This window comes from Mus musculus, chromosome 18 (genome assembly GCF_000001635.26).
Source record: "Mus musculus strain C57BL/6J chromosome 18, GRCm38.p6 C57BL/6J".
NCBI lineage: Eukaryota > Metazoa > Chordata > Mammalia > Rodentia > Muridae > Mus > Mus musculus.
This window is the reverse complement of record NC_000084.6, coordinates 65482580-65535000: the sequence shown is the minus strand read 5'-3', so window position 1 is coordinate 65535000 and position 52421 is coordinate 65482580. Positions and strand designations below refer to the sequence as shown.

At 46.5% G+C, this 52421-nt stretch overlaps 2 long non-coding RNA genes across 6 annotated transcripts, besides 1 other annotated feature; one reads left to right on the top strand and one right to left on the bottom strand.

Annotated features, from left to right (window-relative positions):
• The first annotated feature begins 2961 nt into the window (after window positions 1–2961).
• On the top strand, window positions 2962–12572 carry Gm30018. 5 transcript variants are annotated; one of them, XR_386292.2, is made up of 4 exons: window positions 2962–2991; window positions 3644–3828; window positions 8277–8559; window positions 11079–12572. It is a non-coding gene; the product is annotated as a predicted gene, 30018 (long non-coding RNA). The 5 variants fall into 5 exon arrangements; XR_877500.1 differs by lacking the exon at window positions 2962–2991 and adding an exon at window positions 3040–3435; XR_877499.1 differs by lacking the exon at window positions 2962–2991 and having other exon boundaries at window positions 3040–3828.
• Window positions 17208–20798: an enhancer, noted in NCBI's record as "VISTA enhancer mm1322". NCBI's record gives its function as "enhancer in: midbrain (mesencephalon)[5/6]" and the evidence as "EXISTENCE:transgenic organism evidence [ECO:0001131][PMID:17130149]".
• On the bottom strand, window positions 25460–37491 carry Gm41758. Its single transcript, XR_001782549.1, has 4 exons — window positions 37416–37491; window positions 29015–29090; window positions 27497–27701; window positions 25460–26197 (listed from the first exon to the last, which is right to left on the bottom strand). It is a non-coding gene; the product is annotated as a predicted gene, 41758 (long non-coding RNA).
• Between the last annotated feature and the right edge of the window lie 14930 nt (window positions 37492–52421).

Below are 52421 nucleotides of genomic sequence, written 5' to 3'. Positions count from 1 at the left end.
CCAGCTTCGCAGTGAACACTTCCCTTTCCCTTTAATGTGTAGTTGTGCTGCTTGAGAACTTTATGTGGGTAGAGTCACACCAGGCCACACCTCTGCGCAGCACCGCATCACCATCATCCCTGTCGTGCCCGTGTCCAGTGCTGTGTCTCTCTCCTCTTTGTGAATATCTGACAGTTCTCTTACTGCCAGACATGGAGAATGTTCCAGATATTTTGCCTGCTATGAACTATGGCTCAGTGCTTCCCGCACTCTTATAACACACAAGGCAAGGTGGCCACTCCCTACTCTCAACTCCCTTCCCTGTATTCAATCCCTGTGAAATGCTTAACGTGGGAGTGGCTTCCCTATGAAGCCACTACTAATTATCATGTCCTTATCGGCATTTTCCAACATCCCTATCTGTGATTTTTTCTTCTAGCCTTACCAACACTTGTGATTTTCTGTGTTGTTTTGCAAATAGCCACCCCAGAAGATAAGGCTGAAAATGTACTCTTACGTAGAAACTCATTTTCCCATGTTAGCCAAGAAAATGAATGAGGCCTTCCTGTACTTGGCTGAAGTGAGCATTTTCTCATCTCTAGGGAAGCTAGCCAAGGTTTCTCATTGGAAGTGGGTTCCATGTCCATCTCTGTTCTATCCAAGGGAACTTCTGGCATCTCTTACGCTGTTCTTGGGACTGTGGTGTGTGTAAGTCGCATAGAGTAGGAAATGAGAAAAAGAAGAACTTGAGCGCTCGCTCCAGATGATGCTCAATGTGCTCTGTCAGCATTTCGCGCTCGCTCAACACAAGCTGGTCAGCAAGCCAACTTTCTCTCTCCGTTTCTGGATTTTTCCACAGGTCTTACTTTTCTTCCTTTCCTTTTTTGTTTTCCTACCAATCCTTGTGCACACACTTGAAACTAGCTCTTATTCTTCTCTCCACGTTGTCTATTTCTATATTGTAAATGACACTGGCTATAATTTCCAGTTAACTGCTTTGCTCCAAACACTCACTTTCTTACCAGGCTCAACTGCCATTCTTCCCAAGATTAAAAAAAGACAAAGTCTGCAACCTTAGCGAGCATCCCCTCCACACATGCAAACCAGGAAAGACCAGGCTATGAAACACTGCCACCGGGGCTGGAGAGATGGCTCAGTGGCTTTTAAGAGCGCTAACTATTCTTCCAGAGGTCCTGAGTTCAATTCCCAGCAACCACATGGTGGCTCACAACAATCTGTAATGGGATCTGATGCCTTATTTATAAATAAATAAATAAATAAATAAACAAATAGATTCAGATAGAGGGCTGGATTCCCTCTTCCTTCTGGTGCATCTGAAGACAGTTACAGTGTACTCATTTATTAAAATAAATAAATCTTTAAAAAAAACCTGCCACTGTGTAGCCGGATTGTTCCTGCTGGTCCTCCTGTCTGTGCATCTGTCTTGCTGTACAAGTACTGGTATCATGCATGTACCACCACATCCCCCTATTACATGGGTTTGGGGAGTTAAACTCAGGCTGTCAAGCTTGTGCCGTGTATTATTTTATCTGCGGAGCCATCTCACCAGCTCCTTATCTTTTTCCTTTCCCAAATACCTTTCCCATCCTTCAACATCCTATCAGGCACTTTTGTCCTGGTAAGTCCTTGATGATCTCTTCCTGTCTTTCTATCTGGATTTTTAAAAAATTATTTATTTATTTAATGTATGTGAGTACACTGTAGCTGTCTTCAGATACACCAGAAGGAAGAGGGAATCCAGCCCTCTATCTGAATCTATTTATTTATTTATTTATGTTTTTTTGAGACAGGGTTTCTCTGTGTAGCCCTGGCTGTCCTGGAACTCACTCTGTAGACCAGACTGGCCTTGAACTCAGAAATCCACCTGCCTCTGACTCCCAAGTGTTGGAATTAAAGGCATGTGCCACCACTGCCTGGCTCTCTGAATATTTTTAAAAATTACATTTACTTAATTGTGTTTGGTAGGGACATATGTCAACTTCAGAGAACAACTTGTGGGAGTCAGTTCTTTTTCCCCATCATGTGGAAAGTCCCCTTTACCTACTGAGCTATCTTGTCAGCCCTCTACCTGGATATTTTGAACCATATCATTTGTCAGCTAAGTTGTTCTCTATTTTGAAGTCTTCCTCTTGTTTTAGCCATAGGTCCTGAATTAGAATGTAAACTCTCTGTATGCACTATCACAACACTAGAAAACAAACTAAGACAGATGTCATCTGGCTACAGAATCAGTTGGAAGCCAGGCTGGGATATGTGGGATTCTGGGGAAACAAGGAAGGAATCCTTTTTTGCACACAGTTTCCTAGCAACAGGAGGCACACACACACCATGCTATGTAGTATCACATGGTGGAGCCCACAGGCGAGCTGGTGGTGGGTGGTTTTCACAGGAAGGGCAGGCTTGATCACACTCAGGCATGAGGGACATGAGATGAGCCGAGGAACACGGTCCCCTGGAGTATACAAGCCAGATAGAGAAGGTGGCTTCTAGCATGGGATCTATATTGGTTAGTGTACCTGTGAAATGTGGGTAGATGCTGCTTCCAAGAACTGGCTATCTCAGGTAAAGGCATCTTTCTGCTGTCAGTGAGACCTTAGCACAGCATCAAGATCACAGGACGGTAAATAAACAATAACAACAACAACAAAACAAAAACACAATTAACATGGTTGCTAAGTGGGTGTACTAGTTTTGTGTCAACTTGACACAGCTGGAGTTATCACAGAGAAAGGAGCTTCAGTTGAGGAAATGCCTCCATGAGATCCAACTGTAAGGCATTTTCTCAATTAGTGATCAAGGGGGAAAGGTCCCTTGTGGGTGGTGCCATCTCTGGGCTGGCAGTCTTGAGTTCTATAAGAGAGCAGGCTGAGCAAGCCAGAGCAAGCAAGCCAGTAAAGAACATCCCTCCATGGCCTCTGCATCAGCTTCTGCTTCCTGACCTGCTTGAGTTCCAGTCCTGACTTCCTTGGTGATGAACAGCAGCATGGAAGTGTAAGCCAAATAAACCCTTTCCTCCCCAACTTGCTTCTTGGTCATGATGTCTGTGCAGGAATAGAAACCCTGACTAAGACAGTGGGTGAAGGAAAAAAACAAAAGGAGGACATGGTAGCTCCTGGGTATAGTGGAGGAGAAGGATTAGAGTACACGTGAGGGGGAGCAGAGGCAGAGGCAGAGGCAACTGGGAGAATGCAGGCTGAACATGACCAGCAAACTGAGCCAAGCCATGTCAGCAGAGCGGGGAGCGGGAGAGCCAGAAGCTGATAGGCCAGGAGGCCAGGAGACCTAAAAGGGCCCCCAAAAGCAAAAGATCACATAGCCAAAATGGCTGGGTTATATAGGGAAGAGCAGCTGGTGGAAGGGCAACCCTGCCCAGTCCCTGGGGCTGGAGAAGTTTAAGGGAGTGTGGGATATGGCAGCCGCAGGACCCTGTAACAGGTAAGGGACTGAGAGATGCTGAGAGGAGATGCTGAGAGAACCTGGTGGCCGGCATCGGCTTTGATATGTTCATGGACGTCTTGGTTATGGGGGTGGGGGTGGTTTGAGACCTAATGTCCCGGCCTTTTTGTTGTTGGTAAAGGTTGAGGAAGGACGAAGGGCCATAAAGGGTGACATAATCTTTATCTACTTTCTGCTGAAATTGCAGTCATCGAGAGCTCGAAGGCAGGAGTATCAAGATCACAGAATATTTAATAAACAAAAACAGCTTACGTGGTTGTTGAGTGGGGAACACAGACCGCATCTTAAGCATGTGTGTTCCTGGATCTCTTGGTCCAAACTTTCCCACGGCTCCGGAACTACTTAATCTATTGGCCTGAGAAGAGTTATTAGGTAAGTGGCCTCTCTTCCCCCAGCTCCCTGAAGAGAGTCTGCCTCCCCCCACCCCTCCCCACTCCCACCCCCGCCCCATCCACTGGCCCCTCTCTGCTCCTGTCACATAGAAAGGTTTAAAAGACCTCTTGATAAATATCTCAGGGAGGTTAAGAAAATGGCCTTGACAGCAGCAAGGCAAAATGTTCACTGGAGAGATGCAGACAGCTCTCTGTCAGAGGAAACCTTACAAAGAGGGGTGTGTGTGTGTGTGGGGGGGGAGCAAGAATACTAATAAACACGACAATAAATGTATTTTTTTTAATGAGGGTCATGATTTAGCTGTAAAATCTCACTGGACTTATCATGAAAAAAAATAAAAAGAAAGAAAGAAAGAAAAAAAAAAACAACTCTGAAATAATAAACCACAGTCTAAATTAGGGGCCCTGGCAAATGTAGTCATTTCTACCTAAGAGGCTTTGTGTCCAAACATGTCATTTGAGATCGAAGGCAGACAAAGGAGAAGGCCGTTGGTAACAAGGCAGCCATTCAACCCCCAGCCCTGGGGCATTGGATTTCCTCTCTGGGCTCAAAGCATTTTCAGCCACATTAGGCACCAGCTTCAGACCTGGAGGGAAGCAAACTTAAGTGTTTCTTTGAGTGGGAAACAATGAGAAAGCTGTTTTTCCACAAAGGAGAGGAATTCTACCGCTTTTCGGATTGGCAGACCCAGACTCCTATCCTAAGGATGGCATTGGACGGTAGCTTGTGCTTCTAGCTGTTGATTCTTCAAAAGATGTTTTGGGGGCTGGCAAACCTTATCCCAAAGGAAGGAAACGTCCCAGTTTCCTTAATAAGCACAAGTTCTTCAACAGCCTGGGAAAAAATGTTTATCCTGTTCTTATTTATCTTTGGGATCCCCAAGGATGGATAAATGAGGCTCTGCATGAATGGATCCTATAATTAGATAGGAGCCTGTGGTCCTGATATTTTAGGATAACAGACAATTTTTAAGAAGCGTCGTGACTCACTCACCATCGATCTCATTCACTCAAGGCTGTCTTCAGTTGAACACGCTACATGGCAGGAGATAAACCTGCGGAGAGAAATAGGAACAGAGGCATCTGGGGCAGGGAGTGGACTAGTCGTGGCTGCTCAGGGGGAAGAAAGATGCTCAGAGCTGTGGAAGACAGGGGAAGGGAGGAAGGCCCGGGTGCTAGAGAGAGTTGTGATTACTGGTGTGAGAGACCACAGGTTTCAAAAGGAAAGTAAAAGGCAGTAGGCAAGATGGTACAGGAAGGCCCTATAGTCTCAGCAGTCGGGAGGTCAAGGCAAAGGAGTGAGCAGTGTCCATCCTGGGCTACATATAAATTCAAGGCCAGCCTGGATGATGGAGCAAAAGCTGTTTCAAAACAAGCCAACCAAAAAAAATGAACAAGGGAGCAGGTGGTTGAATTTTTGCCTCACAGTCTAAAACTCTAGGTCCCAACCCTTCATGCCACATAAACCAGGCAGGCACAGTGGTGTCTATCTATCATCCCAGCACTCAGAAAACAGGGAGAGAGGAATGAAAATTCAAGGATAACCTCCAGTGAATGGTTGGCTGGAAGCTAGCCTGGGCTTTCTGAGTTCTTGCTGCACAAGCAAACAGGGCATTGTGAGAAGGCTGAGTTAGTACAGGTGTCTACCTGTCTACCCTGGGAGCCTGAGTTTGGTTCTTGGGACCCACATGGTGGAAGGAGAAAACCAATTCCCACAAGTTGTCTGGCTTTGTGCACATGTACACACACACACACACACACACACACACACACACATAAGGAAAAAAAAAGAATGGGGGTTGGAATATACTCATGGTCATATAAGAATCTAGGTGAGAATAGAGACTAGGAGCTACAGCAGTGGTCCTCAACCTGTGTGTCGTGACCCCCAAAGATGTTAAATGACTCTTTTACTGGGGTCACATATCAGATAACCTGCATAGCAGCTATGCATACTGCAGTTTCTAACAGTAGCTAAATCACAGCTGTGAAACAGCAACAAAAAAAATTTTGTGGGGAGCTGGTGAGATGACTCAGTGGTTAAGAGTGCCGACTGCTCTTCCGAAGGTACTGAGTTCAAATCCCAGCAACCACATGGTGACTCACAACCATCTGTAACAAAAATCTAATGCCCTCTTCTGGAGTGTCTGAAGACAGCTACAGTGTACTTACATATAATAAATAAATAAATAAATCTTTTAAAAAAATTTTGTGGTTGGGGGTGTGTGATGGTTTGTATATGTGCTTAGCACAGTGAGTAGCACTATAGAAGGTGTGGCCCTGTTGGAGTAGGTGTGTCACTGTCACTGTGGGTGTGGGCTTTAAGACCCTCACCCTAGCTGCCTGGAAGCCAGGATCCTGCTAGCAGCCTTCAGATGAAGATGTCGAACCCTCAACTCCTCTGTACCATGCCTACCTGGATGCTGCCTTGTTCCTGCCTTGATGATAGTGGACTGAACCTCTGAACCTGTAAGCCAGCCCCAATTGAATGTTGTCCTCATAAGAGTTGCCTTGGTCATGGTGTCTGTTCACAGCAGTAAAACCCTAAGACAGAGGGTCGTCCCAGTATGAGGAAAGGGTTGGGGCATTAGGAGGGCTGAGAAGCACCTTCTACACGATGAGGTCATGAAAGGAGAAATGTGATCTTTTAATTTAATTGTATTTATTATTCGCATGTGTATTCATTTAAGTGTATTGGGCATGTGCACCTGTGTGGAGGTCAGAGATGAACTCACAGGAACCAGTTTCCACCTCCTATACAGTATGGCCCCAGAGACTGAATTCGGGTCTTGGCAGCAAGTGTTTTTTACCCAATGGGCCATCTCACTAGCCCAGAAATGGCTCCTCTTAAAGCCAACGAATGATGACCCACCTCCGTTTCATCTCTTTTCCACTGTTGCTGTTGGGCTGAAGTATTTTCCATTGTGACATGTCCAGGACTGAGCGATGAGCAGATTATGGGAGGGGAGGCACCCAGCTCTGTCTGCTATTGTCTAAGGTGCTCAATTGGGATCAGGGTTTACCTAAGTGGACGCTGCATAGCCCAGAATTCGTCTACCCTGGACCTCATGCTCTTGTGTCTATTCTTGTACCCTTATGTCAGGGGGAAAAAAAAAATCTCAAATGCCCTCTACCCATCAGACTCTCTGTCCTAAATAGACAAAGCCCCGTCCATTCCATTAAATCACAAAAACAGCTCACAGATGTCGTTAAGGTTACTAATCAGTTAAATTAGATTTAATCAAAAGGAGGTTATCTGTGTGGGTCTAATCCAATCTCGAGTACATTAAAAGCAAAATTTTATTGACAGTTCGCAAAAGGGCGAGTCAGAGGGACTAATGGGGAGAAGGAAGGCTGGATGTACCCTGCCTAGCCTGAAGATGGAGGGCGGACGGGCATACAGTCCCCAGAGCAGCCCTGGCTGACCCCACTCTGACAGCTGCTAGGTAACAGGTCTAGTAGCGGCACAGAACTAAACATTGCTAACAATCTGAGAGAGCGCAGGAAGTGAGCCTGTCTCCAGGCCCTTGGCTGGCCAGCAGCATTTTGATGGCTCGCTGTAAGACCCAGAACACTGGCTCCCGTAGAGACTACAGTAGAGACTGCTGGGATTTCCGGACAGACGGATGTGTAGGAAGGACTGTGGCCTCATATCAGGGGTTGTTTAAACAGCCAGTGGTGGTCATTTGTTATGCAGCCGTAGAAAACCAAACCAAACCAAACCTCCAGCTTCCCGAGAGACACTTCTGAGGTAGATCACACAGAAACATAGTTGCTAGCTTCCAGAATCTTCACAATAGCCTATTCTTGAAGAGAAAAGTAATGAGTGGGGGCAGGGGGGGGGATGATAACTGATAAAAATCTCTTCTGAGGTGTTCTTAGAAGAGAGAGGGGCTATAGGTTGCAGAGAAGAGGGTGGAGTCTAAGCTAAATTTTGTGGCTTCAATGACAATATTACCTCTAACATTTAGGCGCCTCCGGAATCTTAGCGACGCTCTATGGAGGGATGGGTTTGCATATGAGAGCAATTATCTTCTCTTTTTTAAACACACCAGAATCAATGGGGGAAAAAAAAATAGAGGACTAAAAATCTACTTAAGGAATAGAAATAGAACTAACTGCCCTTTGTTCTTAAAAATTAATAAGCTTTTCTCTGTTTATTTTTATCACAATAATAAATTGCATCTGTTACTATGAAAAAGGCTGCTACTACCCAATTATCTAAAATTCTGTGTTTTCTTTTTTTTTTCTTCTTCTTCTTCTTCAAACAGTGCTGTATAAAAATCAGTGCATTCAAATAAAAGGAATGTTTGGGAACCCTGGGGAGATGGAGCTGTCAGCCAGCTGAGGCAGGCCCTGTCTAGAGAACGGATTAATTCTGTCTCTTTTATCTTGGCAGACTTTTTCTCAGGCTCTTTCCTATCACAGGTGACTGAGGATATCAGCTAGATAGCACACCTACAGACTCCGCCCTTCCCCAGGGCCTGAGTGAACAGAAGCTGGGATGATGGAGGACGGGCTACTGGCTGATGGGAAAGGCAAAGAATCACTGAGCTTGGACCAAGAGATCCTTGGAAAGCTGGGGTGGGGATGGCTTCAAATCCCCCATCAATTCGCTCTTCCAAAAACACTGATATTTGGATGTTGTACTGGCTGGTTTTGTGTGTCAACTTGACACAAGCTGGAGTTATCACAGAGAAAGGAGCTTCAGGTGAGGAAATGCCTCCATGAGATCCAGCTGTCAGGCAGTTTCTCAATTAGTGATCAAGGGTGGGAGGGCCCATTGTGGGTGGTGCCATCCCTAGGCTGGTGGTCCTGGGTTCTATAACAAAGAAAGCTGAACAAACTAGGGGAAGCAAGCCAGTAATGTAGCACCCTCCATGTCCTCTGCATCAGCTTCTGCCTCCAGGTTCCTGCCCCATGTGAGTTCCAGTCCTGACTTCCTTTGGTGATGAACAGCAGTGTGGAAGTGTAAGCTGAATAAACCCTTTCCTCCCTAACTTGCTTCTTGGTCATGATGTTTTGTGCAGGAATGCAAACATTGACTTAAGACAGATGTCAAAACATAAAAATGTCCACTGGCTCCCTCCACTCCCACCCCAGACAGTCTGCTAACACAGCCCAGGGTGGCCCCAGTCTTTTCATCTTCCACCTTCTGACTCCCGAGTGCTAAGATTACAGGCTGTTCCCCGCCCACCTCCCCAGCCCATCTATGGGTTCCTGCCATGTAGGCCAACCATACTCACAGTTTGCTTCCTTCAGATGCTTCAGAAGGGAGTCTCTTCTTCAGATGCGTGAAATCTCTAAGTCGCTCCTTTTGCTCCTCAGCCCTGGAGTTCAACGCAAAGCACTAGGATCCCAGATCTTGGAGGGGGGAAAAAATCAGAAATATTTAAAACTGCACACGTGGACCTTGTCGCTTCGACTTAACTGAATATGTACACCACGAAGTATCAAGGAGTCTATCTGTTTAGTAGGCTGAGGATGAAGTTACGCTGACTGGCACGGCTGTGTGCTCATTGGGCCTTTTGCCCTCCTGAGAAGTGTCCTGTGGGTACCTGTGTGCAAGGTGTAGCTCAGCCCTGTTTCAGGGTCCCCCTCAGTGTCTGCTTGAAGGGAATTGCCTCTCCATGGCCAGCCACAGCTTGGCCACTGACTATGTCTGGCTTTATATTTGAAGCTCTTCTTTCGTACCAGCTTCTCTGCTCTAGACCAGTTCTGCCTCCACAGGGGCCCCGTGCTAACTTTCTCTTTGTGATAGCGTTTCTCTGTCAAGAAACTTCTGGGTGCCTGTCTTTCTCTTTAATAGGCAGATTCCTATTTCAGCTTTAACTTCATTCTGCTAAACTCTCTCTCCCCCACCCACCTGTGTTTGTTTGTTTGTTTGTTTGTTTGTTTTGTGGGGAGGGAGGAGAGGAGGGACAGGATTTCTTTGTGTAGCTCTGGCTGTCCTGGAACTAACTCAATCTGTAGACCAGGCTGGTCTCGAACTCACAGAGACCTGTCTGCCTCTGCCTCCTGGGTGCTGGGATTAAAGGTGTGAGCCACCATCACCAGGCTCTTTCTCTTTTTCAAAATTATCATTCTTATGTATTTATTTGGGTATGTGTGTGTGTGTGTGTGTATGTATGTATGTATGTACATGCCTGTGGAGGCTAAAAGAGGGTGTTACGTATATCTCTTGGAACTGGAGTTACAAGCAATTGTCTGCTGCCTAGTGTGGGTGCTGGCAACTGAGCTCTGTTCCTCTGCCCAAGCAGTAAGCACTCTTAATTGGTAAGCCAGCTCTTAAGCCCCATTAAATTATTTTATGATTCTCTCATGCATACTGTAGGGAATTGTGCCCTGCGTGCCCACCCATGCTTGGCTGGCATGCCGGATTAATTGCATACTCATCACTATGACTCAAGACACACAACTGCAAAATATATTAACTGAGGAGATTTTAAAAAGAGGAAGAACATGTAAAGGGAGGTCTCTCTGACCTTCCTCTGCCCTGTGAAAAGTATTACAGAACCTAGGAAGCCTCTTGGCAGTGGCTGTGGGGTGTATCTTTAATCTCAGCACTTGGGAGGCAGAGGCAGGCAGATCTCTGAGTTAGAGGGCCAGCCTGGTCTACAGAGTGAGTTCCAGGACAGCCAGGGCTACACAGAGAAACCCTGTCTAAAACAAAAACAAAAACAAAACCCTAGGAAAACTTCCCTGGACTTGGTGTGGAGCAGGTCCTAAGGCTGTCACGTGAGTGGCGCCATCTTGACACCATTGACCACCCAGGGACACAGAGAAGAGTCCCAACAAACAGGCCTGGCCCAGCTTTCCCAGTGTGTGGCCTTCATCATACAACGGCCCACTCTTCAAACATAACATAAATATGCTGACTTAACGGTATGAGTCACTTCCTCGTGAAGGTGTTTATGTCCTACAAAACTCATAATTAAGTTCGCATGGTTTTTTTTTTTTTTTTTTTGCTGGTCTGTCTTTCATCACAGAGACCTTAGCCTTGACTCTTAAGATGAGTTGAAGAAAAAAGTGTTCTTATTCTCTACTCTTTATTTTCAAAGACCCTTCACCCGGACGGTCCCTCACCTTTACCTAGCATCCCTCTTAGTTACTGGAGTTTTGTTCGCTTGATTGTTATTTGTTTGTTTGTTTTCAATTCCCCTACTTTACTGGCTCCTACTCTGTTGTTAATAATCCATTTTTTTCCTTTCTTTTTTTTTTTTTTAATAGTAAAGACGGAGCCCAGAGCATGGAGTGTGTTTACCATCAAAGCTACGCCCCCTCCCTCAGCTCAGAGAATCATCTTTAAATTTTCCTGGACTTGGAAAGAAACGCAAATATAAAACCACCCACCTCTGTTGGTGCGGTGATGCTAACCCAAAACCATCTCTTGCCGTTTTGATGGCACATGGCTGGGATCTACACACTTCTGTCTTTGCAGCGTTAAGTGATAAACTTTTTGAGGCCCCTTGAGCCACGTGGAGTCTCCGCTGAATGCTTGCTTTGTTATTTCCCTCTACAGCCTGTAAAAAAATTGTAAAAGCCTTTCACATGTTTCAGAGACTATATAAACTCAGACTGCAGACCCAATTTAAAGCCTGCAGGCCATAATCTGTGGGCTCTTGGTTTATGGAAAGCGTTTGCCTCTGAGATAGTGTCTAATATCAGCTCTCTCCTCGGAAAGATGGTGTGTGTGTGTGTGTGTGTGTGTGTGTGTGTGTGTGTAGCCACACTTGCTTGACAGTAGAATATTAGCAGGCAAGAGAGCAAGGCTTGGCTACCTGCTAGCTCATGGGTGACAGACACAGGGAGAGCAAAGTCTAGCTGGGAATCTCAGCCAGCCTGTGATGCTCTACAACACACACTCAGAAAAGGCCTCGGCCTGGGGAAGGGCTCAGAGTCAGAGTGCAAGTTTAGCCTGCTCAAGGCTCTGCTTTTGATGCAGACGGAGAATGAAACGGGAGCAGGAAGAAAGGAAGAGATGGCCTCTGTGGGGTGTGGACTGAGGGGCTGTTGAATCATTGCAGTTCTTTCTCTTTAGCTCAGGAAGCACTTACACAAAACGCTTCTTTTACAGCTCTTACATTTACGTATCTGTGTGAGTGTGTGTATGTCTCTACGCAGGTGATCGCCGTGGAGCAAGTGGGGAGTTCACAGAGCAACAGGTGGACTGACCCCAGGTTGTCAGGCTTGTGACAAGCACCATTCGTTGACACACAAAGTACTTCTTCAAGTGTGGGCAGGGAATACCTGCAAAGTGCCTCAGAATCACTGAAGGTGGTTCCCGGGGCCCTCACATAGTAGAAAGGAATACTTTAGGCTAGCAAGGGAGAAACAGACCATGGATTGTAAGACCTTATTTATTTATTTTTTCCAGTACTGAGGATTGAACCCAGGGCCTCAGGCATGCTAGGCAAAGTTTTACCAATGAGCAGCCACCACCCCACCACCCCCCATACCAGACTTTAATGAGTTCTTTGACTCCTATGGACAATAGCTGTTTTGCTTTGGTTTGGTTTTGCCCTGTAGCTTTTTGGAGATTATTGGCTTGTTTCTATTTTACATGTGTGAATATTTTGCCCGCATGCACCACATGTGAAATGTGTCTCTCCAGCTCCTGCTTTGTTATAAAGATAAGATCTTACAGCGATCAGCCTGGCCTTAAACTCCTTCCTCGTCCTCTTGCTTCTATCTCCCAAGGGCTAGGATTACAGGTGTGCACCACCACGGGTTGCTAGCAATAGCTACCATTCATTCATTCACTTTACAGTGCAATCGCTGTGTGTGTGTGTGTGTGTGTGTGTGTGTGTGTGTGTGTGTTAGAATTATTCTACACAATAGAATAACTATTAATACTGTGTTCTTACAATGTATCTTTTCCTTTTCTTTTTTTACCCTCTGCGTTTTGGGACTAGGTTTTATGGGTCCCACACTGGCCTGGAACTAGCTGTACAGTTGAAAATGACCTTGAACTTTCACCTCTCTTGGTTCTGTCTAGTGGACGCTGGGATCAGTGTATGCAGTGTTGGGGTGGAACCCAGGGCCTCATTCACGATAGACAAGAAGTGCCCTGCCAACCCAATTACATGTCCAGCTCAACAATGCTTCTTAGCACAGTTAATGAATAGAATAATAAGCTGGTGTGGTGGCCCAAGCCTTTTCTAGTTCTTGGGAAACAGAGTCAGGCAGAGTTCTGTGTGTTTAAAGCCAGCCTGGTCTACATAGCAAACTCCAGGCCAGTAAGAACCCATCTCAAATATATGTGTACACACACACACACACACACACACACACACACACATATGTATATATAATTAATAAATGTGTTAATAAATATAAATGTGTATTTGACTGATGGTAAAATGTCAGCGTAGATGACGTTTGGGATGAGAGTTGAGATCTTTGCTTTCTGATTCATGCTCTGGCCTCCCCTTCCAGGAAGTAGAAGAACATGGAGTCCGCTTCAGGACCTCAACACTGTGAACTTCGCTAAACTGCACATGACCGAGTGGGCCCTGAAGAGCTAGCTCTTAGCCGGTCCTTGCTCCTCTGCAGTTAGGCATTCTGGACAGAAGACTACTGTCTTCGAGGGTAAACAGGGCCTCTCCCGTCCCTGACACTTAGCCTGAAGATCTTCCACGGCCAAGCCAGCGTGAATGTGCACCGCTTTGATGCTTTGAGCTGCCAAGTTTTCCAGTCCCACCCCATACCTTCCATACCCGTGAGGCTGGTGACAATGTCCTGGGCCACTTAAGGCTGATCCCTAAGCCAAGTAAACCAGACTGGTGGCCTTTGAACTAAGGCAGTGCCAGCCTCTCTGCCTAGTTCTCCAAGTAGGGCCCAGGCCTGGAGCAATACTGCGAGGTTCAATTTGACAACTATTGGGTGGCCCCTGACCTCCCCAGCCCTCTAACTCGTGACCCCAGGCTGCCCTTCCTGCCATCCAGACAGGGTTGTGTGTCCTTGAAACAAAAGGAAAAAGTAAAACCAAACCAAACCAAACCAAACTCAAAAACCCCAAACAAACAAACAAACAAAAAACCATATGCACCCAGCTTTGGGAAAGAGATGAATTTAAAAATACAATCTTTAGGGAATTTTTTTTTCTTTAAGTAATTCGGATAATTGTCTTCAGTCTGAGGTAAATAAAGAGCAAATCCTTTAACCTCCTGTTCAGGGCCGTAAAGGGGCCTGCCTTTGTATATCCCTGGTGTTTTTTTATGACCCTCAGCTGGCCTCTCGGCTGCCTAACGGGGACCTGCACAAAGCCAGACTAATCGCAGAACAGTTTCGGAAATGAGGGTCTTGAATGGAATTTCCTCAACGCCCCCTCCGCAGGCTTCAGCCTGCTCACTGAGCTCGCCCTTCTGGAAGGCTCTGGTCCAGCTCTGGGCAGGGCTGGAGAACAAAGGGCTGTTTCTCCGAGTCTCCCGGGAGCCTGCTGAGCCTGCCCTTGTACAGAAACTCAATGAAAGCAACACTTATGCTTCCCTTCCAATCCCAGGGATGTGGGAGGAGAGTAAGTCACGTGGCGCACATTTATGGACGCCTTTTTATGCTGTGTAAAATCTATGTGTGTGTGTGTGTGTGTAGAATAAAAAAGGCGTGTGCTGTGGATGTGAGTCTTGCCCTCAAAGAGCTTAATGTTTACTTGGAATGTCATGACTAATCACATCAGGGGGGAAACGTCAAATCTTGGTTCCTGGCTGCTAGCCAAGCCATCTTGTAACAAATCAATGTCACAGGCCTTCCTCTAGCCAAGATAGGGAATGGCAGGAACCCTGGGGGTGGGGGTGGGGGTGGGGGGTGGGGCTATCTTGTGTCAATATCAATTCTTTCTTCCTTCTGTGGTCATGTCGGGGCCTCTTGGAGAGGGACACTGTCTCCCCCACCGTCTCCAGTCTGAGCTGGCCCTAGACAGAACAAACAGAAGATGGTGGGAGTGGTCCTTTGTATTTTGCCAGAGTCTTACTCTATAGTCCCCTGGCTGGCCCATGTACTAGGGACCCATGTATGAGGATCTCCTGACATAGACCAGGCTAGCCTTGTACTCACAGAGATCCACCTGTCTTTGCCCCCGAATCCTGGGATTAAAAGGCATGCACTGTCATTACCATGCTCTTGATATTTAGAGCATGGGTGACATGCTGTTACAAAGTCCAAGAAGCCACCTGGAAAGTCCCAGTGTGTGTGTGTGTGTGGGGAGGGGGGGAAGGGTCAACCGGCTGACACTGCCATGACCACCGAGGCACCACGTTGCCAGCTATTTGAGAGCTGTCGGACTGGGTCTTCTAGTTCCCATTGTTACTCCTTCAGTTTACTGTTGGGAGCAGGGCTGAGCTAGCTGTCCTTGCTGAGCTTGGCCCCAGTCACAGAATTACAAACAGATAAACGACAGTTGCTTCATTCAGGCATCTGCTTTGTGTTCACAACCACCACTATAAAGAAGGCATTGTTAATATTACTTCCATTCTGCAGATGAGGGGCCGAGCTTGGAGAGGTCACATAAATTATCCAAGGTCACACAGGTGGTAAGTGGAGAAATCACAAGGGCACAGACTGTGTCCCAGGATTAGCACATACCCCAATCTGGCAGAAGTTAGTAGACGCTAATTAGGAAGTCCTGTGACATAAAACAGGAAGATGGATGGGTTGGGATCAAATTGAGAAGGGATGCGCATGGTAGGATAAGAAGCCAGTGCTTCATTAAATAATGGCCTCCTTAAAAGCCAAATGGCGGCTTCTGAGAATGGGAGATGGGATAAAGAGAACCTAAGCAGAGTTGAGCAGAGGGTGGTTTGAAGCTTCGAGCAGATGATCCAGCAAAGACAGGGCTGGTCAGGAGGAAGGCAGCGGTGGCGACACTGACCCCGCCCCAAGGAGCAGCAATGGGAACGAATGAGACAAATTATGAGAATGGAAAAACCCAGTGGAAAAAAACGAATCTGGGCATCCCAGAGGAGAAGGGGGAGGCGCTCTGACGCAGCCGGACCTGGGGGAGGCGCTCTGACGCAACCGGACCTGGGAGACTCAAGGCGACAGCAGAGAGCCAGTTTGAAGAGTATTGAACACTCACAACAAAGGTTCTTACGGAACCAGAACAAATTCAGCAAAATGAGGGGTTGTGACTATACTGAGGCCAAAGGGGTGGCAAAGAAGACGAGTAAGCCACGACACGGCCCTCAGGCGGCTTGGAATCCCCAGTCCTCGCTCTTACATACACACATGGTCATACGGTCACATACAGATCTCTGTTCTACACGCAAGTCAGAATAGTACATGATGAAGAATAATAAAGTGAGTACTGCCCCAGAGGTTGTCACTGAGACTAAATGCTATGAGCAGTGGGGGTAGGGGGCAGTGGGCCCTACAATACCTAAGGAGTTACAATAGAATCAAGGGGGATTAGGAAGGGTATAAGACACACACACATGGGTTTTGAGAGCTGAGATAGATATCCTGGAGAGTGGTAGGAAAGAAAGATATCATGGGCTTTACATATTCTTTGAAAAGAGTATTTATTTATTTATTTATTTATTTAATTTTTTAAGTATTTATTTATTTTGGTGGCAGGCATCCAACTCGTGACGATACTTCATCTCAAGTAGCATCAAGGCTACACGGTGCAGATGATTTTCTGTGTGCCGTCATATCTAGCTTAAAAAGTGACTTATTTATTGTTCACCACTATGATAGTACGCACCTTTATTCCCAGTACTCTCGAGACAGAGGCAAGTGGGTGTCTCTGAGTGTCTGAGACCAGCCTGGTCAAGGCAGTTTCTAGGCCATCGAAGGCTACATAGTAAGACTCTGACCACAAAGGAGTCTAAGATGGGAACTTACTATGTAGCCCAGGCTAACCTGAAAGCTACATAGTCCAGGCTGGTCCTGATCCTGTGAGTGACTTCCTGTCTCTGTCTATCAAATGCTGGGATTACAGGTATGTGTGGAAACCTGACCTTTAAAAAGTGATTTTTTAAATAAAGAGTATTTCATTTCATGGGCAACCATAATTTATTAAACTGTCCCTCTATTGTAAAAAAAATTATTAATTCATTGAGAGTTCTATACAATGTATTTTGATCATTTCAGGCAGACTCCTTCCAGACCCATCCCTTATATCCTACCTTCCCTTCTCTACTTTGTGTTCCTCTAGTTTTTGTAAAATATTTATGAGGCTATTTTATTATAAATGACACTAAAACTTCTATATGTTTCTTTATGTATCTAATCATTCTTGAAAGATAGATTCACAGAAATGAGACTAGTGGATTGAAAGGTAAATTATCCTTGATACTCACTGCTGAAAAAAAAACCAAAAAAACCAACAAAAAAAAGAAAATAAAAACAAAACCCAAAAAAACGTCCCCACAAAACCTAGCTCATGCTTTCTCCAGAACTATGCAAGAAGCCCGTGCCACTAACTTACAAAGGAAAGTGAAGGGAGACACCAGAACTGTATGCTGTATGACCTGTTTTGAGCACTAAATCCATGAAGAAAATTAAGAGATAACCCCAAAATATTAGCATCGCTGACCCTGATGTTGGGTCATATGGGTGACCTAGTTTTCTTCTGCACACATTTCTATATTTTGTGTTTTCTAAATTCTGTGGGTATTACAATATTTTGTTTGTTTGTTTGTTTCCTTGAGACAGAGTCTGATGCATCCCAGGCTAGGCTCCAACTCACTATGCAGTGGAGGCTTTCCTGAAATTCCTGGCCCTCCTTCCTTCCACCTCATGAGTGCTGATTTTTAAAGACATGTGCCACTATGTCTGATACAAACAAACAAACAAAAGCAGAAAAGTCTGTCAATAGTGTAAGCCAGGGGGCTGGAGAGATGGCGCAGCGGTTAAGAGCACTGACTGCTCTTCCAGAGGTCCTGAGTTCAATTCCCAGCAACCACATGGTGGCTCACAACCATGGATCTGATGGGATAACGGGATCTGATGCCCTCTTCTGGTATGTCTGAAGACAGCTACAGTGTACTTACATATAACAATAAATAAATCTATAGGCTGGAGAGGGGCTGGCCGGAGGGAGCAGAGGTCCTGAATTCAAAATTCCCAGCAACCACATGATGGCTCACAACCATCAGTACAGCTACAGTGTACTCATATGCATTAAATAATTAAATAACAAACAAACAAACAGTGTAAACCAGGACAAGTTGCTACTGTCTCTTCCAGTACTCAGCAGAGCACTTCAAAAATCCTTTTCCTGAGTCCCTCCCTCGACAGACAGACAGACAGACAGGCTCTGTGTATATTTGCAAGGTTACATGGTGCAGACATTTTTTGTTGTTGTTTGTTTGTTTTTGTTTTCTGAGACAGAGTTTCTCAGAGTAGCCCTGAATGTCCTGACCACCCTTGCCTTGAACTCTTGGAGATCCTCCTGCCTTTGCCTTTGGAGTGCTGAGACTGAAGGCCTGCATCACCACCATCCTGCAGGGTATGGCGATTTCTTTTTTAAAAGGCCTCCCTGAACATCAATGCATAGCTTAGGGGTGAACCTAATCCCTGAATCCCCCCAAATGCCCAAGACTTATCACCCATGTGGTGAGAGGGAAGACATGATGTCAGAGACAAAGCCCCTGAGCTGGATAGCACTTGGAACCCCAGTGCTTTGTTCACAGAGAAGGAGTCAGAAGATCTGGGAAATCCAGGTTCACAAAAGGAAGAAAGCCAGCTTCTTCTACTTCTGGGCTCTGGAAGAGACCAGAGCCCTAAGAGCCTCACAGCCTGGCGTGGGCAACCCTTCCTATGATAAGGGAGCAAAGGTGCTGCTCGCCTTTAGGGAGGTTTGCGGTCTCTTTTTCTGAGGAGAGAGAAATGGAGATGCGGCCTGGGGAAAAGGCTCGGCCTTTGGCATCTACTTCCTCTGGGTCAAGGGGAGCTCAGCCTCCTCCGAAGCTGAGAGATTAGAGCAATTTAATCCCCAAGCTATTTTTGTGGAGAAGGGGGCTGGGCTGTTGGCTGCTGGTTCCCTCAGCAACAGGGTCTGGCCTGGCTCCATTGTGAGGAGGCCCCAGTGGGAAAAGTAGTGGGAAGGAAGGCAGGAGATAGCTTTTCCAGAGTCTTCCCTTCTCAGAGGTGGTGGTAGCTGTCAACACCCAGGTGCCCTTGGTTCTAGGACGGGAGGAGAAGCCTCTGGGGACCTCGGCCTCATCTCAGGGAGAGAATGCCCAGGAGGGGCCTGTGGGCAGTGAGCTCATTTGTTTACATGTGGACCCTGTGTCTTGGGGGAGGTGTGGTAAGAAGATTAGGGCAGACTTTCCCTTTGACTCTCTGGCTATGAGGCCAGTGAGAGTCTCCCGGGCCTGCTGGGCCCCTAAGAACAGGCTGGCATTCGCCATTTTCTGATCTGGCTAGGCCGCAGCCAGCCCTCGCATTTCTATATGCAGAGCTTAGTTAGGGTTTCTGTCTCAGCAGGGCCTTTAGTCTGCTCTGCGGTCTTCGATCCTACCCTACCATGGTTCTCTCGGTCTCTTTCCCCATTCCTTCTACCTCGCCTCCTATTTGCCTGTTACCCTTATACTCTGCCTTTTGATTTCTTTTCATCTCCTGTTGCAAAACCAAACAAATCTTCATTGCTTGCCCGTGTTGGTTTCACTCAGGATAACGAAAGTTCTGATAGCTTTAGAGGGGCTGGTAAAATTCCTCTTGGCTGAAATGTCGGCAAGCTGCTGACTTAGAGATAAACCAGGTGGAATGCACTCATGGTCTTTTAACAACGCCTTGTTGTCTGACGCCTTGAGCCTCCAAATCGAGAAGACAACATGGTCTCTGTAAAGTCACCACTCTCAGCCCACTCTGTCAAAAAGATGGTGATTTGCTTTAAAAATTATTAGATTGATTGATTGATGTTTAGTGTGTGTGTGTGTGTGTGTGTGTGTGTATGTGACACATCACACAAGTGGAGGTCAGAGGATAACCTCTGAGGGCTGATTCTCTCCTTCTCTGTCTTGGGGCTCAAACTCAGGTCTTTAGGCCTGGCAGCAAGCACTATTGGCTGCTAAGCTATCTGGAGTCGGGCATGGTGGAGCATGCCAGTAACCCTAGCTTTTGGGGAGCTGAGGTGAGAGAATCCAAAATAAAACCACCAGAAAAGAAAAGAATTATTTCCTAGAGAAACAGACTGCAGTTTTCAGTAATTCACAGGACACCATTTCCTTGAGAACTGCTGTTCCAGCTTGGATCGTGTCTGTCATTCCATACCACATGGAGGCAACTCAGTCTCCCTCTTCAGGATGTGCTTTTAATTGTGTGTGCAGTGTGCCATCAACATGGAGGGCCAATACCCAGGGTCAATAGGAAATTGCATGTGAATTCAAATCCAACTTCTTCTGAGCCCTCATTTATCCCCTCAACCTCAAAGAAGAACAGTCTGGAGCTGCAGAGATGGCTCAGCTCTTCCAGAGGTCCTGAGTTCAAATCCCAGCAACCACATGGTGGCTCACAACCATCTGTAATGGGATCTGATGCCCTCTTCTGGTGTGTCTGAAGACAGCTACAGTGTACTCATATACATTAAATAAATGATATTTAAACAGAAGAAGGAGAAGAAGAAAAAGAAGAAGAAGAAGAAGGAGGAGGAGGAGGAGGAGGAGGAGGAAGAGGAGGAGGAGGAGGAGGAGGAGGGGGAGGGAGAGAGGGGAGAGAGAAAGTGAGAGGAGGAGAAGAAAGAGGAGGAGGAAGAGAAGGATGAAGAGGAGGTGGACAAAGAGGAGGAGGAGGAGGAGGAGGCCATTTCTTTCTCCCATGAAGGAATGAGACTGTTGGGCCAGCCCCCTTGCTGCGGTGGCCAGCACAGATTTCCTTGATGGTTCAGACAATCCACAGCCCTCCATTCTCCTGGGCTTCACATTCTACTTTTGGAAGTCAGAATCTATTGTGAGGATGAGGATCATGTATGCTGGGGTGTGGCTCGCTGGTGGGGCATGTATTCAGCATGTGTGAAGCTCTGCTTTGGTTGATCCCAGGACAACCAAAGAAAATACTATGATTTATGTATCAAGTACTTTGCACTGGGCCTGGCACATGGTAAGCAGTATTAATTCTGTCCTTGCTGTTTGGCTGTTGTTTCTACATTGTTTTGTTGGGGGTTTCATTTGTTTGTTTGTTTTTGAGACAGGGTCTCACTATGTAGCTCTGACTACTCTGGAACTTAACTATGTAGACTAGCTGGCTTTGAACTCTCAGAGATCATCTGCTTCTGTCTCCAGAGATGTGGGATTAAGGGCACTCGACGCTTATATTGCAAAGAATCAGTAAGAATTTGGGATATAGTTGGATGGTATGGCATCTGCTTGATGTTTATGAGGCATTGCTTTGATCACCAGCAAGAGAGAGAGAATACAATACTGGATTATGAAGATTCACAGGTGAGCAAATCAACTGGTGACAAGGATTGGCTTAATTGTTGACAGAGGTGGCAGTATAGGCAGGTTTAGTGACTTGCCCAGGATCACCCATGTTCGATGGCGAGATCTGGATTTGAACTCTAAGCGATCATCAGAATAACCTGCAAGCTATCTCCAGAGCATTAAGGACTTCTACTGCATCTTGACAGGGAGTTGTAGATGGTTTCCTAACACTGAGTCCCTGAAGGTCTGTGCTGGGGAGCCAAGTCCACTCTGTGAGTGTGTGGGAGCTGCCTTGCACAGTGCAACTTTTAATGTCTATTTGTCAAGTGGTCCAGGAGGAGGGGAGACAAGGGATGCTTGCAGCTCCTGCTATGGCTTGGGGTTCTGCCCCATTGTGGTTTCTCAGGAGAGGCTAGGGTGGATTTGTAAGAATTCAGAGGAGAACCACTTCACAAAAACACGGGGGAGGTGGGTCCTCCTTCCTGGTTTATCTTAAGAACTGGGGAAGATTCATTCCAGCATGTGTTCTAGATGTCTGTGGAGCTGGGTCTTTTACCCTTCTTCTGGTTCTTTGTCCTGTCTAGAGTCCTCTTTTCAAATGCATATGTGGAACTGGAGATATATCCTAGTGGTTTAGTGTTTATCTAGCATGCACAAGGGCTTGTGTTCAATTCTAGTTTTGTGTGTGTGCGCATGCATACACACACACACATCCCATACAAAGACAAAGAGAGAAAGAACATACACTGGCAAGAAGGAAGTTGCTAGAATGACATCAGTCTTCCTGGAAAGCAATGAAGCACCACCCAGCAAAGGCTAGGGAAAGGAGAAATTGAGAATCATGCATGATCTTTCTCCAGGAATCTTGGAAAACATCCCAGGCTCGGTATTGGTTTCATGGTCTCTGCAGAGCTTTCTTACGGCTCCCTGTTAATTTCTGGCTAGGAATGGAGCAGAGAGACAATAGCTGCAGGAGAGCTGGGCTGGGGGGGTGGGGAATGCAAAATAAGGAAGCCTCTAGTTGCTTAGCTGGGAGGGGGGAGGGGCAGGAGAGAGGGACACTGTCAGCTCCAGTGCATGCATGCACATGTTATAGAAACACCACACACCTCACACACATACCAAGTGCTACACTCTATACATGGTACATGCACACACTGCACACACAACACAGGATGTGCACGTACATTATACAGATACATACACATACCATACATGCCACATGCATCAACACATACCATACATAACACACATCACACACATAAGCCATCATAATAGTCTTTACAGGACATGCCACGCACACCACAGGCCAGTCACACACCCTCTGCTGTTTGTAGAGAGTAACAGCACCACCTGCTGGTGATTTGCATGCAACAGCATCCCTGGCCCCCATTGAAGAAATGTAACAAATACTATTTGGTACTTATTCACACTGGCTCTTCATGATAAAAAAAAATCTGTCCGCTCCTCCTCCTCCTCCTCCTCCCCCTCCCCCTTCTCCTCCTCTTTTTCCTAGGATGTATTTATTTTATGTATGTGAGTACACTATCACTGTCTTCAGACACACCAGAAGAAGGCATTGGATCCCATTACAGATGGTTGTGAGCCACCATGTGGTTGCTGGGACTTGAACTCAGGACCTGGAAGAGCAGTCAGTGCTCTGAACTGCAGAGCCATCTCTCCAGCCCACAAATAAAAATTTTTTTTTTTTTCTTTTTTCCGGAGCTGAGGACCGAACCCAGGGCCTTGGGCTTGCTAGGCAAGCACTTTACCACTGAGCTAAATCCCCAACCCCAAATAAAAATTTTTTAAGCTGCCTTTTTTTTTTTAAATGAAACAAAAGGTAGGGGTCACCTAACCTGCAGTATCAGACAGAGGCTGGCATCAGGTCTGAAGGAGCACAGGGTCTGTGCGCTGAGACTTGAACACCGTTCTGTCAGGACGAGGTTCTGAACCCTTCACCCAGTGCCTCGAGCAACTCTGTGAACCCTTTCTCGGAACAGTGTTTATGGTTTGAATCATAAACACATGGTGGCTCAAAACCATCTGCAATGATATCTGATGCCTTCTTCTGGTGTGTCTGAAGACAGCGACAGTGTACTCATATACATAAATTAATCTTAAAAAAAAAAAAAAAACTAAGCCGGGCGGTGGTGGCACACACCTTTGATCCCAGCACTTGGGAGGCAGAGGCAGGCGGATTTCTGAGTTCGAGGCCAGCCTGGTCTACAAAGTGAGTTCCAGGACAGCCAGGGCTATACAGAGAAACCCGGTCTTGAAAAAACAAACAAACAAACAAACAAACAACATGAGAGATTGAGAGAGAGAGAGAAAGAGAGAAAGAGAGAGAGAGAGAATGTGTGTGTGTGTGTATGGATATGCATTTTATGACATGCATGTGGAGGGTCAGAGGATAAGATTTTGGAGTCAGTTTTCTCCTTCCACCTTTATGTGGATTCTGGGGATTGAACTTGGGATGCTAGGGCTTGGGCAACAAGCACCATTACCTGCTGAGCCATCTTGCTACTCCCTTCATACATATGTGTGTGTGTGTGTGTGTGTGTGTGTGTGTGTGTGTGTGTATGTATATTGAGGGAGTGTCTTGCTATGTAACCCTGGCTGGCCTCGAACTTACTATGTAGGCCAGGCTGACTTCAAATTCACAGCTATGTTCCTTCCCCAGCTTCCTCGGTTCTTGGGTAACACGTGTGTGCCTGTCTCCACAGGGACAGCGGACAGCGCACACTTTTAGACATAAATTAGCAGAAGAACTGAGAACTCTCCGTTGTTTGATACTAGCTTCTGTTGCCCTGACTTAAGCTTAGCATCTTCAGTAATGGGTCCTCTCGCCTTGAAAACAGGTGCCACTTCCTTCTCTGTTGGTTGCTTCTCCAGTGCCTGGACCAATCTGTGGTGCCTTGCCCTGGGTGACTTCATCCTTCAAATATACATATTCTGCTTTACCAAGCAGGCAACTCAGGCAGCTCACCAGAAGGCAGCCGGCATCAGCTCCCAGTATCACCATAGTAACGACTTTCTGGATAGCTCGTGTGTATCATGAAGGACCACACACATGGCCTGGCTCGTTCTAAGTGAAATAGCTGGGGCTTATGCGGCTGGCTGGAGAACACTAAGACTCACGACAAGGCACCAGAATTCTACTTTGGAGACTTTTATATGTGAGGGGATTCATGGAGTTCTTTCCAAATGATCACTTGCAAATTTTGGCGGCATCCCCAGAGATGGCCAGAGAAAGGAACACAGGCCAGCTATGAGTCAGAGTGGCGGGCCAGCAGGGGTGGGACAAAACGGGACTAGCTTTTCAGACCTCAGAAGTCTGGTGCATGAGAGCCCCTGTTGCAAACAGGCCTGCTCCTCTACCGTGTGTCCTCCTTAAAGGGAGACTCCTTATTTGTCCTAAGGCAAGAGAGGAGTGTAGTTCTGATAAATGCTTTAGGGTGAGTCTGTGGAAGGGGGGGGGGGGTGTTGAAGGTCTTCTGCCTCATCCTCCTTCTAGACAGATGTAATAACAATGGCCATCAAGAGGGTATAGGTTAGGAGCTCAGAAGGGTCAGCAAAAGGCTGTGTGACCTAAAGGACCTGTGGTCTCCTGAGTCTCCTCCCTTTCTTCCTCCTCCCCTCACCCTTCCTTCCTTCCTCCTTCCATTCTTCCTTTCCTCCCTCCCTTCCCACCCACTCTCCTCCCTCCCTCCCTCCCTTCCTCCCCTCCCCTCCTTCCCTCCCTCCCTCCTTCCTTCTCTTTGTCCTCTCCTTCCATCCCTGATCTCTTTCCTTGGCATCTCTCATTATAGACAAGGATCTGGCCTTGAAGATTTGATCCTCCTGCCTCACTTCTTCCTGAGTGCTAGGATTATGGTATGGCCCACCATGCCTGGCTTGAAAAAAAAATATTTTTACACATTCTCTCTTTCTGTCTCTGTTAGATAGGGTCTCTGATAGTTCAAATTCCTGAGCCCCTCCCTCTGCCTCTCGAGTGTGGGATTACACACATGTACAGCTCTCTCTGCCTGACTCCGACTTTTTATTCTGAAACAGTACAGAACAGTAGTACAAGAGATCCCACATACCTTTCTCAAAGCTTCTCCCTCGTGTTAGCATCTTACATAACCATAGACAGTGATCCAGACAATACATTTTACAAGGGTACCACGCCACAGATCACACTGTGGGTTTTATGTGGCTTTTTACTGTGTTCCCCCCCCACCCCCCCACCATCTGCTCTGCCCACATAAGCATCCTGCTCATGGCCAGTGGTAGGTTTATTCAGTCCCAGAGTCAAAGTGTCAATGCCTACTGAACCCATGCCACATTTGTGTCTTCCTGTCAAAAATCCTGCTTTCCATCTTACTGTCTGGGCTCTTTAGGCTTCTTCCCTTAATGAGACGTCTTTCCTTGCCTTTCATCCTGTTGAGGTCCCCTTTGTGGAGACAGTTCTCCAGTCTGAGCTGGTTTGATGTTTCCCATGGTTAGATGAAGGGGATACATTTGACAAGAATCCCGTGGAAGTGATGTTGGGCAAACTGTCGGCAGGCTGGATCAGGAGGAGGATGCGCTGCTGCCCGCAGGGCTTGAGACTGGTGATCTTCTTTGATCACAAGATGAATGCGGGGGCTTCTAATCCCAGTCTATGCTGAAGTTTCCCCTTCCCCGCAGGTCTCAGAGTGGGAGGCTGGGCCTGTGGGTGTTCTGAGCCTGTTCACATTTCCAATATGGTAGTGTAATGTTGACTGCGGCGAGTAGATTTCTGGAAGGATTTAGAAAAAGTCTTGTAAGCCCCAAACTAGTCTATGCTTCCAAGTCCTGGTTGGTAGCTTTGCAAGCACAGAAGTGTAGAAGGAACCACCGGTTCCAGGACCAGGATAGGACAAACCACTGTCGGAGCAGAGAATTTGCTTGACTCGGGTTTCTTCAAAAGCAGATCCGTCATGGAAGCTTTGACGTGGGCCTTTGACTCAGGAGGTGCTGTTGGAAGCAGAATGAGGGAGCAGGGTGACTAGGCACGGGCAGGAACCTTAACAAAAGGTGGTGGGTTAGCAAGCGGATCCCTACAGCAGCAGGGCAGGGTTTAACCCAATGGGAAAGCCAGGGAAGGATAGGAAAAATAGGAACCTCAATCCCAGCACTCAGGAAGCAGAGGGAGGCGTCTCATGAATCTGAAGCCAGCCTAGGCTATGTACATTCTGAAACCCTTTACAGAACCAGAAACCCAAACCAGTGGCCGGAGACGCAGCCCGATGGTAGAGTGCTCGCCTAACATCCATCCTTAGCACTGCAAAATCAAGCAAGTGACATGTAGCACAGTTATTCATCTAGAATAGAGACAGAGGGACTTATACACTACACTAACTGCTACTCATTGAGAGGGAGCAGGAGCAGGCTGCTATGGACTCTTCACCACTTTCTAGCTGCCGAGTGCACAGAACCATCTGGAAAGAGTTCCAGACACCCCCCCCCCAAAAAAGGTGCAGCTGCTAGTGTCTGGAAGCTGCTCAGAGCACCCAGAAGGATGTGACAGATCTGTAGCCTATGGGCAGGCCACCAACAGTCCTGTAGCCTATGGAAAGTCCACCAACAGTCTGATGTAGATAGGCGGGAAGGGGGGGGGGGGAGGAAGAAAGGAGGGAAGGGAGGAGGGATGGGAGGAGAAAAGGGAGGAGGGAGATAAGAAGGAAGAAAGGTTGAAAGGGAGGAGGGAATGGAGGAGGGAAAGGGAGAGAGAAGGAAGGGGGAGAGAGGAGGGAAGGGAGGAGGGAAAGGGAGGAGGGAAAGGGAGGAGGGAAAGGGTGGAGGGAAAGGGAGGAGGGAAGGAAGGTTAGAGGGAGGAGGGAAGGAAGGTTAGAGGGAGGAGTGAAGGGAGGAGTGGGGAAAGAACTTAAAGCCTACAAGGAGAATCTGCTGGACAGCTCATCCTGAATTCCAGCATTCCATCTGAGTCCACTTCTCCCAACCCCACGAGGCACGCACTGTGTCTGTCGTGCGTCCTCAGCTCCTGTGTCCCACGTGTTGAGGAAAGGTTGCTTCTCAGTCACAAAGGGCAGAAAGCACAGGAAGCAGGCAGGGCATAGAGGGCAGATGGCCGGCTTTGCGCATGGCAGGCCCCATTCCCAGATTTTCTTATGTTTCACGAAGCCTGTTGTGTCCCAGGATGAATGTGGTCTGGACTTTGGTTCTAATTAACAGTAGGACCTCAGGTTATTTGCGCTGTGTGGACCTTTTTTTTTGTTCTTGTTTTTTATCATGGAGGTAGGCAGTGATACTTACTTTGTAGTAAGTGGGATCCTGTTCATAAAACCTGAATGCAATGCCCACCACCAATGGTGCCAACTCAGGCACTGCCCTTAAACTCAGAGGCAGGAGGTGGGAGGCGGGAGGTGGGAGGCAGGTAGCCGGAGGCAGGAGGCAGTAGCTAGGGTGGCAGGAGGGACAGGAGACAGGTATCCAGTCTGTGAAATCTCCAGCGTACACCCTGGAGAGGGAGACAGAAGATCTGGAAGATTTCCCAACATCCCTTCTTTTGTCTTACAAATTGGTAGCTGTCAGTAAAGGTTCCGGTCCTTATCCACTTGGATCTCTACCCTCCGCATGGCCTTAAAAAAAAACCTCACTGGGGTATATGGCTAATGAATAACCAGCAGGGTAGACAGACCGTCTCCACAACTGTGCGCAGATCCTGGCGTGGATGGAGAGCTAGACGATTTCTCATCAGGTGACCTCCATAGACTGTTTCAGGTTCCCCATGTTTCCCAAGCATTTCACAATTTCTGCCAAGTGTGGTCAATAAAGGAAGCGTTTTGAGGGGAGCCTCCAGAGACAACCCAAGAGAAGCCATGTGTGTAGCACAAAGTATTCACTGTTGTGGGTTCTAGTCCAAAAGAAGGAGTTAAACTCTGGGACTCTGGAGTCTGGCCGGCCTGTTCTGAGCACCTGTGGGAAGTCTCCTAGGTTCTGGCCTCCCACGGTTCAAGGGTTTTAAGGTTTTGTTTTTCTGCTTTTCGACCTCAGATACCATCTCCTCTGGCTGCTCCTGGCCAGGTCTCTTCTGGGTAACCTTTGGAGGACAGAGGATATTGTTACCCTAGGGGTCCTTGGAGATGTCCTTGCAGATACCCAGGGCTTGCAGCCATAGACTCTTGTATCATGCTGACCTTTCGGACTATGACCATTTTTGCTCTCAGTTGCCTCTCCTCACCCCCGTACCACCAAGAATGGCTTTAGCTCTTTCCCCACGAGGTTCCATCTCCTCCTGCCTACTTTTAATGCTAAGGTGCTACTTGTTAGAGCTGTAAACCATGGCGTCCTGGTTGTGAGGTAAAATAAAGGAGGCGAGGTTAAAAAAATAAAAATAAAAAATGAGCAGAGCAGTTGGCAAGTTGCAGTGGCCTGACTGCAAGGCCCAGCATGTGTCTGAAGCCCTGCAGGCCAAGTCTGAGGAGCTCAGGAGTCCTTTTCTTCTGGGTGACAGTAGCCTCAGGGACAGGTCACAGGCATGCCAGGAATTGTCTCCCCCAAAGGCCTGCCCATCTGGGGACCAGATAGGATCCGAGGCAAACCCGTGAAGGGTGAGGACCAATCCCTCAAAAGGGAAGATTGAGAGTCTCTTAAAGACTCTATCATGTGATCTGTACTTTTGGCCAAATGGAGTTACAGAATTATCTGGGGTTAAAAAGAGACAAGAACTACCGGAGTTTGGTTTACTGAATCAGCTGGGGCTGACGAATCAGCTGTGATTAATGAGAGCAGCATCACTGAGGGTGAATCTTGTGGGAAATAGTTACTTACCTTCAGTCTACGGAGGAGGGGGGAAGGCTGCATCTCATGGCAAACTTGTTCATGTGTAAGAGTCTCCCACGTGGTTCTGGCAGGGGAAAAAACAGCTTTAGGAAATGCCAGGGCCACCAAGGGCCACCAAGGGCCACCAAGGGCAGCAGCCGGTGTGGACTGGAGGTGGCCTGAGTTTATGAAATGAAGTCAAGCTTCCCAGGCTCTGCGGAGCCCAGAAGACCATTGAGTAGGTCCCAACATCGGACTGTGATCTGTTTCTGCTTGGAATCGTGCCCCGGTTCCTTCCTCTTGAGATTAGGATTCTAATGTCAGCTGATTTTTGCAAATGATAAGAATTTCCGAATTGAAGGTCAGTTTCTGAATTGTATGGGTCCCAGAACAAGGCAGATAAATCTCGGCTCCTGGGCTTCCCTTAGTATATCAATGGGCTGGGGCCTCCCTCCTGCCTCCTTTCTGCATCCGGCTCTGTTTCCAGCTCTGAGACTCATCACTAGATCCCTCGAGGCTAGAGCAGAGCAGGACCCATCACCAACAGAGGAGGCTGGGCGATGTGCAGGAATTAGCTGTGGGTAAGTGGCAGAAATCTCAACTATTTAGTTCTGCTTCTTCCCAGGACAAACTAAACCCCGCTAGCTGCTTCCTGTTGGTACACTGGGCATGCCCAGCCTGTAGACTCTATAAAGGAATAAAGGAAAGGAAGGGGCCACCCTGACCCAAGACTGCTCTCTCTTCCCCACTTCACTGCAGTGCTGAGGGAACAAAGTGTTCCCAAGAAAGTCATCCCTCAGCGGCCTTGTCAAACATTGGACAGAACTAGATCCTTAGACACTCACACAAAAAGCCCTGATATTCTTTAGTCAGGAGGCAGGGACAGCGCCCCCTAACTACAACCCCGTGTATTACAAGGTGCTTTGTGCTCCTCGAGGCAGCACCCAGCCTGGCAACCAGGGAAGTTGGGAGTCCCAGTCTTATTAACAAAAGAATTTAGCAACAGATTCAAAAGGAAGCTGGGGAATTATGTTATTAGACCTTGAGAGAAAATCAATTGGGCAGGTGAGCTGTAGATCTTGGCGGCTGGGGTGGAAGATGGGGAAAAGGAAGAGAGAAAACCACGCCTTTTGCATTCGCTTCTGAGAAAGATGGCACGTCTAGCAATGGAGGTCAGTTACCAGCTAGGTGGCAGGAGAGGAGGGATCTTCAGAGAGCGTGGTGGAAAACCCAGATCGGCGATAGCATACCTAGGCTTTGAGCAGTATCTGAAGGGGAAAGACAGAAAGAAGGAAAAGAGCCATTCTTTTCTGAATTAAAATGAAGGCTCAGCAGGGGAGGTTTGAAGGGGATTCCTCGGAGTGAGGAACCTCACTATCCAGTTGAAGGGGCAATCACACCTATTGCCTTAGCGAGTCAAGTAAGAGAATCAGATCTCCAGTGGGGCGATCTCACAGGTGATGGACAGGCACAGCTGGACTAGCTCTTGAGGGAGGAGACAACGGTAGACAACATTCTGATCTTTCAAGCAGATCTGCATGCTATGCCTCTGCCCAGGGTTAAGAAGTATTCCATTCTTTTGACCGGAAGGCCTAAGGAAGAGCAGTTGTGATATTTTTCATTCTAGTATTACCAGGGAAATGGGAGATGGGATTCAAAGGTGAGGGTGGGGTCTATTAACTCCCTCCAAGGCTACTCAGCGTCTAGCTATCTAATATCCCCTCAAGGGCTGACATTCTCAAGTCAGTTGAGAGATGGGCTGAAACTGGGGACTAGAATGGTTTTACCAGGAAAAACCACAGATCCAATTCCAAAGCTGTTAGCCAGAGGGACTAGTGTCTGGCCTGGAATGGTGGCCACGCCTTCCAGTCAGAGCTACTCACTTTAGGAATGAGAGATTAGAAAAATCCAGGCCAGAAACCCAACTCCCTCTTTTTTTGTATTTCTGGCCTTTGGCTGGGACAGATCCAAGGACATTTCCAGCTTCTGGGTAAGGCAGAGGTTAAAACTCTTCATGTTAGGGCTTCTACTCCTAAAAACGCACAGCTAGTTCACGTCTCCTGTTCTTGCCAGTAAGGCCTCTAGGGGAAACTTAGATGTGCTTGTCACAACTCGTGTGTGTGTGTGTGTGTGTGTGTGTGTGTGTGTGTGTGTGTGTTCATGGTAGTCATGAGTGCTACTGGTCTCTACTGGGCAGAGATTGGGGAGGCTGCTAACATAGCTCACAACTGATCACAGGTGCCAACAGTCAAGGATAGTCTGACTCCTGAAGGCCAGGAGTATGGAGGTTGAAAACCCTCAGTCTAAAGCAGGGGTCCTCACCCTTCCTAATGCTGTGACCATTTAATGCAGTTCCTCAGGTTGTGGTGAATCCCCCCCTCCCCAACCATAAAATTATTTTGTTGCTACTTCATGTAAATATTTGATATTCAGAATATCTGACATGTGACCTCTCCCCAAAGGGGTTGTGACCTACAGGTTGAGAACCACTGCTCTAAAGACATGAAAATGAATATTTTAAGTTGATCCCAACAAGATGTGAAGAGAAAATTCCAAGAGAACACCATTCCCCCAAGACAGAATTGTCTCATGGTTTCTTATGGATAAGGCCAGAAAGACTTCTTACCTGATGGTTCTCAGAATGATTCCCCACCAGGGAAACTTCCTGGCCAGAAGCTAGAGAGCATGCCATACTTCCTTATAAGGTGGCCAGGGAACTATAGGTAGGGTAGGGCTGGCTGGCACATGGCTTACTCACGAATGAAGGACTTAAAAAAAATGAAAAATTCCTTAATCTTTTATTCCTGGTACCACTACCACAATTGACAGAGCAATATACCTGATCTAATGAAAAGAAAAAGACAAAGCTACAACAGATAAAAGACCTCAGGAATGTATATTTGACTGACACTACATCTCATTACTCAATAGCTGCACTTTTTGCAAACTGTGGCTACGACAGCCCGGAACAAGGTTTCCTGTTTAAGCTGCAGTAACTTTTCTGACTACGGATCTTCGTTCCTCCTGTGGCAGAGTTTTATAGTTCCTCTAATGCATTAGGGACGACTGTCTCAAAGTAACCCGCAGCTTTCCTGACAACGCCTCACTCACTCTCCTGCTAAGAACTGTAGCCATTTCTGTTTTATTTTAAAACCTTCTGTTACCATATCCACCACTTCTACCTCCAGATCCATAGCCACCACCATAGGAACTGCCTCAGCTTCTTCCACCAAAACTGCCCCCCTTCATGGGCCCATAATTTGATTGTTGCTGTCCACTATATTTCCGAAGTCATTATAGTTCCCGCCACCACCATAGTTACCTCCACCAACATTTCCTCCTTCATTGTAACCATCATCTCCTCCTCTTCCCTCACCATATCCACCACCCTGGTTTCCATATCCTGGCCCACTACCTCCATAACCTCCTCTGCTACTGTAACTAGGACCACCACCATAGTTGCTACCATCACCGCCAAATCCATTATATCCACCATCACCACCTCCATAACTACCTCTGCTGCCACTACCTCCACCATCACAGCTTCCTCTTCCACCAAAGTTTCCTCCACGACCCATAAAGCTGCCAGCTCCACCTCCACGACCTCTCTGTGATCTAGCAGACTCCATCTCCTGTTTAGAAAGGGCCCTTATCACTTCACGATTATGCCCATTAATAGTGTGCTATTTCTTTTTGTTTTGTTTTGTTTTGTTTTGTTTTAGAGACAGTGTTTTAGAGCCAGTGTCCCTGGCTGTCCTGGAACTCACTTTGTAAACCAGGCTGGCCTTGAACTCAGAAATCCGCCTGCCCCTGCTTCCCAAGTGCTGGGATTAAAGGCATGCACCACCACGCCCGGCTCTAGTGTGGCATTTCTGAACAACAATTTTATCAATCGTGCTGTGATCATCAAAAGTTACAAAAGCAAACCCTCTCTTTTTCCCACTCTGCCTGTCTTCCATAATATCTGTGGTTTCAACCTTGCCACACTTTTCAAAGTAGTCGCTCAGATTATATTCTTCCGTATCCTCTTTAATACCACCAACAAAGATTTTCTTACAGGGTTCCACCACACACCCATCAATCTTGTGTGGCGGAGCACACAGAGCAGCATTGACCTCTTCAACACAAGAGTAGGTCATAGGGGGCTGGAGAGATGGCTCAGCAGTTAAGAGCATTGACTGCTCTTCCTAAAGGTCCTGAGTTCAAATCCCAACAACCATCTGTAATGAGATCTGGTGCTCTCTTCTGGGGTGTCTGAAGACAGCTACACTGTACTTAGATATAATAAACAAACAAACAAACAAACAAGTAAATAAATCTTAAAAACAAGCAAACAAACAAAACAAGAGTAGGTCACAAAACCAAAGCCTTTAGAATGTTTTCTTCGGGAAACTCTCTCATTACCACACAGTCTGTAAGTGTGTCCCAATTTCTGAAAATGTTCTCCTCAGCTCTCATCTGTGGTTTCCAAGCTCAGACCCCCGATAAACAGCTGCACTACTTCCTCTGGATCATGGCTCTCCATTTTGAGACCGGAGTCGCCTCTTCCAACTCGAGGTCAATATTGGGGACTTAATGTTTCAAAGCCACCTTTTCTATGCCACAGGAACACCAGCAATGGGCTGAAAGCTGAAACTAAAGGCAGACGAGAACACAGGCAGTCCCCGGGACCCCACGAGTACCCAGCACCCGTGGAAACACTTCTGTAAACCCTGACATTGCCCACTTGTGTAGACAACTGAAAACAGATGCCCCAAATAGATAACAAAAGGAGAAAGAAAGTGTGAGTGCCTGCACTACAAATCCATCAGACCCCAGAGGCTGGTTCTAGTTTCATGGTAAGTACAGCCCAGCATCTATAAGCAGATGTTCGTGTCACTAATTAGATGGCTGCTGGTTTCCTGCTCACAATGCTTCCCCACTCACAACACAGTAGGCACAGATTGCCAAGAAAGGTCAGAAACAGATCTAAAGGAGAGGGGGAGGTTAATTAAAGCTAAGCTGTGCACAGCTGCCTGGTGACCTGGACGTATCACCATATATAACCCCTTTTTTTCTTTCTAGCTTTTCCCCCCACTAGCTTGAAATATAGCGTGCTCATTAAAAAATTAATAAAACAAGGGCTGAAGAGATGGCTCAGTGGTTAAGAGCACCAGCTGCTTTCCCAGAGATTCTGAGTTCAATTCCCAGCAACCACATGGTGGCTCACAACCATCTACAGTGGGATCTGATGCCCTCTTCTGGCACATAGGTGAACACACAGATAGAGCACTCATACATAAAATAGCTCGAGGCCAGTTTGGAAAATGTAGAACTCAGTTTCAATATAAAAATTTGAAAATGCCCGAAGGCCTGGAGAGATGCTACGAGCATGTACTGCTCTTCCAGAGGACCTGAGTTTGGCTCAGCATCCATGTTGGGTGGTTCACAACTGTTTCTAACTGACACACCAGGGAATCCAATGCATCTATCCCGCACTTATGTGCATCCATCCATCCACACACACACAAGTAATTACAAATAATAAAAGTAAGTCTTTAAAAATACACATGTTGGGGGCTGGAGAGATGGCTCAGAGATTAAGAGCACTGATTGCTGTTCCAGAGGTCCTGAGTTCAATTCCCAGCAACCACATGGTGGCTCACAACCATCTGTAATGGGATCTGATGCCCTCTTCTGGTGCGTTTTAAGGCAACTACAGTGTACTCGTATAAATAAGTAAATCTTTAAAAAAATAGACATGTTCAAAAGGGCTTGGTGATGAAGTTCAGTGATTGAGCTCTTAGCACCATTTGTGAGGGCTGGGTCCAATCTCTAGTACTACCAGAAACCAACTAACCAACCAAGCAACCAACTAACCAAGCAACCAACTAACCAACTAACCAACCAACCAACCAACTAACCAAGCAACCAACCAAGCAACCAACCACCCAACCAACTAACCAACCAACTACCAACCAACCAACCAACCAACCAATCAACCAACTAACCAAGCAAGCAAGCAAGCAAGCAAGCAAGCAACCAACCAACCAACTAACCAAGCAAGCAAGCAAGCAAGCAAGCAAGCAACCAACCAACCAACCAAAATCCAAACCCAGACATACAGGAAGCCTTGTTTCTGGTTCTGTCCTTTGAGATCAAGAGATATCACCGTTTTCAAAGATGGCCTCCACAGCTGGAGTTTCAGTCCAAGCCAACGTCCCTTAAAGAGCTGGTGAGGAAAGTTAGGATGGAGAGGGAGGGACAGGCAGAAGGTCCCCTGAGGCAGCAGCGCAACCGCACGCATGTACCCTGAGCTGTATTAGGATACTGAGACGCTCTTGATTTTCTCAGTTCCTTTGCTGACCCAGGCTCCTCCCTGCAAGGTTAAAATAGAGGGTACACAAAGGGAGAGAAGTGAGACAGCAGAAGAAGAAATGAGGCAGCCATGAGGTAGGTGAGAGGACGGACAACCCAGGGAGCCTCCCCTTGGAAAAGTGTGTCTCCCCAGTAGGGCAACACCCAGGAGGTCAAGCCCTCTGAGAGGAGAGAGAAACAAGGCCCACTTAAAACAGTACTGATGATGGGCCATATAGATGCTTAAAATTAAGGTATGTCTATCTATCTACATATCTTATCAGCATATACGTATACATGTGGGTATATGTATACGTATATGCTGATTGTTCAAAGTTATGTAATAGCTCATCTGTCAATCAAGGCAAGGTTCCACCCAGTTCCCATTGTAGGGGATTGGCTCCTTCCTCCAACTAGTCTCATAAAAAAGAACCTGGGAAGCAAATTTGGGTTGCTTGAGCCACATGCTTGCTCTGGCTCAGTCCCATTCTGTGGTATATACTGTAGACTTTTACTATCACCTCTCGAAAATCTGTAGTGTGTGCATCATTCAATTATTTGTCCAAGACACAAAGAACCCATACATCGTGCGACAGAAGAACCGCAAGCACCCTTCAGTAACAGCTGTGTGTGCTTGCGCCTCTGGTTGTCCCAGTGATCTAGTAGAACGGTTGCAGGAACATTTACCAGTCCTAGTGGTCAGATTTAGAGCATTTCTGGCTCGCTAAGACTCTTGACTGTAATTTAATTTGTCCTTTTGGCAGCTTCTGAGCCCCGAGCTCATGGCTGAAGTGGGCTGTCCATGGCCCCGGGTTAGCAAGAAGAAGATAGTCATTAGAGAGGCACTCAGAGCCGGTGGCTTGCATCAAAGTCCAGGCTCAGCCATAGGTTATTTCCCATGTGACAAGAGGGACGCCTACAGGTCCTGGGGTCCAGCCTCCTGTCCTGTGACAGGGGTTAGGATAAGCATTTGCTGAGCACAAGCCTGAGAGACTAAATACTTAGCCTGGGGCCAGGCATATAGGAAGCAACTTCTTTCTTAGCCACTGTTATCAGCAGGGCTCAGGTTCTGTCTTGCTCAGTTTTCTGGCTCATCATGATCAGGTACCCAACCCATTTTACTGCTTAGGGGCCAGGGTGCTGGCTTGGTTAAAAGCATTTGCTGTGTGCTGGGCGTGGTGGCGCACGCCTTTAATTCCGGCACTCAGGAGGCAAAGGCAGGCGGATTTCTGAGTTCCAGGCCAGCCTGGTCTACAGAGTGAGTTCCAGGACAGCCAGGGCTACACAGAGAAACCCTGTCTTGAAAAACCAAAAAAAAAAATAAAAAACAAAAAAACCAAAAAAAAAAAAAAGCATTTGCTGTGAAGTCTGATGACTTGACTACCATGTTTGTTTTCTCTCTCCATGTTTTTATTTATTTATTTATAAAGATTTATTTACTTATTTTATACATATAAGCACACCAGAAGAGGGCATCAGACCCCATTACAAGTGGTTGTGAGCTACCGCGTGGTTGCTGGGAATTGAACTCAGGACCTCTGGAAGTGCAGTCAGTGCTCTTTAACCGCCATCTCTCCAGCCCCCAGGTTTTGTTTTTTATTGAACATATTGACAAAAGCCATTTGATCCGAAAGACCAAAGCCCATGTCACCATCAAACCTGGATTTTTCCTTTTTTGTTTCCTGTCAGTGAGGGTAACGATGGTGGAGGGTCCCCCCCTCCCCCCCCTCCCCCGGACAGCTTGTAGGTGTGGCTTCAGGTGCCGAGGCAAGCCCACCAGTCTCTACAATGCAAATGACGCTTCCAGTGTTGACTTCAGCCGGTCAGGGCCTTTGCAAACAAGCCGGGGGTTCAGGTCAACACGGACAGCAGCTGCTTTACCGAGAGCACTGATCTTATCTGCCTTAACCATCACCTGGTAGTCCCGCAGGATGTAGGTGCAGGCGAGCCGAGCTGCCAGAAGCTATCACCAGATGGCCTGAGCACCCCACCCTAACGAGGCCCGAGCTCCCTCTGGAGGAGCTCCCTCTGGAGGAGCTGCGGAGGAGAGGGGACTTCCGTCCTGGAAACTCACCAAAAGGTGGAAAGAAAGTGCTTCCATAGAACTGTTCTCTGGCTCCACACTTGTAGGAACGTATGCGCGCGCGCACACACACACACACACACACACACACACACACACACACACACATACCACAATCACTGGAAAGTAAATTCAGGAATTAAGTGTGATGGGGTGTTAGGCTGGGGCGGGAAGATTCGATTGAGGCCAGATAGGGATGTGCAGAAGAGAAAGCCTTTAGTTAGAGACCAGAAAAACAAACAAACAAACAAACAAACAAACAAAACGGGGCCAGTGCGCCAGAAGGGTGTCTTCTCTTCCTCTAGCTGCTAGCTGCAGAATACTGTAACTTGACACCAAAGGGCTGTAGCCCAGTGTCCTGAGGGCCTCTGACCAGGATAACCTTTATTTACTTGACCTTGTCCCACAGGGCCCAGATTTCTGTGGCAGTCATTGCACAACGGGAAATTACGTGCAGAGCAGAGTTGGCACAAAACTCTTATCTTAAAGGAAGTAAGAGGTAGTTTATGCTGGAGCCACTGTGAGTGGTCAGGGTCCAGGGATACAGATTTAGGTTAAACCAAATTCCACATTCCAGTGTGGAAGCAGTTTCATAAAGCTTTATAGTTTTGTAAAACAAAGTCATAAATCAAGGCAAGCAATTTTTTTTTTTTTTTTTTTTGAGACAGGGTCTCACTATGTAGCCCTGGCTGTCCTGGGACCATTATGTCCTGGAGTTCACAGAGATCCACCTGTCTCTGCCTCCAAAGGGCTGAGGTTAAACGCAGGCACAACCACTGCTCTGCTATCAAGGCAAGTTTGAAATGAATTGGTGGATACATCACAGAGGGTGGTACAGCAGGATGGGGGAAATCTTTTCTGTAGGTCCGGATGCTAGCTGATGGCACTCGGAGCTTCTTAGCTTTTGGATTGGTGGAAAGGATTACTCTCGTAAGTTAATGGATTTCAAACGCTTTCTTCCTTCTCTCTCTTTCTTCCTTCTCTCTCTCTCTCTTTCTTTCTTTCTTTCTTTCTTTCTTTCTTTCTTTCTTTCTTTCTTTCTTTCTTTCTTTCTTTCTTCTTTTCTTCTCTTTCCTGCCTTGCCTTGCCTTGCCTTGCCTTGCCTTGCCTTGCCTTTCCATTCCTTTCCTTTCCTTTCCTTTCCTTTCCTTTCCTTTCCTTTCCTTTCCTTTCTCTCTCTCTCTCTCTCTCTCTCTCTCTCTCTCTCTGGTTATTTGGAGATAAGTTTTCTCTATATAACAGCCCTGGCTGTCCAGGTTGTCATTTTGTACCAGGCTGGCCTAAACTCAGAGATCCACCTGCCTCGCCTTCTAAGTGCTTGGATTAAAGTGTGCGCCACCATGCCTGGCTCTAAAAGCTTTCTATTAGTCACAAAATATTATTAGCTCAGACACAGAAGTCAGCAAGGAATGGCTGCTCCAGCCCGCTAGAACTAGCCCAAGATAAGACAATTATCCCGTGGCCTGCAATATTCCGGTCTTTCCACAGTGCTGAAATTCTAATCAATCAGCCAGTCTCTGCAGACACAGCTTCTTTTCAGGAGTTTCCCATCACCACAGCTTGCACTGAAGTCCCAGGACTGTGCACTGGCCAGTCAGGACTGTCCTTCACCCGGTGTAAATTATAGGCTTGGAAACTGCACATCCTACCCTCCCCCGACTCACCCATTGCACAGTATAGTCAGCATTCTAGTTCCTGCCCAACTCTGTGGCTTCCTGCTGTATTCAACAAATTCTTTTCCTGGCTGCTGTCTAGAGTGAATTCATTTACTGCATGTTGAGCCCTTTCCCACCATTCTAGCAGTGGTTACCAGACCACTCTTGAGCTCTAAACTAGCTTGAACTACATGGTGGAACTGTCTTAACTTGAAGAAGAAGGAAGAGGAGGAAGGAGAGGAGGAGGAGAAGGAAAAGGAGGAGGAGGAGGAGGAAGAAGAGGAAGAAAAGAAGAAGAGGAAGAGGAAGGAGGAGGAGGAGGAAGAGGAGGAGGAGGAGGAGGAGAAGGAGGAGGAGGAGGAGGAGGAGGAGGAGGAGAAGAAGAAGAAGAAGAAGAAGAAGAAGAAGAAGAAGAAGAAGAAGAAGAAGAAGAAATAAAAGAGAAAAAAAAAGAGAGGCTGAAGAGATGGCTCAGTGGTTAAAGGCACTGATTGCTCTACTAGAGGTCCTGAGTTCAATTCCCAGCAACCACATGGTGGCTCACAACCATCTGTAATGGGATCTGATGTCCTCTTCTAGTGCATCTGAAGACAGCAACAGTGTATTCACATATATAAAATAAATCAATCTTTTAAAACACAGAGAGAGAGAGAGAGAGAGAGAGAGAGAGAGAGAGAGAGAGAGAGAGAGAGAGAGAGAGAGAAGAAAAGGAAAAAAAATCTGGTCATGAATAATTATAACTTCCCATTCACTCTCTGCATGAGAGACTTTCTTTTTTCTTCTTCCTTTTCTCCCTTCTTTCTTTCCTTTGGTGTTTTTGAGACAGGATCTCAGTGTAGCCTTGGTGGGCCTGTGGTTGGGTAGAGCAGGAAACTCACAGGAATAAACTGTCCCTGCCTCCCGAGGGCTGAGATTACAAGCATGCACCGCTCTGCCTGACTGTACAGGTCATTTTCCATGGGTTCACTTTTGAGAACTCCTATTTGAGCACGAGTCTTTGTGTGGTGGCGAAGACAGCAGGGAGATGTGACTGAGATACGGGGTTGAGGCGTCTGGGATGTTCAGAGGTGCACAGGGACCTGCAGAACCTTGCACCCACCTGTAACTCCTGAGTTTTTGTTCTCAGCAAGGTCACCCTTCAGGTCTGTGCCTTGAGGCTCACCACACTTCTGTTCCTCATCTCTCTCTGTGTGTGTGTGTGTGTGTGTGTGTGTGTGTGTGTGTGTTGCGCGCACTCAACAGGCCAGGAAGAACGACGCTGCTACAGGATCCTTCTGCACACGTTTATTCAGTCCTGTTTCTTCTTGTTTATATCTCTCTTGTTTATATATCTCTTGTTTATATCTCCCCTGTTTATATCTCCCTTGTTTTTATATCTCCCCCCTAATAGTAATCCTCTCTCGAATAATAATCCTCCCTCTAACCCGGGCCTCTCACTCTTATATACTCTCAGTTCCCATCCACGCACAGCAGGCCACGCCACCTCACCAGGCACACAGCTTCAGCTAATCAGGGCAGCAGGGGCATATCTCCACCAAATTGGATTCACCTGTATCCTGGTACACCTGCGCAGCACTCAAGATGTTTGTGTCTTATATGAGGAAGTCAGGTGCAAGTCATATGACTTAGCTACAGTCCCTGGCGCCTTTAGGACTGCCGCCACACCTGCTCCTAACATCTCCCCCTTTTTTCTTTTCTGGCAGAGAGAATGTCTGTAGATAGCCCCCCGCAGCCATGCCCCTTACCCGTCCTTGGGTGACAAACATCATTGGTTTGATCCCTGTCTTAGGTTGGTGACATGCCCAGGGAGTCTTATCACTGACTACCTCTCAATCATGCCAAGCCACTCCTGGGGAGATTGTGTTTTGCTTGCGGCAGGTGCATCAAAAGGCCAGGATGTTAACTTATGGCCAGATCTTAATTGCTGCAAGCAAGCCTCATGGGTGAAGGTAGAGGTCTGATCCCCAGTGTGCAAGCATAGGGGCCCTACACAAAACCATCCCTTAGGCTCATCACCCAGAGAGGTCTTGGCCAGCTCCCGTGTCGTTTTTCCTGAGGGAAGGGAACTAGGACACTGAACCTTCATGCAATCAGACATGCCTTCCACAGGATGCCAACAGCAGCTATCCTCTGTGCAGTGCTTAGCCTCGCACCCCACGGCATAACGCAGCATAATTTCTTTTAGAGCGGCAAACCGAATCTGAGGAGATTGTCCCGCCTCCACTGCAGCAAAAGCCTACGCTACCATGGCGAAAGTGCGGGTCGCACACTCTGCACCTAACACATGTGCCAAACACAAAACACACACACACTATAACAAGCATACATCCCAGGGCTCTCATCCCCGCTCATCTTCTCTGAAGCAAGGGATAGATAGCCAGAGGGGCTATCTCTTTAAGGGGAATTCAGGGATCAAAAAGCGTGGAAAGAATATCATGTCGAGCTGGTATCGGCTTCTGGAATACCGAAAGGATCTCTCATCTCAGCTCCATCCTTTGTGCTTGTGGGATCATCCACCACATCCACAGGGGCAACTGGATCAGGAGCCTCATTCTTGCAGCGTCTCACCAATCTCTCCGGCACCCAAAGAGGTTCCGTCTGGTCCTGTGGAAACACACAAACAGACCCTCTCGCCCACATCAACACCTGATCTACTCGATCCCCAGGGGAGATGGACACAATACCTCGTGGTAATGAGACCATAACCTCAATCACCTGTGTGTCCATCTGGGGAGTCAATACGCCAAATCTCTGGACAGAAGGTCCACCTATAGGTGGCTGCTGAGGAGGCATAGGGAGGCGGCACAAAAGCTAATTCGCCTTCCTCTTCCACCTCAGCTCTTTTATTTTGTCCTTTCTGTCCACCTGATAACACTGTGTCTCCTTTCTTTTTCCTTTTTCTTTTTAAGCCCTTCTCTTCCGACATACTTTCTTGTTGCTCTATAAGGATTTTCTGACCTGTCTTGACTGCCTCTACACACAGTTTCAAACAGTAACAGAGTCCATATATCAGAACAAGCAAGACCAAAACTATCAGACCTACCCACAAAGGGTCAATGGGAGAAAAAAACATAACTACACAGCGAGGATCTATTGATCACTACACTGAGGTTATCATAGTTCCTTAACTTGTCCCCAAACCAGGAACCTTAACTTGTCCCAAAACCAGGAACCTTAACTTGTCCCAAAGCCTGCTTCCTGGCAACTTTATGCTCACCTCTATTTTATCCGAGGTCCTTCCTAAACTCCTGGGGTCGCAAGTTTCACTCACCGTGAACTTACCCTTCCGGCAACCACTGACTGCTGAAAGTTCTGAACTCGGTGGGGGAGTCGGATCCCCGTACGGGCCACCAATTGTCGCATCTGCTCTCGACCAGCAAGAACGACACGACCACCAGTCCTTCTAACAGCAGTTTATTCAGTCTTCATCTTTCTTCTTTCTCTTCATCAGTACCGTTCCCCAGCTGAAGAGTTCTGAATCCACGCCGGATCCTTCTCAACAGTCTGTTTTACGGGAACTTTTATTAACCACTCCTTCCCCGTGATGCAGTTCTGAATCCTCCCTGTAGCAGGGGGTCTTCGCTCATGCCTGAAGATGTTTCTTGTCCCGGGTTTGGGTGTGTGCATGGAGGCCAGAAGTCAACACTGTGTATGTGTATATGTTAGCATTCTGTCTAAGTGCCACACCACAGTTACCTGGCAACAGCCAGGTATGTTCCTCCCCATAGTTACCTGGCAACAGCCAGATAGGCCTGGCCCACTATAAAAGGGTCTTCTTGCCCCTCCTCTCTCTCTTGCCTTCTTGCCTCTTGCTTCCTTTGTCCCCCACCCCCCACTTTCCCCATTCCTTTTCCTTTTCCCCTCTCTCCATGTGGTCATGGCTGGCCTCTATTTCTCCACTCTATCCCTCTCTCTGCCTTTCTCTGCCTCTACTACCCTCTTAACTCCCCTCCCCATGCCCTGAATAAACTCTATTCTATGTCATATGTCTGGTCCCTAAGGGGGAAGGGATGCCTTAGCATGGGCCTGCTGCGACATCCTCTTCCCCCATACCTCACCACACCCCCTAGAACATATCTTATACCTCTTTATCTTTTTATAAACACATCAGGGTATCTCTCAGTTGTGCGACACCTTATCTTTTGAGACAGGGTTCATCACTAAATACAGAATCCAGCACTCAAGGATTGGTACCTGGACCACTTTGATCTCCTTATCTGTCTGTCTCTACCTTGCCTGTTCCCGTGCCTGGGCTTTTGTGTGCGTGTGCGTGCATGTGTGCATGCATGTGTGCGTGCGTGTGTGCGTGTGTGTGCGTGCATGTGTGTGCATGCATGCGTGTGTGTGCGTGCGTGCATATGCATGTGCGTGTGTGTGCGTGCGTGCATGCGTGTGCATGCGTGCGTGCATGCGTGTGCATGCGTGCGTGCGTGTGCGTGTGTTGTCAGTGATCTGACTCAGGTCCTTATGCTTGGATGGAAGGCACGTGGCCCATGTAGAGTCATCTTCCCAGCCTTGTGCCTCATGTACATTTGTGGAAACCACAATAATCTAGCACGAAAGCATCCTCACTATGGAACCGGGCACTTAAAAATGGTCACTTGCATATTTTACTGCAGTTAAGAAAATAGTGGGCCAAATAGATAGCTCAGTGCCTAAAAGTTCTTGCTTACAAGTCCAGCGACTCCAGTTCCATCCCTGGAAACTATATAAACGCGGAAGGAGAAAACTGACTGCACAAAGTTGTCTTCTGACCTCCACGGATGCAGTGCCCCATCACTAGCGCACAAGCACACACTATCATAATAAATAAGAGAAACACAGTAAGGAAATGCACTGAAACAGACTGTGAAGGACCAAGGGGCCCCATGTCATGGTTTGACACCCCATTGGAAGAGACTCAAGTCAGGCTGGGGCTGGGGGAAGTCTCAACAATCATTTCAAGCCCCTTTCCCTTCTAGCTGTCCAGTAGGTTTTAACTCTGGATTCTTTTGTGTAGTTTCCCTCTTCCCAAGATGGATCTCAAAAGGAGGCGCCTCCCTCAGAAGATACAATGCCTTGCCTAGGGGTGGCCCCTCCTGACATCTCTTTGCTCTTCTGGAGCCAGTGGAGTCTGGGTGGGCGAGGAAAGAAGAGGAGCATGGAGCAGCGTCCTGCAAAGCTGGTGCAAGTGCCCTCATCTACTTGGGTGGCTCCCCTGTGATCGCAGTTCCGAAGTTTCCCTCAGACCCTCCTCGCGCCTCCCCTGCCCTTCCCACCTGGTTCATTTCCTACTGTATTGACCCGAGTGCGTGTGGCAGTCTCTTAGTCATAAAAATGAAGTGCCTGGGTACTGTCCTCAGCAGGCTCAAGCAAGACACTGAGAAAATGCCAAGGGGACGCAGAGCTGGCCAGCCAGAGACAAATACAAGCCTGCGCTGCCCCCTGCCGGAAGTCTCTGCGATCTCTCTGAAATCAGACAGGCTGGTTCCCCAAAAGGAGCTGGGCTGAGGGACAGAATGAGAGATGCCGTTTTGAAAGTGTCGCCCAGAATCCATGAAGACCCCTCACGAAAGTCCTTTGCCACTCTGCCCCGAGAGTGACGCCACAGAGAGAGGACGGGGTGGAGAATGAGACTTAGAAAAGAGAGAAGGCTTTGGATCTTAGAAAAGAGAGAAGGCTTTGGAACTATTTTTTTTTTTTTCTCTAGACGGGTTAAACACACACACACGCACACACCACTGTTAATGTCTCTTACACACACACACACACACACACACACACACACACACACACACACACACACACACACACACACACACACCACTGTTAATGTCTCTCTTTCGATCGTGTTTCTGTGAATGTTTTGGGATTCCTTCTTTTCCATTGGCCACAGTTACTTCATGTGTGCCAGCAGGGGGCGCAAGAGACTGCACCAGAAAGTCCTGACTGCACTCAGGGTGGCTGAGGATTCTGTTCAACAGTTACCTGTCACCAAGCCTGGTGGCTTGAATTCCATCTCAAAGCTCATCCCACGTGGTAGGAGAACCGACTCCTACAGCTGTCCTCCGATCTTCACATGCCTATGGTGGTATGCATTGACCAAAATAAATAAATGATTATAATTTTTTTTTTAAAGTTGGCTGGGTGTGGTGGCACACACATTTAATTCCAGCACTCGAGAAGCAGGGGCAGGAAGATTTCTGTGAGTTTGAGGCCAGCCTGTCTACACAGTGAGGCCCAAAACACATCCAGCACTATATAGCAAGACCCTGTTTCAAAAATTTAATATAATATAAAAATAAAAAAGTAAAAGACCAGGATGGAGAGATGGCTCAGTGGTTAAGAGCACTGACTGCTCTTCCAGAGGTCTTGAGTTCAATTCCCAGCAACCACACGATGGCTCACAACTATCTGTAATGGGATGCCCTCTTCTGGTGTGTTGGGAGAGCTATAGTGTACATAAATACATCTTTAAAAAAATTAAAAGGCCACACCATCTCTCTCTCAGGGCTATGGTAAAATTGCCACTGGCCTTGTGGCTCAAAACAACAAAAATGTATCTTGTCCTGCAGTTCTTTTCTCTCTATAGTTTTGTGAGGGATGATGTCATTGGCATTTTGAGTGAGATTACGTTGAATCTGTAGATTGTTTTTTGGTAATATAGTCATTTTCAGTAGGTTCATTCTGCCAATTCATACATATGGGAGGTCATTGTAGGCTACAGTCTTCTTTAAGTTTGTGTTTCTGTGTTTTAGATAGATTTTTATTGTAGAAGGCTCTCACTTCCTGGGTTATGTTGATTACTGGTTGTTTTCATGTTTTGCTATTGTAAATGGCATTTTTTATTTGTTTGTTTGTTGTTTCTCTGTATAACCCAGGCTGTCCTGGAACTTGCTCTGTAGACCAGGATGACCTTGAACTCACAGACATCTGCCTACCTCTGCCTCTGGAGTACTGGGATTAAAGATATGTGCCACCATCACCCATGTATTGGCTGGATTTGTGTGTCAACTTGACACAAGCTGGAGTTATCACAGAGAAAGGAGCCTCCCTTGAGGAAATGCCTCCATGAGCTGTTAGGCATTTTCTCAATTAGTGATCAAGGGTGGGAGGGCTCATTGTGGGTGGTGCCATCCCTAGGCTGGTAGTCTTGGGTTCTATAAGAAAGCAAGCTGAGCAAGCAAGGAAAAGCAAGCCAGTAAAACAGCATCCCTCCATGCCTCTCCATCAGCTCCTGCCTCCAGGTTCCTGCCCTGTGTGAGTTCCTGTCCTGACTTCTTTTGGTGATGAACAGCAATGTGGAAGTGTAAGCTGAATAAACCCTTTCCTCCCCAACTTGCTTCTTGGACATGATGTTTTGTGCAGGAATACAAACTCTGACTAAGACAACCCATCTGTAAAAGGATTTTTTTTAATCTGACTTCTTTCTCAGAAAGTTTACTGTTGATACATAAAAAAACTATGTTTTGTCTGTTAATTTTGTATTCTACTTTGCTGAAAGTCTAAAGATTTTCTAGTAAAGTTTTTAAAAGAGTCTTTAATTAAAAAAAACTATGAGGGGGCTGGTGAGATGGCTCAGCAGGTAAGAGCACCCGACTGCTCTTCCAAAGGTCCAGAGTTCAAATCCCAGCAACCACATGGTGGCTCACAACCATCCGTAACGAGATCTAGCGCCCTCTTCTGGAGTGTCTGAAGACAGCTACAGTGTACTTACATAGAATAAATAAATAAATCTTTAAAAAAAAAAAAAAAAAACTATGAGTAGCAGTCTACCTGCTGAGACCTCTCTTGCCCCTCTGCCACATTCCCAGGGGACTCACAGATCTTGCCCTTCTTCCCTCCTCCTTCCTCCATCATCCCACCCCTTTATCTAGCTGCCCACACAGGGAGCCACCACATTCTGTTCCTGGAACCCGACTGGTAATGGCACCTGGTGATCAAGCAGACATCTTTTTTCTCCTTTCTGTCCTCTGTGTCCAGTTCCCCAGTCTCACCCCCAGCCTTGTAGCAGACCACTGCCTGGGGCCTGTCCACTCTGCCTCTACTCCCTAGGTCTCTGCAGATCCTCCTGTTGGGCCCAGCTTCCTCTCCACTGGTCTGGAAACGAGACAGGAGATCTTCATTGTCCTTCTGTTCTTCAGTTGTACGGTCTCATCCCCAGCCCCGTAGACCATTTGCAGGGAACTGTTCTCCTCCTCTGACTCCACTTCCTGGGGACTCTGCTAAACCTCGTGGCAAACCCTGCTTTCCGCTGTCCTGTAGACCCTTTTAGTTTCCATCTATCCCTTCCCCATTCCTTTGTGTCAGTCTCTGGTACCTAGAAATACATTCTGTCTTGGACCATGAGTGGTCAAACTTGGCAGAGACTCAGAAGTACTCCCTACCAGGCAACCCACAGCCAACACAAGTTCCTAAGATTCAGAGTAGGCAAGAGAAACCAAGAAATGGATCACCCACCCAAAAAGACAAGACCAGATATCAGCACCTAGACTCACAGTCATCTCAAAACCAGATGCCTAGACACCAGTGCAAAGCACCATTAATAACAAACAAGACAGTATGCCTCCAGCAGAATCCAGTATCCATACTACAGTAGGGCCTGAGAAGTGCAATATAGCCGAATCACTAGGCAAGGTCTTCAAAATAGTATTATATATTCAAGGACCATAAAGAGGAAATTAACAGATCTATTAATGAAAACATCAACATATAGTGGAATGAATGAGAAAACAAATCAAGACAAGGAAGAAGAAATAAAACCATTAAAGAAAGCCCAAACTGAGGGAAAACTGGAAATAAAAAAATCTAGGTGTTGGGGGGCTGGAGAGATGGCTCAGTGGTTAAGAGCACTGACTGTTCTTCCAGAGGTCCTGAACCCAGCAACCACATGGTGGCTCGCAACCATCTGTAATGAGATCAGATGCCCTCTTCTGGTGTATCTGAAGACAGAAACAGTGTACTCACATTAAATAAATAAATATTTTAAAAAAGAATAACACTTGCATTTTCAGTGAAGACTCTAAAAGCCAGAAGGTGTTCTACAGACTCCCAGGGACCATAGATGCCAGCCCAGATTACTATACCTAGCAAAACTTTCAATTGCAATAGATAACGAAATTCAAATCGGGATCTACTACAAACCTAGCTCTATAGAAGGAGCTAGAAGGAAAATCTCAACCTAAAGAGAACACAAGGAATAAATAATCTTAGGCTAGCAAATCAAAAGACAGGGGAAACCCCACACCACCACCACCACCACCACCACAACAACAAAAATAACAGGAATCAACAAACATTGCTCATTGGTAACTCTCAACACCAGTGGTCTTAATTCCCCAATAGTAAGACACAGACGAACAGACAGTATTAAAAAATAGGACCCAACCTTCTGCTGAACCTAAGAAACTCACTCTAACATTGTTGGGATGCAAGCACCGCCCACAAGCCACACAAACACAGATGTCAGATAGGGATGGTTTATTGAACCCACATCCTAACACTGATCAATCAGGGCTATAGCTCAGAATTCAGGGGCTGAGCCACAACCACGAACATTTCTCAGAGCTGGTTTATAAAAGAAAAAAAAAAAACCACGTGTAGGTGCAGGAAGTGCTGCCCAGTGGTTGGCTCTGACTTAGACTATTTTGGCTAAGCTAGACAGACAGCTCTAACTGACCTTTGTTCAGATGGGTCCTCAGTGGAGCTTATAGTTGTGGAATTTCTTAAGATTACCAAACCTCAGAACATACAGAACATAGCAGGGTATGTGGTCAGTGTGACCCTGCTCAGAGTCAATTTATTTTTCTGTGTCAATAACTGGCAAGCATATTACAACATTAGTACGAAATATCTGGCTACAGCTATGCTGGGGACAGGGGCAGACCTCAACAACATCAAAGATAGACATTACCTCAGGGTAAACGGGTGGAAACAATATTCCAAGTGAATAGACCTAAAGAAGCACAGCCATTTTAGTATCTGACAAAACAGACTTCAAGCCAGAACCAATCAGAAGAGACAAGGACAGACACTCTGGTGGGATCGAACAAAAGAGACTTATCCTAAGTGCTGCCATTCTGTTATCAGACTCGATTTTGATCATAAGGTGAAATTCAAGCTCCCAGGCTCTAGGGGAGCTTTCTAGATGGCTACCTAGTTTCCTCCTTACTCCTTTTTTGTTCCCTAAAACACAATGATTGTTCTTAAACATAGACGAACAAATGATTCCGATTGATGGGAAATTGTTACTGTAACTTGGTACAGATATTTGTGGTTTTCAAGCTTAAAAGCTCTGTAACATTCCAGCTGGTATGTGTGTGTGTGTGTGTGTGTGTGTGTGTGTGTGTGTTAGCTCATCCAACAACCCAAGTCTGTTCTGTGGCTCTGATTGATCAGTAGCAGCTTGATTACAATAAATTATTGTCATCATTTGTTTAAATACTTCCTAAGATGAACATTCAAGGACACAGTCAGTTTCTGAGTCTGTGCTGTTGTCGCTGACCAGTCAGTTTCTGCTGCCTAATTAAAATAAAAATCTTGCTTCACATGGGCTCTCGTGCCTGATAGGGTTGTTTTGGATATCTGGACCCTAACAACCAACAACTATATACTCATCAAAGGGAAAATCCACCAAGAGGATATTTAAATTCTAAAGATTTATGAACTAAACACAAGGACACTCAAGTTCACAAACAAACAAACAAACAAACAAAAAGAAACTACCACAGCTAAGATTCACATTTGACCTTCACACAGTAATAGTGGGAGACTTCAATTACCCACTCTTGTTAACAAACTAGTCATCCAGACAAAACTAAACAGAGGGATGCTGGAGCTAACTGATGTTGTAAGACAAATGGACCTAACAGATGTTTATAGAATATGCCACCCAAACACTAAAGATATACTTTTTCCTCAGCACCTCAAGGAACTTTCTCAAAAACTTACCATATAATTGGACACAAAGCAAGTCCTAACAGATGCAAGAAATTTAAAATAACACCCTGCATCCTATCTGACCACCATGGGTTAAAGCTGGGTATCAGTAACAATAGAAACAATAGAAAGGCAGGGTGGTGGTGGTGCACACCTTTAATCCCAGCACTCAGGAGGCAGAGGCAGGCGGATCTCTGAGCTGGTCTATAGAATGAGTTCCAGGACAGCCAGGACTACACAGAGAAACTTTATTTCACAAACAAACAAACAAACAAACAAAACAAAACAACCAAGAAAAACAAAAACTAACCAACAAAACAACAAACAAACAACAACAAAAAGAAAAAAAGCTTACAAACTCATGGAAACTGAACAAGTCACTACTGAATAAAAAAAAGCTGTCAAGACAGAAGTTAAGAAAAAAAATTAAAAACTTTCTAGAGTGGAATGAAAATGAAAACAGAACCTAACCAAATTTATGGGACACAATGAAGGTGGTTCTAAATTTCCAGCACTAAGTGACTACATTAAACAAGCAAACAACAGACCTTGTATTAGTAACTTAAGAGCACATCTGAACGCTGCAGAGCAAAAACCAACCAAATAAGCAACAAAACCCACACACAGGCACACACTCAAGGAGTGGATGGCAAAAGATAATCAAACCCAGGGCTGAAATAAGTAACATAGAAACAACACAACACAATACAATACAACACAACACAACACAATACAATACAAAGGATCAATGAAACAAAGAGTTGATTGTTTGAGAAAATCAGTAATATGACAAACCCTTATGCAAATGATCTAAGTGGCAGAGTGAATATACAAATCAACTCAACTAGGGGCAAAAGGGGGGGGGGGGACGACAGAACAACAGACATGGAGGAACTCTAGAGCATTATAAAGATATACTTTAAAAAGAACTATACTCCACCAAATTGGAAAATATAAGAGAAATGAATAATTTTCTTGATATATACCACTTACTAAAGTTAAATCAAAACCAGATAAGAAATTTAAACAGATCTATAGTCTCTAGTGAAATAGAAAGAGTCATTAAAATCTACTAAACAATAAAAGCCCAGGGTTAGATGGTTTTAGCACAGAATTCCACTTTCTTTTTTTTTTTTTAAAGATTTATTTATTTATTATATGTAAGTACACTGTAGCTGTCTTCAGACGCACCAGAAGAGGGCATCAGATCTCATTATGGGTGGTTGTGAGCCACCATGTGGTTGCTGGGATTTGAACTTCGGACCTTTGGAAAAGCAGTCAGGTGCTCTTACCCACTGAGCCATCTCACCAGCCCAGAATTCCACTTTCAAAGAATAATAGCAGGGCTGGAAAGATGGCTCAGCAGTTAAGAACATTGACTGCTCTTCCAGAGGTCCTGAGTTCAATTCCTAGCAACCATCTATAGAATGGGATCTAATGCCCTCTTCTGGTGTGTCTGAAGACAGATACAGTGTACTCATATATATAAAATAAATAAATCTTTTTTTTTTTTTTTTTTTTATAAAAAAAGGATAATTAGCTTTGATAATTTGCATGGTCATGGAAGGGACAGAGTGACATGGTTCCTGTCCCTGGAACAGAGCCAAGAGCCGAAGTGTTGATGGTTTCTCAACGCATGTATATATATTCCACCGAAAGACCACAAGAGGAGCCCCTCGCTCAAGCCTCGGGATAATAGTGGACCCCCAAGAACTCACGAGAGACCAAACTTGATGCAAACCACATGAGGCTTTATTCAGGGAAAGCCAGAGCTCTGGGGACAACTCATATCCCACGCAGGAGTAGAGGAGTCGACCCCGAGGGGAAATGGGTCCCAGTTTTTATAGGCCCTCGGGGGGGGGGGAGAAGGAGAAGGGGGGAGTAGGGGGTCTCCAGATCTAAACAATGTAAAATGATTGATTTCTCAAGAAATGGGTATAGGAGGGAAACAAGGAAAGAGTCTAATGTAGGTGTAGTAACTCCGGATTGGCCCCAGCTGTGGTTGCTGGGGAGATTTTCTGAGTCTATCCCAGCAACCAATATCACAAACATCTGGCAGTGAGGTGCAGCAGTGGGCACACACCTGGGTTCAAGGAGCGGCCAGAACACTGGCAGACACACGGGTTCAAGGAGTCGCCAGAGCATTGTGCACCTCTTTCTCTAAATCAGTGAAGCTAGTTCTGCTAACAATGAAATCTATTTTGCCAATTTCAGGGCTTCTGTGACCTTTTACATTCTGTCAGGATCTTTCTCACCACCAGCTAAGTTTATTGTTTGTGCTTACAAAGGCGGGCGGATTCCTTAGTTCAGGGCCAGCCTGGGACTTGGTAATCTCAGGTCTGGAACCCACCCAGCTAAATTTGTTGTCTGTGCTTACAAAGGCAGGCAGATCTCTAAATTTATTTGCAATGTTAAGGGGGCGGGG